This window comes from Pan troglodytes, chromosome 10 (genome assembly GCF_028858775.2).
Source record: "Pan troglodytes isolate AG18354 chromosome 10, NHGRI_mPanTro3-v2.0_pri, whole genome shotgun sequence".
Taxonomy (NCBI): domain Eukaryota; kingdom Metazoa; phylum Chordata; class Mammalia; order Primates; family Hominidae; genus Pan; species Pan troglodytes.
Window position 1 is genome coordinate 58196257 of NC_072408.2, and position 72089 is coordinate 58268345.

General features: G+C 43.2%; 1 protein-coding gene across 2 annotated transcripts; it reads right to left on the minus strand.

Annotated features, from left to right (window-relative positions):
- Positions 1–6933: 6933 nt before the first annotated feature.
- LOC134807434 (zinc finger protein 850-like) lies at positions 6934–41309 on the minus strand. Of its 2 annotated transcripts, none has more exons than XM_063785354.1 (5): positions 41125–41309; positions 9077–9157; positions 8787–8913; positions 8120–8215; positions 6934–7152 (listed from the first exon to the last, which is right to left on the minus strand). In XM_063785354.1, exons 2-5 carry the CDS (start codon positions 9086–9088, stop codon positions 7034–7036), a joined length of 354 nt encoding a protein of 117 aa, XP_063641424.1. In that variant the 5' UTR covers positions 9089–9157; positions 41125–41309; the 3' UTR covers positions 6934–7033. The 2 variants fall into 2 exon arrangements, with proteins under 2 accessions (XP_063641424.1, XP_063641423.1); XM_063785353.1 differs by lacking the exon at positions 41125–41309 and adding an exon at positions 38918–39111.
- Positions 41310–72089: the final 30780 nt, after the last annotated feature.

Genomic DNA, 72089 nt, shown 5'->3' on the forward strand with positions numbered 1-72089 from the left:
AATCCCAGCACTTTGAGAGGCCAAGGTGGTTCGATCACCTGGTCAGGAGTTCGAGACCAGCCTGACCAACATTGTGAAACCCTGTCTCTACTAAAAATAAAAAATTTAGCAAGGTGTGGTGGCAGAAACCTGTAGTCCCAGCTACTAGGGAGGCTGAAGCAGGAAAATCACTTGAACCTGGGAATCAGAGGCTGCAGTGAGCTGAGATTGCCCCACTGCACTCCAGCCTGGGTGACAGAGTGAGACTCCCTCCAAATAAATAAATAAATAACACTTTGTGGAACCAATTCCAATCGAGTCCAGGGGAGCACACACTGGTGATCAACATCCCCCTTCAGGTCCCTTCAGGGTCAAAAGAGTGCATCTGGAACAGACTGGGAAACTCCAGCAGGCAAAGTAAGGTGTCAGGAATAGACACCACCTGACACATTCTCCATGTTCCCTCCACCCACCCCTCTACCCACCAGGCTTCCATCAGGCTCCAATTCTGCACTGTCCCCAAGAACCTCAGATTGAAACATTGCAAGGAAGACACCGATACTCAAAGTCACAGGCTTAGGAATATGAGCTACAAAGAAAAATGAGCCCCTGCTCCCCCAACTGCCCGGTACTCCACTCAGCACTGCCGCCCTGCACCTGCCCCCTCCTCCATAATTTGAACTGTCCTCACAGAAGCTGAAGAGATGGCCTGCCTGTCAGGAAAGAGAGGACCAGCATGTGGCAAATGCCTGGGGTATGTAGGAGCAGATGGTGAGTTTAGCACAGGGATGTAAGAAACAATTGGCTCTCAGCCCAAAGAAGACTGCGGGAGATGGCACATTAAGCCTTCATAGGGGCGTGTGCTGGACAAGAGCTCCCCATTTACCAAAATAATTATCTGAGAAAGGCTCTGATATGACACGAAACGCCCTTGGATCCCATGGCAACGCCTCAGCGTCTGGCAGTAACAGGCTTCTGTGCCCAGAATCTCTAGGTCTGGAGGTCCTGCCTTCACCAGCCTCTCACAGCCCAGAGGTACCTCCCATTGGCGCCTGATGGATTAGGGAGGCTGTTCTTCCAGCTGTGACAGATCCAGCCTAGGAGCGCTCCTGGGTCTTCTTAGTTGTTCCTTCCCGCACACCTGCCACTCAAAGCCACAACCCACTTGCACGCCACCTTGAGGACACCTTAAAATGACCGTCTACCACAATGGTTGAACTAGTTTACTGTCCCACCAACAGTGTAAAAGTGTTCCTATTTCTCCACATCCTCTCCAGCACCTGTTGTTTCCTGACTTTTTAATGATTGCCATTCTAACTGGTGTGATATGGCATCTCATTGTGGTTTTGATTTGCATTTCTCTGATGGCCAGTGATGATGAGCATTTTTTCATGTGTTTTTTGGTGGCATAAATGTCTTCTTTTGAGAAGTGTCTGTTCATGTCCTTCGCCCACTTTTTGATGGGGTTGTTTGTTTTTTTCTTGTAAATTTGTTTGAGTTCATTGTAGATTCTTGATATTAGCCCTTTGTCAGATGAGTAGGTTGCAAAAATTTTCTCCCATTTTGTAGGTTGCCTGTTCACTCTGATGGTAGTTTCTTTTGCTGTGCAGAAGCTCTTTAGTTTAATTAGATCCCATTTGTCAATTTTGTCTTTTGTTGCCATTGCTTTTGGTGTTTTGGACATGAAGTCCTTGCCCATGCCTATGTCCTGAATGGTCATGCCTAGGTTTTCTTCTAGGGTTTTTATGGTTTTAGGTCTAACGTTTAAATCTTTAATCCATCTTGAATTGATTTTTGTATAAGGTGTAAGGAAGGGATCCAGTTTCAGCTTCCTACATATGGCTAGCCAGTTTTCCCAGCACCATTTATTAAATAGGGAATCCTTTCCCCATTGCTTGTTTTTCTCAGGTTTGTCAAAGATCAGATAGTTGTAGGTATGTGGCATTATTTCTGAGGGCTCTGTTCTGTTCCATTGATCTATATCTCTGTTTTGGTACCAGTACCATGCTGTTTTGGTTACTGTAGCCTTGTAGTATAGTTTGAAGTCAGGTAGCGTGATGCCTCCAGCTTTGTTCTTTTGGCTTAGGATTGACTTGGCGATGCAGGCTCTTTTTTGGTTCCATATGAACTTTAAAGTAGATTTTTCCAATTCTGTGAAGAAAGTCATTCTTAGCTTGATGGGGATGGCATTGAATCTGTAAATTACCTTGGGCAGTATGGCCATTTTCACGATATTGATTCTTCCTACCCATGAGCATGAAATGTTCTTCCATTTGTTTGTATCCTCTTTTATTTCATTGAGCAGTGGTTTGTAGTTCTCCGTGAAGAGGTCCTTCCCATCCCTTGTAAATTGGAAGTCAGTGTGGTGATTCCTCAGGGATCTAGAACTAGAAATACCATTTGACCCAGCCATCCCATTACTGGATATATACCCAAATGACTATAAATCATGCTGCTATAAAGACACATGCACACGTATGTTTATTGCGGCATTATTCACAATAGCAAAGACTTGGAACCAACCCAAATGTCCAACAATGATAGACTGGATTAAGAAAATGTGGCACATATACACCATGGAATACTATGCAGCCATAAAAAATGATGAGTTCATGTCCTTTGTAGGGACATGGATGAAATTGGAAATCATCATTCTCAGTAAACTATCGCAAGAACAAAAAACCAAACACCGCATATTCTCACTCATAGGTGGGAATTGAACAATGAGATCACATGGACACAGGAAGGGGAATATCACACTCTGAGGACTGTGGTGGGGTGGGGGGAGGGGGAAGGGATAGCATTGGGAGATATACCTAATGCTAGATGACGAGTTAGTGGGTGCAGCGCACCAGCATGGCACATGTATAGATAAGTAACTAACCTGCAAAATGTGCATATGTACCCTAAAACTTAAAGTATAATAAAAAATTAAAAAAAAAAGAAAAAATGACCGTCTAGATCTGAACCGCGCTGAGGGAATGGTAAGCTTTACACCCACTAGATGGCTTGGCCTGAAGGACCTAGCGACCACCCAGACAAAAATTTATTCCTAAAAGCTGCATGTGTCTGTGGTCTCTAAGAGGCAAAACTAAATCCTAAAGAAAAAGCCAACCCACCCCCACCTCCATCACAAAACAAAAACAAAAACAAAACCCACCGCCAACCCACCTTTCATGTGAGGAGTCCTTGAGAAGGGCCTCTCCAGCCAGAACCAGGCAAGGGAATCTACGCACTTGGCCAGACCCAGAACACACAGTGTCAGGGACCTGACTGTCACACTCTGACCCCATAGAATTTCCACCACTGACACACAGATCAGGATGTGTCAGCCTGAGAAATGACACCACAAATCTGGCTTTCAAAGATTGATTCCACACACATCCCATCACTGACACCAGATTCCCTCATCACTGACCCTACATACCCACAAGAATTGATTCCATGGACCTCATCACTATCCCAAAGACGACCCATCACTAATCTACAGATCGTCATCTCTCACCCCAGGAACCCCACAGATTCCCCATCCCTGATTCCAGGATCTACAGAACCTCATCTCTTACCCCCACAGACCTATTAATAAAAGGATACATTCAAAGGAGACTTTGTTGACCATTTTACACACCCATTGTGTGTGTGTGTGTGTGCTGATTAATGGACTTAGGTAAACTTTAGTGTTTTGGTAGGCAATGCAATTTTTCAATGCCTTTTCTTGCTTTTTCTTGTACATCTTTAAAGGCCTTACACCAGTAAGTGTGTATGGCAGTTTATTAATGCCTATCCCTTATTGAGTCCTTGTCATGCATATTTGTTATTAATCATAATTCATAATTCTTATAATTCAGAGACACCAGAGATTCACATAAGAAGAACGGCTTTGGGTTTTTATTTATTTATTTATTTATTTATTTATTTGTTTGTTTGTTTTGGTTTCTGTAGATTATAAAATTCATTCATTTGTATTAAGTCACTAAGTGTATACTTTGTTTTCTAAAAAAAAATTCCAATTATTTTTTTTTTTTTTAAGACAGGGTATCGCTCTGTCACCCAGGCTGGAGTGCAGTGGTATAATCATGGCCACTTTAGCCTCAACCTCCTGGGCTCAAGTGATCCTCCCTCCTCAGCCTACATAGTAGCTGAGACCACAGGCATGCACCAATATGCCCATCTAATTAAACTTTTTTTTGTAGATATGTGTGTCTCACTATGTTGCAGAAACTGCTCTTGAACTCCTGGGCTCAACTGATCCTCATACCTTGGCCTCCCACAGTGTTGAGATTACAGGTTTGAGCCACTGTACTCATCTGGTAAAATCTTTAAAAGACTAAAATACTTTGGGACCTAATGTAAAATTTCCACTGAGATGATGCATCAGAAATTAAGGTAGAATAAGATGGTCCTAGGGCATCAAAACAACAGAAACTAAATCTTGGGCTGGGTGCGGTGGCTCACACCTGTAATGCCAGCAATTTTGGAGACCAAGGTGGGGGACTCACTTGAGGTTAGAAGTTTGAGACTAGTCTAGCCACCATGGTGAAACACTGTCTCTACTAAAAATACAAAAATTAGCCTGGAGGTTGCACTGAGCCAAGATTGTGCCAATGCACCCCAGTCTGGGCAACAGAGGGAGATTCTGTCTCAAAAAAAAAATAAAAAAAAGAAAAGAAACAAAATCTTAATTTATTTATCAAATGTAAAAAATATGGACTGGACTCTGGAGGAATAATACATAAAAAGACACACAGGCACTATTTTTTTGACGTTTTATTGAGAAATATTGATAACATAACACAGAAGCCACTGATTTAAAGTGTAAAATTCAATGGTTTTCAGTATATTTACACTGTCATGCAAACATCACCACAATAAATTTTAGATCATTTTCATTACCCTGAAGTAAACCCCATATCCCTCCATTTCCCCCCAACTCCCCTAACCCTGGGCCACCACGAATCTACTTTCTGTTTCTATGTATTAGTCTATTTTGGACATTTTATTTAAATGGAATTACATAACATGTGGTCCTTTGTGACTGGCTTCTTTCACTTAGCACAATATTTTCAAGGTTTATTCAATCTTGCATGTGCAGAGGGCACACTTTACATAAGGATAAACCAGGGGTGGGGGGTGCTTACTGATTGATTTTGAAACTTCCCTCCAAAATTGTAAAGGGAAATGATTGGTTTCAAATAGAGGAAAAACCTATTGAGGCTAAAATCCTGTTTTCAGCAGATTGTAATGTGGGGTCTTATTGCAAAGAATGACAAGATTTTTAGGCTTATTTTCTGCAAATTTTCCCTGTGTTTGGGTAACAGTCACAGAATGTGGAGGAATGGGCTTCTAGGCTCTGTGGCTGGGGATTCACCTCCAGGAGAACTCAGGTCCCAGGGCAGGCAGAGAAAAACAGTGTAAGAGTGCCGACAGAATGCTTTGAAATGGAAAATTTCAAATATTCCCTCCAAGGGCGTCCCAGATAACCACACAAAAGAGGACTTTGCTGGGCAGGTCAATTGCAATTGTTCAATAATGAGATACAGACAGACTGGGAAAGAAAGAAGTTTATTTCTGCAGCCACTTACAGGGAGAAGCGCCAGGTAACTCACCAGATCAACTCAAAGTTACAAGTTTTCTTTTTTTTCTAGTGCTTATATACATCTTAAGCTCCATGTGGGATTTCACCTACAAGCAGGAGTGTTTCATTCCATCAACATCTAATCTTTAACTCGGGCCTAGCGTCTGGAAAGATTTCTCTAGAGTCTTGGAAAGTTTCTGAATCTTAAGACAGGCCGAGGTGAATGTGTATGAATGCTATCATTATTCGATCAGAATTTAGGGTCTGAGAAAACCCAGGCGGGGTCTCAATGGGTTTGTTTTCACATTCCATCCCTGATACTCAGGTACCAGTTTCTCCATTTCATTAACGTTAACTTATGCATTCATCAAAATTATAGTAAAGGGTTAGTAGAAACTGTTCTGGTTGCTATTGGAAACCTGGCCTGCCACAGGCACTGAAACCCACTACAGAACATTGAAAATGCCTGCAAACACTGACTTTACTGACCAGTCAATGAAATTGCAGAAAAGCAAGCTCAGGCTGTCTCCCTGATCTGTCCTCCAGAATTGCTAGTTAGAAACGTGCACGTTGTCCTAGGTTCAGTTTTGCAAAGATGGAGCCTGGCAGTGAAAGCCTTTGTTTGAGTTCATGCATTAAGGTTTGCTGTGTCTATTTCTTTTATATTTATTTATTTATTTATTTATTTACTTTTTTTTTTTTTTTTTTGAGAAGGAGTTTCAATCCTCTTGCCCAAGCTGGAGTGCAATGTGGCAGTCTCGGCTCACTGCAACTTCCGCCTCCTGGGTTGAAACGGTTCACCTGTCTCAGCCTCCCAAGTAGCTAGAATTACAGGCATGCTCCACCATGCCCGGCTAATTTTTGCATTTTTAGTAGAGATGGGGTTTCACCACGTAGGCCAGGATGGTCTTGAACTCCTGAGCTCAGGCAATCCACCCGCCTCGGCGTCCAAAGTGCTGTGATTACAGGCATGAGCACCCTCGGCTGGCCTATTTTATTTTAAGATGGAGTCTCTCTCTGTCGCCCAGGCTGGAGCGCAGTGGCACGAGCTCGGCTCACTGCAACCTCTGTCTCTGGGATTCAAGCGATTCTTGTGCCTGCTCCTCACAAATAGCTGGGATTACAGGCGCCCGCCACCATGCCTGGTTAATTGTTTATTTTTAGTAGAGACGGGGTTTCACCACGTTGGCCAGACTGGTCTCGAACTTCTGACCTCCAGTGATCCGCCCGCCTCGGCCACCAAAAGTGCTGGAATTACAGGCATGAGCCAACATGCCCGGTCCCATTTCCTTTATTTTATTTATTATTTCAAGAAGGAGTTTCGCTCTTGCCATCCAGGCTGGAGTGCAGTGGCACGATCTCGGCTCACTGCAACCTTCACCTCCTGGGTTCAAGTGATTCTCCTGCATCAGCCTCTGGAGTAGCTGGGATTACAGGCGCATGCCACCACACCCAGCTACATTTCCTTTATTTTACTTTTTATAATTTACTAGCCTGTTTGTTGATAACAAGACTGGCGGTGCACAAGGTTGGGTCTCGGTGCTCACCGGGAGGCGGGTATGGACCAGGTGGGAGGGTCTCCAGCGCCTGGTATAAATCTGCAAGAAAGTGCAGGAAACGGCACTAAGGGTAGGCGTTCCAGTGCAGAAATGCTCAGGAAAGGTTTTGCTGTGCTTGTAGGAGGTCATCCCCAATCGCTTCTTATTGGCTTGCAGTGAGACGAGATCGCGCCACTGCACTCCAGCCTGGGCTACAGAGTGAGACTCTGTATCCAAAAAAACAAACAAACAAACAAACAAACAAAAAATTGTAAATGAATATCCATTGATGCATGAAATGGCTGCATTAAAGGAAAACTAGCCAAGAAAAGACAAGGCAAAAAAAGTCAAGGATCAGTACGAAAAATAAATATATTTTAAAAGATTTGTTTTTAAAGCAACAACACAGGTTTAAATTTTAAAGGGAAAGAAGTAGCTCCAAGATAGAGGATACGTGATGGCTTCTGAAGAAGGGAACATTATTCTTTGAAATGGAAAGAAATTATGACAAGAGGGTAGCACAGACTGAAGAGGTGGAGGTAAAAGGGAGTTCTTGGCCAGACACAGTGGCGCACACCCATAATACGAGCACTTTCAGAGGCCAAGGCAGGTGGATCACCTGAGGTCAGGAGTTCGATGCCAGCCTAGCCAACATGGTGAAACATCTTCTCTACTAAAAATACAAAAATTAGCTGGGCATGGTGGCAGGTGCCTATAATGCCAGTTCCTTTAGAGGCTGAGGCAGGAGAATCACTTCAACCTGCGGGCGGAGGTTGCAGTGAGCCGAGATTGCATCACTGTTCTCCAGCCTGGGTGACTGAGCAAGATTCTCTCTCAAATTAAAAAAATTAAAAAATAAATGTGTGTGGTGGGGGTATCTTGACTTTTCTCCATGTGTCTTAGGCCACAACTCTTACATGGGACCTTGCGGAAGAGATTCCTCAAACAATACCTTTACGGTGCTGCCTCCCTGATGGGCTGGGTTCTAAACAGCAGTGCCTTCCCCATCTGCTCAGTCCTTACTCACCTGGGCACCATCCTCTTGGTACGTCCCTTGAAACCATCCAGGGCTCTTTCCCTTGCTCCAGTAAGGAAATCACATCAGGCTTTGTGATAGAGAGACCTGTTTATAAGAAAAGAAGTAAGATGGCCAGGCATAGTGGCTCACTCCTGTAATCCCAGTACTTTGGGAGGCCAAAACAGGTGGATTGCTTGAGGTCAGGAGTTCAAGACCAGACTGACCAACATGGTGAAACCCCGTCTCTACTAAAAACACAAAAATTGACCAGGCGTGGTGGCTGGTGCCTGTAATCCCAGTTGCTCAGGAGGCTGAGACATGAGAATTGCTTGAACCCGAGAAGGTTGGAGTGAACCGAGATCACGCCATTGCACTCCAGCCTGGGCAACAGACTGAGACTTCATGTCGAAAAAAAAAAAAAAAGAAAGAAAGAAAGAAAAGAAGTAAGACATACTCGTGCTGTTTCTGAATTCAAAGTTAGTCCCTTAGTACTCACGAAGGACTAGAGGAAGGTGTAAAGGTCTGAAGCATGGAGTTGATACAGGGACCCAAAGAGCTGCCCATCTATTAATCTACAAAACACAAAACAATTCCCTAGGCAGCAGGTGAAAAGTCACCCAGACAAGTGAAAGCTACACCCAAGATTCATGAGTTATTTGGGGATAGACATCCTTACCTAGTGAGACCAGGCTGCTATAGTTCTCCATCATTACATTTCTGTATAAGTCCTTCTGAGCAGTGTCCAGGCACTCCCATTCCTCCTGAGAGAAGTCTATAAACAGATCCTGGAACATGCCCAACCCCTGAAATGACAAACCCAGGCAGCACTGTTGAAATTAAAGGAAAGGTTTTTAAGATGAAGGAAGAGATGGAAGGGTGCTGAAGGATGGAGAGAATATAGTGAGCAGACTGGCTAGGCTGAGAGTGGGGAAGAGTAAAAAAATTAGTGTAACTTCAACAAAGTACCTCCATATTCATGAATATTCCTGTTGTGGCCGGCAAACTTCCTTCATAGAATGGGACATTCCCAGTATTCCATGGTTACAGCTGGGAATGAATTAAGTATATTGATATATTATTTCCCAAATAAGTGAAATAGAGTAGAAAAGCACACAGAAAGCTGTAGGCCTGGCAAAGCTTCAAGAATATTACAGTAAACATCTGATATGCAAGTTACTAATTACAACAAAAGCTTAATAAATAGGCACTTCCCCCTTACCATTTTCTTTCTTGTTTTTTTTTTTCTCTTGTTTCATTTTTTTGTTTTTGTTTTCACTTTGAGACAGGGTCTCGTTCTGTTGCCCAGGCTGGAGTGCAGTGGCACAATCACAGCTCACTGCAGCCTCAACCTTCCAGGCTCAGGTGATCCTCCCACCTCAGCCTCTGTATTAGCTTTGACTATAGGCATGCACCACCATGCCCAGCCAATTTTTTTTTTTTTTTTTGTATTTTTAGTAGAAACGAGGTTTTGCCATTTGGCCAGGCTACGCTCAAACTCCTAAGCTCAAGCAATCCATCTGACTTGGCCTCCCAAAGTGCTAGGATTACAGGCATGAGCCACCACACCCAGCCTTGTCTCTTTTCTTAAAGGAAGACAGGATTTTTCAAAAATATCTACAAAAAGTTTAAAAACCTCTATTGGCCGGGCACAGTGGCTCACACCTGTAAACCCAGCACTTTGGGAGGCCAAGGCGGATGGATCGCCTGGGATCAGGAGTTCGAGACCAGCCTGACCAACATGGAGAGACCATTTTAGTCTCTACTAAAAATATAAAATTAGCTGGGTGTGGGGGCACATGTCTGTAATCCCAGCTACTTGGGAGGCTGATGCAGGAGAATCGCTTGAACCTGGGAGGTGGAGGTTGCAGTGAGCCAAGATCGCACCACTGCACTCCAGCCTGGGCAATAACAGTGAAACTGTCTCAAAAGAAAAACAACAACAACAAAAACAACAAAACCTCTATTGCACTTTGATAATTAGTACTTCCATAAAGTAGTATAGATAGTACTTTGATAATTAAATGTACATTGGCTGCGTGTGGTAACCCACACCTGTAATCACAGCACTTTAGGAGGCCAAGGCAGGTGAATTGCTTGAGTTCAAGAGTTCAAGATCTACCTGGGCAACATGGCAAAACTCTATCTCTACAAAAATAGATATCATATACAAATTAGCCAGATGTAGTGGGACATCCCTCTAGTCCCAGCTACTTGGGAGGCTGAGGTGGGAGGATTGCTTGAGCCTAGGAGGTCAAGGCTGCAGTGAGCTGTGATCCTGCCACTTGCACTCCAGCCTAGGCACCAGAGCAAGAGCCTGTCTCAAATAAATAAATAAATATATAAAAGGCCAGGCGCGGTGGCTCACGCCTGTAATACCAGAACTTTGGGAGGCCGAGTAGGGCAGATCATGAGGTCAAGGGATCAAAACCATCCTGGCCAACATGGTGAAACTTTGACTCTACTAAAAATACAAAAATTAGCTGGGCATGGTGGCACGTGCCTGTAGTCCCAGCTACTCGGGAGGCTGAGGCAGGATAATTGCTTGAACCCAGATGGTGGAGGTTGCAGTGAGCCAATGTCATGCCCCTGCACTCCAGCCTGGTAACAGATCGAGACTGCATCTCAAAAAAAAAAAAAAAAAAAAAAAAGATTGGGTATCATGGTAGGAATAAACTGCACACAGGTCAAACAAAAGTTACAAGGGCATCTGCCAGTATAAACAAGTTTCCTGTGAGACACCTGGTTATGGGTCTGATACTTGAGCATTAGGCTGTGGTCCAGGAAAAAGAAATTTCTGGTGAAAAGCTACTCTAAAGACCCATAGGCCCCTCCCCTAGAGCCCCATTAGAGTGAGGTAGAGTTTATAGCCATTCTGAGAGACCTCAAGACCCAATTAGAAGAAAACTATAACATTTGTTATACAGAAGGCATTTTCCAAAGAGTAGTTCAAAGATAAAAGATATAGTCTTCCTTTGGATATAAAACAAAATATCAAGATACACCAAAACTGTTTTGCTTTTACTGAATAATTTTTGTGCATATGTGTTTAGCTGCAAGTGGCTAACAAGCTGTGATTTTCTTTCCTTTCCTTTCCCTTTTTTTTTTTCTTGAGACAGTCTTGCTCTGTCACCCAGGCTGAAGTGCAGTGGCCTGATCTTGGCTCACTGCAACTTCAGCCTCCCATAGCTGGGATTACAGGTGCCTGCCACCACACCCAGCTAATTTTTGTATTTTTGGTAGAGATGGGGTTTCACTGTGTTGCTGAGGCTGGTCCCAAACTCGTGGCCTCAAGTGATCCACCCACGTTGGCTCCCAAAGTACCAGGATTACAGGCGTGAGCCACCATGCCTGGCCAACTCTGATTTTCTAATTTGCCTCATGTATTAGGTTCATACTGGGGAAAAAAAACAGGTCAGAGCCATTAGAGCCACGTGTACAGATATGCAGTAGCTCTGATAGCAACACTGCTGCTTGCTTCAGCTCTTAAGACAGATGAGTTCAGCACGTGTCTGCCCTTGCTCTAGCTGTCTCTGATTCCCCCAACAGATGCATAATCATGTAACTCCTTTAGGTTCACTTTGGATATCCCATCATTAGATTAAAACCAGCAGGCCAAAAAGATAACTCGAGGAAATGCTTTCACATCCACAGTGTTCTCATAGGGCCAGTATCATTTAGACATGTCAGGACCATGGTTGCAGGAGACAGAATGAAGTGTCATCCTTAATTGGCCATCCAATGTCATCAGCATGAACAGGAGGACTTTATAGGATATTATCTGATGTTTTCTGAATATTACCTTACAAATTCTGCTTTATTTTTAACTTAAGAATAGGGACCCTGTCTTTTAAAGCTTTATACATCCTCAAGTAAAGGTTTTTCATATTAAATCCATTAATAAAATCTAAAGGCTGACCTGGAAATTCCATTTCTAAGTATTTATCCAAAGTAAACATTTTTTTTTTTCTTTTTTTGAGATGGAGTTTCGCTCTTGTTGCCCAGGCTGGAGTGCAGTGATGTGATCTCGGCTCACTGCAACCTCGCCTCCTGTGTTCAAGCGATTCTTCTGCCTCACCCTCCTGAGTAGCTGGGATTACAGGCACGCACCACAACGCCCAGCTAATTTTGTATTTTTAGGAGAGATGGAGTTTCTCCATGTTAGTCAGGCTGGTCTCAAACTCCTGACCTCAGGTGATCCCCCCACCTTGGCCTCCCAAAGTGCTGGGATTACAGGTGTGAGCCACCACGTCCTGCCAAGAATTATTATTATTTTTTTTTTTTGAGACAAGTCTCAATCTGTTACCCAGGCTACAGTGCAGTGAGGTGATCACAGCTCACTGCAACCTCTGCCTCCTGGGTTCACGTGATTTTTGTGACTCAGCCATCAAAGTAGCTTGGAATACAGGCACACACCACCATACCTGGCTAACTTTTTTTTAAAATTATTTTTGGTAGACAGCAGGTTTCACCATGTTGGCCAGGCTGGTCTCAAACTCCTGGCCTCAAGCAAGGCCACTTTGGGAGGCCAAGGTGGGCAGATCAACTGAGGTCAGCAGTTCAAGACCAGCCTGGCCAACATGGTGAAACCTTGTCTCTAATTAAAATACAAAAGGTAGCCAGGCGTGGTGGCAGGTGCCCGTAATACCAGCTACTCAGGAGGCAGAGGCAGGAGAATCGCTTCAGCCTGGGAGGCGGAGGTTGCAGTGAGCCCAGACTGTGCCACTGCACTCCAGCCTGGGCAACAGAGCGAGACTGTCTATCAAAATATAAATAAATATAAAAATAGAAAAAAGCCGGGCACAGTGGTTCATGCCTGTAATCCCAGCACTTTGAGAGGCCGAGGCAGGTGGATGACTTGACATCAGGAGTTCCAGACCAACTTGGCCAACATGGCAAAACCCTGTCTCTACTAAAAATACAAAAATTAGTCAGGTGTGGTGGCTCACCCTCTAATCCCAGCTACTTGGGAAGCTGAGGCAGGAGAATCACTTGAACCTGGGAGGCAGAAGTTGCAGTGAGCAGAGTTCGTGCCATTGCACTCCAGCCTGGGCAACAAGAGTGAAACTCCACCTCAAAAAAAAAAAAAAGAAAAGAAAAAAGAATACAAAAAATTAGCGGGGTGTAGTGGCACATGCCTGTAATCTAGGCTACTCAGGAGGCTGGGGCAGGAGAATCCCCTGAACCTGGAAGGTGAAGATTACAGTGAGCCGAGACTGCACCACTGCACTCCAGCCTGGGTCACAAGAGCCAAGAGCAAGAATCCATCTAAAAAAAATAAAAGAATTTCTATTAGGGGTACAAAATAAAAGAAATGGAGTGAGATGGATGTAAGGAAATTGAAAGTCAACTGGCTAATAATGCCAATAAATAATGACGGAGCAAAGAAATCAGTATTGGCCAAATAAAACCAACACGTTTTTAAATATTTTTTCAAAATTTAGACAAAGTTTTCCAGTATACTGAGACACTTCTACTATCAAGACTATAATATTGGCTGAGCACAGTGGCTTATGCCTATGATCCCAGCACTTTGGGATGCCAAGGTAGGAGGATTGCTTGAGCCCAGAAGTTCAAGTCAAGCCTGGGAAATATAGGGAGACACCATCTCTGCAAAAATAACAAAAAATAACATAACATAACATAACATAACATAACATAAAATAACATAAAATAACATAAAATAAAATAATAAGCCAGGCATGGTGGTATATATCAGTGAGCTGTGACCACCCCACTGCACTCTAGGCTAGGTAACAGAGCAAGACCCTGTCTCAACAAAAAAACTAGAATATAAAATAAATGACATTCGGGTAAGTGGAATATTAGGTGTTCAATAAACATAGGTTATTCCCTCCCTATCTCCATAGAATCATCAATTATTTTAAAAGAGAAGTTTTGATTAGCATCTAAAAATATCAATACTCTTTCCAAAAAAGGAGGGAGGATTTAAATATAACAATTTGTTGGTTATTTCTATTTATTTTCATTGTTACTTAATATTAGTAATGAAAATGCAATTGCCCTCTTTCAAACATAGTTTTAATTAGTTGCACAAAATGCCACCTTATAGTCTGATGTACTTCAAATTTCCATATCTATGAAAGCTAAATTTGGATATTATCATCTCAAGGATATTATAATTTCTGTCTTTTAATCTATCTAGGGTTCTACCTTTTCTGTAAGCCTTAGTGAATCTCACTATAGTCCTCCTTCCCTTTAGAAATGCAGTGACAGGCCAGGTGCAGTGACTCTTCCCTGTAATCCCAGGACTTTGGGAGGCTCAGGTGGGAAGTTTGCTGGAGCTCAGGAGTTCAAGATCAGACTGGGCAACATGGCAAAACCCCGTCTGTGCAAAAATTACAAATATTAGCCTGGCATCGTGCCATATGCCTATAATCCAGCTACTTAGGAGGCTGAGGAGGGAGGATCCCTTCGGTCCCGGAGGTCAAGGCTGCAGTATGCCCTGATCCTGCCACTGCACTTTTGGAGGCTGAGGCGGGTGGATCACCTGAGATCAGGAGTTCGTGACCAGCCTGGCCAATATGGTGAAACCTTGTCTCTACTAAAAATACAAAAATTGGTCGGGTGTGGTGGCAGGTACCTATAATCCCAACTATTCAGGAGGCTGAGACAGGAGAATCACTTGAACCCGGGAGGCGGAGGCTGCAGTGAGCCGAGATTGCACCACTGCAGTTCAGCCTGGGCAAGGCCGAGTGAGACTCTGTCAAAACAAAACAAAACTAAACAAAAAAAAAAAAAAAAGAAAGAAAGAAAGAAAAAGAAAAAGAAAATCAGTGATAGGTGAGGCAGCTCATGCCTGTAATCATAGCACTTTGGAGGCAGAGGGGGGGATCACTTGAACTCAAGAGTTCAAGACCAGCCCAGACAACATAGTGAGTCTTCTTCTCTACTGAAAATTATTTTTAATTATGCCACAGTGCTAGTGTGTGCCTCTGGTTTCAGCTTATTTGGCAGGCTGAGGTAGAAGGATCGCTTGAGCACAGGAGATCAAGGCTGCAATGAGCTGAGATTGTGCCATTGTACTCCAGCCTGGGAGACAGAGTGAGACTCTACCTCAAAAATAAAAATAAATACATAAATAAAAATTCAGCGATGGAGTTGATGGATTTGAGGTTGAGGACCACCAATGTGAACCCGTTTGGAAAAAGCTCAACTTGTGTTCTTCCTCTGCTTCACACCAAAACCACAACAATCCACCCAGAAGACTTCTGTGGCCTCAAAATATGAGGAGATTTCTCCCTATCAGCAAGCAAGGAATCAGTTCTGCAGCAGACACCAGCTGGGTGTCCACCAATTCGATTCTGACACTATCTACCATAAGATAGTGTCACCCCACAGATTGAGTGCTCAGCCCCCAAAACTGCCCCCCTTTCAGACACCAATCACAAGTCCCAGCCTCTGGAACTTCTGACTGATGGGTTTAATTTGGGGTTCCTACGACCCCCTCTTTGGGTTTGATTAATTTGCTAGAATAAAATGGCTCACAAACCTCAGGGAAACACATTTACTGTTTGATTATAAGGATATTCCAAAGGATATAGATGAAGAGAGGCCTAGCACGAGGTATGGGGGAAGGGGCACAGAGCTTCCATCCCCTCCCTGGGCACGACTCTCCAGGAACCTCCATATGTTCAGCTCTCTGGAAGCTCTCCAAATCCACTCCTTTTGGGTTTCTAAGGAGGCTTCATTACATAGGCATGATTGATTAAACCATTGGCCACTTGCCATCAATTTAATCCTCAGTCCCCTCCACTCCCCAGGGGTGGGAGGGTAGGGGCTGAAAGTCCCAACCCTCTAATCCTGCCTTGGTCTTTCTGATGACCAGCCCACATCCTGAGGCTATCGGTCAATCACTAACATATAAAAAACCAAAGCCTGGGTGCGGTGGTTCATGCCTATAATCCCAACACTTTGGGAGCCTGAGGCAGGCAGATCACTTGAGGTCAGGAGTTCGAGACAAGACTGGCCAATATGGTGAAACCCCGTCTCTACTAAAAAAGAAAACAAAGACAAAAATTAGCCAGGCATGGTGGCACATGCCTGTAGTCTACTTGGGAGGCTGAGGCAGAAGAATTGCTTGAACCCAGGAGGCAGATGTTGCAGTGAGTGGAGATTGTGCCACTGCACTCCAGCCTGGGTTACAGAGCAAGACTCCGTTTCAAAAAAAAAGAAAAAAGAAAAAAAAAAAAAAAAAAGCAAGCTCTTAGGACATTCCAAGGATTTTAGGAGTTGTATGCCAGTAAATAGGTACAAAGACCAAATCTGTATTTGACAAAATCACAGAACCGTATGAGTATTTAATTCAATACAGACATGGAAACTGGCGCAAGCATTTACTCACAGATGACTGGGCAAATCCCTGGTCCTATGGGTACAGACTATTGATCAAACCCCCAATCTCATTCCTACCCCTAAAATATCGCAAAGTGAAAGATCTTATTACCTATTTGGACTGAGATTAACACCATCCCTTAAACTGCATGGCTTTCAATCCCAGGGCTATGGCATGTGATGCCACATAGAACATGCACGAATTTTCTCTCCAGCAATTGAGTTGTTAGGATAAAGGCTCTTGTCTTTGCCTTCTTTCTCTCACAGCCAAGAATATTAAGGAACGTGGACACAAAGGATGAGGTTGGAACAGAAATTTAATAAGCAAAAGAAGAAAGCTCTCCCCAGCGGAGAGGGGACCCGAAAGAGGGTTGCCAACTAGGAGGCTGAATCTGGGGGTTTTGTGAGCTGGGAAGGGGAAGAATGTGCTCACTGGTCTGTGAGCTGTCTTGGCGAAAGCACTACTTCGCTTGGCCTGGGACCTTAGCCTGGGACCAATCAGAGGCTGAAGTGAAATTTTGGCCCAAGACCAATCAGGGGCTGAAGTGAAAGTTTGGCCCAGGACCAATCAGGGGCTGAAGTGATGATTCATAGAGCCTCGGCTCACAGTTCAAAGCATGTCCAGAAAAGGAAAGTGGCCGCCGGAGCCTGTTCGTCCAAGCTGCACTGATTTGTAAGCCCCCACCATTTCACAGAGCCTGGTCAGAGGGAAACATTCCGCTGGGGTTTGGGCTGCGAGAAACATCCTCCCCAACTGCCTGACTTCCTTATGACATCCTGCTGGGGAAAGGCCCAAGAAACATCCTTATCAACATTCTCCCAGGCAACAAGCCATACTGCCCAGACCCCTCCTGACCAGGCCTATAATTACTCCAGCCTGTAAGCGGCAGTGGGCTCTGGCATTTAGTTGATCCCCTCCATAGAGCCGCCAACTCTCCCTCTTTCTTTAACCTTCACCTTCCCTTCAAAATCTAACAGAGCCCACAAAAAAGCGACTGTTTCCTGGAAGCCCGCTGGTCACACAAAGGACAAAGGCATTTCTATGTTGGGCCTCGGTCCCTTATCAATGCAGCTGAGGAATGTCTTTAGGACAACCCGCTTTGCTAGTTTTCCTTCTCTGTGCCTGCAGCCTGATTTTTCAGGCTGTTTCTCTGTTTAAAGGAGTTTTACCAAGGACCTGCCCTAACTCCCTAAAGGGTTTTTTTCTCTCAAGGGGACACACAAAGTTCCAATCGCACACAGGCCTCCCTATATCCACTTACCCTCTGCCTCACAGCCAATCACACTCTCCTCTGTCACAGAGACCACGGGGCCACACAAGTTGCACCTGCACAGCCACAGACCTGCAACTCACGCACACACAGTACTGCACACACACGCAAAGTCACACACCCACCCTGGGACACGCAGTCCGAACCACACAGTCACTGGTTGTCCACATCTGTACACACAACGCGGCTCGTCCAGGACACACACATCCAGTCGGAGCGCGCACAGTCACAAGCGCCCATCTGATCACACAGAGTCAGCACCAAACAGCCACAGTCATAGACCATGAAGACCCACGGCAACCATCGCAATCACACATGCAAACTCCTCTCCTCAGCCCTCCACACACAAAAGGACCGAAGCCGGATTCCTCATCCTCAGCTTTCTCTAGTTCCGTTCGGGGCCAGCCTGGCCAAGTTACTACGGACTCCAAGGCGCGGCAGCAGCTAATTGCGCACAGAGAAAGATTCTGCCACCTGGCTAAGAGGAAGCCGAAATCTCGCAAGACGTGGTATTGGCCTGCAGAATCCTCCGGGAAATGTAGTCCAGAGCCCAACTGCTCCCCTACTAAAAATACAAAAATTAGCCGGGCCTGGTGGGCGCCTGTAATCTCAGCTTCTTGGAAGGCTGGGGCAGCAGAATCGCTTGAACCTGGGAGGTGGAGGTTGCAGTGAGCCGGGATCGCGCCGTTGCACTCCAGCCTGGGTGACAGAGCGAGACTCCGTCTCAAAAAAAAAAAAAGTAAGCATGTCTGCTGCCCACATGAGGTTTACATTCTAGTCTGGAGAAAAAAAAAGATTTTAAATTAAAAGTGGAAAATGAAGTAATTTTATATTGTGATAAATACTATGAAATAAGTCAATAGGTGGTATAAGCAGTAACTTGAGGGATACTTCCTGTAGCATTGATAGGACTCGTGTCTGAGAGATAACCCTCGAGCTTTGGTGGTTAGGAGCCAGCAGTGTGGAAGGGTATTCCAAACAGAGGCACAGTTACACTGAAGACCCTGAAAAATCAGAGATCGCTTGGAGCGTTCCGGAAATAGAAAGCAGCCTGGTGTGACTGAAGCTTAGCAAGTGAATGGGAAATTAGTTTAGATTTAGGATGCAGAGATCGGCATTTTCCGATTCATATGAGAAAATGATAGTGCTGAGATTACAGGCGTGAGCCACTGCACCCAGCCCCAAACCAAGATTTTATAGCAGCAATAATAGATGTTCTGGTAGGGTCAGCGTCTAAAGATTTTACAAACAATATCTCTTCTTCTAGTTTGCAGTCATTATTTAAATAACAAACATGTCCTATTGTCAGGCCTTACTTTCAGTAACTGATTTCATTGATCTGAATAGGAAACTTACTTGATTAATCAGCTACTCTTTGGTATTACCTGACATCTCATTAATGCATCTTTGAATTGAATTATTGCTCAATAGGAGTGATTGTGAAATAGTGGCAATGTGTTACATCATTATTGAAGTTACCGTCTCTAATGTGAGTCCTATGACAGTTTCAGCAAGTATAAAGCACTATGGGGTTTTACAATGATTTCTGTAATCTTTTCTTTTCTTTCTTTTTTTTTTTTTTTTTTTTTTTTTTTTTTGAGAGAGTCTCGCTCTGTTAGCCAGGCTGGAGTGCAGTGGCATGATCTCAGCTCACTGCAAACTCCATCTCCGGGGCTCAAGTGATTCTCCTGCCTCAGCCTCCCGAGTAGCTGGGATTACAGGCGTGTGCCACCACACCCGGCTAACTTTGTATTTTTAATAGAGACGGGGTTTCACCATGTTGGCCAGACTGGTCTCAAACTCCCAACCTCAGGTGATGCGCCTGCCTCGGCCTCCCAAATTGCTGGGATTACAGGCGTGAGTCACCACATCTGGCCTATTTCTGCAATTTTATAAGGCAATTATTTCATCATAATTTGTTTGCTTATTCTTTTTTTTTTTTTTTTTTTTTTTTTTTGAGACCGAGTGTTGCTCTATAGTCCAGGCTGGAGCATGGTGCTGCAATCTGGGCTCACTGCATCCTCTGCCTCTCAGGTTGAAGCGAGTCTCCTGCCTCAGCCTCCTGAGTACCTCGAATTACAGGTGCACACACCATGCCCGGCTAGTTTTTGTGTTTTTAGTAGAGACAAGGTTTCACCATATTACCCAGGCTGGTCCCCAACTCCTGGGCTCATGTGATACACCCACCTCGGCCTCCCAAAGTGTTGGGATTACAGGTGTGAGCCACCTCACCCTGTGGCATGTCCTTCTTAAATAAGAAGTAACAGTGTTACAGTTCAAAATTCTATTTTAAACGTTTTAAATATTCTGTTTCTTGACTTTATCAGGATGTTTCTTTTTTTGATGATCCACAATTCTTGATGATTTCATAGCCGTTTGTAAAAACAAACATAAAAGAAACAAACAAAAACTATTACTCATAAGGAACGAGCTGTTTTGAGTTAAATGGGGTTTTCAATAAAACCGTAAACTAGGCTGGGCGCGGTGTCTCACACCTGTACTCCTAGCACTTTGGGAGGCTGAGGTGGGTGGATTGCCTGAACTCAGGATTTCGAGACCAGCCTGGGCAACAGGGTGAAACCCCGTCTTTACTAAAATACAAAAAATTAGCTGGGTGTGGCAGCATGTACCTGTAGTCCCTGCTACACAGGAGGCTGAGACAGGAGACTTGCTAGAACCCAGGAGGTGGAGGTTGCAGTGAGCCAAGATCATGCCACTGCATTCCAGCCTGGGCAACAGAGTGAGTCTCCATCTCTAAAAACAAAAACAAACAAACAAACAAACAAACAAACAAAAACCAGTTGACCAGATATTCATTCATTCAGATGTAGTCAACACTTTTCATTTTCAACACTTAACACAATTAATACTAGGTTGAATTACTTTCATAATATAAACTATTTTACATAATTCCAAAAGTACTGAGGATCAATCATAAATACCATCCACAAGGCAGCCAATAGGCACACACATACCACCTCACATATAACTTTGGGATAGAGCATTCAATCAAGAAAAAGTCTTCCAGATATAGCCATCAATTTCCCATCATTTTGTAGCACTGATCTTGCAAAGATTTTTTTTTTTTTTTTTTTTTTTTTGAGGTGGAGGCTCACTCTGTCACCCAGGATGAAGGGCGGTGGCACGATCCACTCACAGACACCTCTGCCTCCTGGGTTCAAGCGATTTTCCTGCTTCAGCCTCCCATGTAGCTGGGATTACAGGCAGGTGCCACCACTTCTGGGTAATTTTTTTGTATTTTTAGTTGACACAGGGTTTTACTATGTTGGCCAGGCTGGTTTTGAACTCCCGAATTTCAGTGATCCACCTTCCTTGGCCTCCCACAGTGCTGAGATTACAGGTGTGAGCCACTGTGCATGGCCTGATCTTGCATGGATTTTTTATCTTCCATAAAATGATTAATGTTGCCCAAAATATTTGAGAGAAATTAAATACCAAGGAGTAAAATTTTGTGCAATAGGCCAGGCACGGTGGCTCATACCTGTAATCCCAGCACTTTGGGAGGCTGAGGCAGGCAGATCACTTGAGATCAGTAGTTCTAGACCAGCCTGGCCAACATGGTGAAACTCCATCTCTACAAAAAATACAAAAATTAGCTGAGTGTGGTGGTGTATGCCAGTAATCCCAGCTACTTGGGAGACTGAGGCAGGAGAATCGCTTGAACCCAGGAGGCGGAGGTTGCAGTGAGCAGAGCTTGCAACACCACACTCCAGTCTGGGCAGCAGAGCGAGCCTCTATCTCCAAAAAAAAAAAAAAAAAGAAAAAAAAAGAAAAAAGAAAAAAAAAATTGTGGAAGGCCACAAACCATTGCAACAACTATAATTCATTTTACCTTCAATAACCAATGTTCACCCTCTTAGGGGCAATATCACTCCCATTAAGAATGCTTGGCCGGGCACAGAGGTCCATGCCTGTAATTCTAGCACTTTGGGAGGCCAAGGGGGGCAGATCCGCTGAGGTTAGGAGTTCCAGACCAGCCTGGCCAACATGGTGAAACCCTGTCTCAACTAAAACACAAAAATTAGCCAGGCATGGTGGCATGCACCTGTAGTCCCAACTACTCTGGAGGTTGAGACAGGAGAATCTCTTGAACCTGGGAGGTGGAGGTTACATTGAGCTGAGATTATGCCACTGCTCTCCAGCCTAGGTGACAGAGTGAGACCCTGTCTCAAAAAAAAAAAAAAAAATGCTTCCAATAAGGCTAAATAAATATACAAATTAGGCATGTGGCATGTGTGTTAGTATATGTACAATATATTTCCTAGTTCTGCCCACTAAGAGGGCCTAGAAGCAATGACACACCCATAGCAATGAGCACACGTGTCACCCCGATCTTGGCGATTTTTTGTTTGGTTTTTAAAAATAGAGATGGGGGTATCACTGCGTTGCCCAAGCTTGTCTCAAACTCTTGGCCTCAAGGGATCCTCCTGCCTCAGCCTCCCAAAGTGTTGAGATTACAGACCTGAGCCACCTCACCCACCCCAAGATTTTGGTGCTTTGTAAATAATACTTTACAATAAAAGAAACAAAGGATCTTTAAATAAATGGTTTATTCCACGTCTGGGTCAGGGAAAATACCAGATGAATCAAAACACTTTATGGTGCCAGAAAGTTGGGAATAAGTCCCACACCCCAACCCCCGGATAAAGGCATGCTATAAATAGAACACAGGAGCCAACCTAAAGAAATGTCCAAGGCCAATGTTTTGTTTTGTTTTGTTTTGTTTTGTTTTTTTGATTCAGTTTCACTCTTGTCGCCCAGGCTGGAATGCAGTGGTGTGATCTTGGCTCACTAGAACCTCCTGGGTTCAAGTGATTCTCCTGCCTCAGCCTCCCGAGTAGGTGGAATTACAGGTGCCTGCCACCACGCCCAGCTGATTTTTTGTACTTTTAGTAGAGACGGGGTTTCAGCAGGTTGGCCAGGCTGGTCTCAAACTCCTGACCTCAGGTGATCTCCATGCCTCGGCCTCCCAAAGTGCTAAGATTACAGGCATCAGCCATTGCACCTGGACTATGTTTGTATTGTTTTCAGTATCACAACCACATACATGTTCAATTGCACATATACTGTGTTCTTTACAAATGTGCAGTTTGGACCTGACTCATCTTGGTACTCTACAACAAGAGCATTGCATTGTCACACATGTAGACAATGAATTGACTCAGAATCACAAATACTTGTACTGGGGACCCACAGGGAGAAGTCAAGCCCTAGGAAGAGTACCAGGTCATCATCTGGGAAAGGAAATATTAGGAGTATTTGGGGTGTGAATAGTACTGTATTGAATTCCAATTCATTTCAAAATATATTTCACAGATTATCACAAACCAGGAAATAAGTTGTGTGTATTTTTCTTTGTTTTGTTTTGTTTGTTTCTTTGTTTTTTTAGACAGAGTTTTACTCTTGTTGCCCAGGCTGTAGTGCAATGCCACGATCTTGGCTCACCTCAACCTCCACCTCCCCGAAATCTCTCCCTCCCAGGTTCAAGCAATTCTCTTGCCTCAGCCTCCCAAGTAGCTGGGATTACAGGCATGTGTCACCATGCCTGGCTAATTTTGTATTTTTAATAGAGATGGAGTTTCTCCATGTTTTTTTTTTTTTTTTTTTGAGACAGATTCTCACTCTATTGCCCAGGCTGGAGTGTGGTGGTGAGATCCCAGCTCACTGCAACCTCTGCCTCCTGGGTTCAAGCGATTCTCCTGCCTCAGCCTCCCAAGTAGCTAGGATCACAGGTGCCTGCCACGGTGCCTGGCTAATTTTTGTATTTTTTAGTAGAGTTGGGGATTCGCCATCTTGGCCAGGCTGGTGTTGAATTCTTGACCTTGTGATCCACCTGCCTCAGCCTCCCAAAGTGCTGGGATTACAGGCGTCAGTGACCGAGCCTGACCAGTTTGGGTTTTTTGAGACAGTCTTACTCTGTCATCCAGGCTGGAGTGCAGTAGCATGATCTCAGCTCACTGCAACCTCTGCCTCCCGGATTCCGGTGATTCTCCTGCTTCAGCCTCCTGAGTAGCTGGGATTATAGGCACATGCCACCAATCGTGGCTATTTTTTTTGTATTTTTGGTAGAGATGGGGTTTCACTGTGTTGGCCAGGATGGCCTCGATCTCCTGACCTCGTGATCTGCCCACCTTGGCCTCTCAAAATGGTGGGATTACAGGCATGAGCAAGCACGCCCAGTGAACTGTGACCATTTCCAAAGCCATGATTTATGGGAATAGCAGTTCTTTCTCTTTGTGTAAATAAACAGTGGCCACCAAAATAAGAACAAAGAGAGGCTTATGCATACAGAACTTGCTACAGAGTAAGGGTTCCATTTGTTTAAGTTGTCTATAGATTCTGGATATTATTAGGCCTTTGTTGGTTACATCATTTGTGAGTATCTTCTCCCATTCTGTAGTTTGTTTACTCTGTTGAGAGTTTGTCTTGTGTTTATGCTTTTATTTTACTTTAATTTTTTTTTTTTTTTTTTTGAGGCAATCTCACTCTGTCACCCAGGCTGGAGTGCAGTGGTGCGATCTCGGCTCACTGCAACCTCTGCCTCCTAGGTTCAAGCAATTTTCCTGCCTCAGCCTCCTGAATAGCTGGGATTAGAGGTGTGTGCCACCACCACCTAATTTTTGTATTTTTATTAGAGACAGGGTTTCACCATGTTGGTCAGGCTGGTCTCAAACTCCTGACCTTGTGATCTGCCCAACCTGGCCTCCCAGCTTCCGGATTAATTAGGTACCACTTGTCTATTTTTGTTTTTGCTGCAATTGCTTTTTTGGAATCTTAGCCAAAAATTATTTGCCAAGGCCGGTGTTGAGAAGAGTGTTTCCTATGTTGTCTTCCAGGATTTTTATAGTTTGAGGTCTTATATTTAAATCTTTAATCCATTTGGAGTTAATGTTTGTATATGGTGAAAGGTAGGTGGCCCAGACTCAGTCTTCTGCACGTGGGTAGCCAGTTATCCCAGAATCATTTGTTGAATAGGGAGTCCTTTCCTCATTGTTCGCTTTTGTTGACTTTGTCAAAGATCACATGGTTGTATGTGTGTGAATTTATTTCTGGGTTCTCTAACCTATTCCATTGGTCTATGTGTCTGTATTTGTACCACTACTATGCTATTTTGGTTACTGTAGCCTGGTAGTATAGTTTGAAGTGGCATATATGATGCCCATCAGCAGTGGATTGGATAACAAAAATGTGGTAATTATACACCATGGAATACTACATAGCCGTAGAAAAAGAAACCGTGTCCCTTGAAGCAATATGGATGCAGCTGGAGGCCATTATCCTAAACAAATTGATGCAGCATCAGGTAACCAAATAGCCCATGGTCTCACTTATAAGTGGGAGCTAAACATTGAGTACACATGGACACAGAGATGGGATCAATAGACACTGGAGCCTGCTTGAGTGGGGAGGGTGGCATGAGGCTATGGGTAAAAAAACTATTGGGTACTGTGGTTACTACCTGGGTGACTATATCATTTGTACACCAAACCCAAGTGACATGCAATTTACCCATGTAACAAGCCTGCACATGTATCCCTTAAACCTAAAAACAGAAAAAATTAAAAATAAATAAATGAGATATAAGTCTAATTGTTGAATGTTGTGAATGGTAACCAACAGAGCCATTGAAAATAGTGAGTGGCTGGGTCAGTGGCTCACGCCTGTAATCCCAACGCTTTCGGAGGCCAAGGTGGGTGGATCACAAGATCGGGAGTTTGAGACCAGCCTGGCCAAGATGGTGAAACCCCGCTTCTACTAAAAATACAAAAATTAGCTGGGCATGGTGACTCGTGCCTGTAATCCCAGCTACTCATGAGGCTGAAGCAGGAGAATCACTTGAACCTGGGAGGCGGAGGTTGCAGTGAGCTGAGATTGCACCACTGCACTCTAGCCTGGGTGACAGAGCAAGACTCTGTCTCAAAAAAAAAAAAGAAAGAAAAGAAAAAGAAAATAGTGAGAGCACCATATAAGGAAAGTGGTTCAGGCACTGTGGTAAGGGGTGAGTGTCAGCCAAGTCATCAGCTATCAGAACACGAAGCTATCAGGTAATACATCAAATTGATATATTAAGAAGGAAGGGCTGGGTGAGGTGGCTCATGCCTGTAATCCCAGCACTTTGGGAGGCCAAGGCAGGCGGATCATGAGATAAGGAGATCAAGACCATCGTGGCTAACAGAGTGAAACCCCGTCTCTACTAAAAATACAAAAAAATTAGCCAGGTGTGGCGGCAGGTGACTGTAGTCCCAGCTGCTGGGGAGGCTGAGACAGCATAATGGAGTGAACCCGGGAGGTGGAGCTTGCAGTGAGCCAAGATCATGCCACTGCACTCCAGCCTGAGTGACACAGCAAGACTCTGTCTCAGAAAAAAAAAAAAAAAAAAAAAAACTGAAGGAGAGCAGAAGTAAAAATTAATAAAGGTATAAGTAAAAGAATATTTACAGAAGCACTATTTTTGGTGGCAAAAGTACTTTAGCATTTTAAATGCTAATATAATGGAAGATACTTTAACTCTTACAAAGAATGAGTTAGCTTTTTATGTACTATAAAGATAACCTAATATCTTTATACCAAAAGTGATATCAATAGCAAATTGTTATATAAAAAAGGAGAATGCTTTATAATTAAAGAAAAAAAGAAAGAAACATTATATAGTAGCCCTCCCTTATCTTCAGGAGATGTGATCTAAGCTGCAGGAGATGTGATCTAAGACCGGCAGTGGATGTCTGAACCTTGGATAGCATTGACCCAATTGCTGTCAATCAGAGCGCATTTCTGTTTATGATTTCCATGCACAAATTTAATGCCTTTTTTATCTTAACTAAGTACTTACCACACATGTGGCTGTACTTTTTAGAGCTTGGGGTACAACAAACAAGACTAACAGAAATTTATTTTTCCTTCTTACATTTTCACCACTAGAGGATTTGTTCTTACCATCGATCTTAGCAATCTGAGTACATGACTTCTTTTTCTTTCTATTTTCTTTTTCTTTCTTTCTTTCTTGGTTGCTTGCTTGCTTGCTCGTTTGCTTCCTTTCTCTGTCTCTTTCTCTCTCTCTTTCTTCTTTTTTTCTTTCTTTTATCTTTTTTTTCTTTCTTTCTTTCTCTTTATTTATTTATTGAGATGGAATCTTACTCTGTCACCCAGGTGGGAGTGAAGTAATGTGATATCGGCTCCCTGTAACCTTCATCTCCCAGGTTCAAGAGATTCTCGTGCCTCCACCTCCCAAGTAGCTGGGAATACAGTCACCCGCCACCACGCCCAAATAATTTTTGTGTTTTTTGTAGCGATGGGGTTTCACTATGTTGGCCAGGCTAGTCTTGAACTCCTGACCTCAAATGATCCACCCGGTTCAGTCTCCCAAAGTGCTGGGATTACATGCGTGAGCCACTGCACCTGAGCTGTATATGCCATTGTATGATTGCAAATAATTATATGAATCTTGGAGAACATCAGGGAAAGATGTTCATCATCTTGTTAACTGGTTATTTCAAGAGTGGAACTGGAAGGGGAATACTGCCTTTCCTGTGTATTTATTTGTAATGTTTCATTTTCATTGTGAACATGTATTATTTTAATATGTTTAAATATTAATAAACACAGGCAAAAATATGTAATTTTAATTCAAGCTGAAATCATCAAGGCAATCATACATAACAGATGGAGCAAATAAAACATTTAAAATGAATGAAAAGGAGGGGAGGCCGGGCACGGTGGCTCATGCCTATAATCCCAGCACTTTGGGAGGCCAAGGCAGGCAGATCACTTGGGGTCAGAAGTTTGAGACTGCCTTGGCCAATCGAGACGCCTGGACTCGATGGGAATTGTCCCACAAACTTTTTTTTTTTTTGAGGGAGTCTCGCACTGTCACCCAGGGTGGAGTGCAATGGGGCAATCTTGGCTCACTGCAACCTCTGCCTCCTGGGTTCGAGCAATTCTCCTGCCTCAGCCTCCCTAGTAGCTCGGACCTCAGGTGTCCGCCAAAACACCTGGCTAATTTTTTTCTATTTTTAGTAGGGACAAGGTTTCACAATGTTGGTCAGGCTGGTCTCAAACTCCTGACTTCAGGTGATCCACCGGCCTTGGCCTCTCAAAGTGCTGGGATTACAGGTGTGAGCCATCACACCCCACCAATCCCACAAATTTAGGCATTATGATACATCAGAGCCACCATGCCCCACCAATTACACATATTTAGGCATTATGATATATTGCTACTTTTAGAATCACTTGGTTTTTATACTGTGTTTTTTTCCTTTCATTTGTTTGTTTATTTATTTGTTTATTTATTTATTGAGACAGAGTCTCGCTGTGTCACCCAGCCTGGAGTGCAGTGGCGCGATATCGGCTCACTGCAACCTCCACCTCCCAGCACTCCATCTCCACCACACTGGCAACTAACATGCCTCCTGAGGCCCCCTCAGGGTCTAGAGAGTGCGTCTGGAACAGACTGGGAAAATCCAGTAGGCAAAGTAAGGTGCCAGGAATAAAGACACCGCCTGAAACATTCTCCATGTTCCCTCCACCCACTCCTCTCCCCACCACTCTTCCATCTGGCTCCAACTCTGCCCTCTCCCCAAGAGTCTCAGATTGAAACGTTGCAAGGAAGACAAAGATTCTCAAAGTCACAGGCTTGGGAATCTGAGCTACAAAGAAAAATGAGCCCCTGCTCCCCCAACTCCCCCATACTCCCCTGGGCACTGCTGCCCTGCACCCAGCCCCTCCTCCATAATTTGAACTGTCCTCCCAGAAGCTGGAGAGAGATTGCCCTCCTGTCAGGAAAGAAAGGACCAGCATGCGGCAAATGCCTGGGCTACGTAGGAGCAGATGGCGAGATTAGCGCAGGGATTTAAGAAACAAGTGGCTCTCAGACCAAAGAAGACTCTGCCCGAGATGGCACACTAAGCATTCATAGGGGCATGCACTGGAGAGGAGCTTGCCAGTTACCCAAAGAATTGTCTGAGAAAGGCTCTGATCTGACCCGAAAGGCCCTTGGTTCCCACGGCAACTCCTCAACGTCTAGCAGTAATAGGCTTCTGTGCCCAGACTTTCTGGGTCTGGAAGTCCCCCTCCGCCAGCCTCTTGCAGCCCAGAGGCACCTCCCATTGGCGCCTGATGGGTTAAGGAGGCTGTTCTTCTAGCTGTGACAGATCAAGCCTGAGGACCTCTCGTGTGTCTTTCTTAGTTGTTTCTTCCCGCCCACCTGCCACTCAAAGCCACAACCCACTTGCATGTCCCCGAGTGGACCCCTTAAAGCGACCATCTAGATCTGAACTGCGCTGAGTGAATGGTCAGCTTCGCTCCCATTAGATGGCTTGGCCCAAAGGACCTAGCAATCGCCCAGACAAAAATGTCTTCCTAAAAGCTGGATGTGTCTGTGGTCTCTAAGAGACAAAACAAAACCCAAAAGAAAAAGCCAACCCACCCACCCCTATCAGAAAACAAAACAAAAACAAAAACCGCCGACAACCCACCTTTCACACGAGGAGTCCTTGAGAAGGGCCTCTCCAGCCAGGATCAGGTAAGGGAATCTGTGCCCTTGGCTGGACCCAGAACACCCAGTGGCAGGGATCTGACTGTCACACTCTGACCCCATAGAATTTCCACCACTGACACAGATCAGGATGTGTCAGCCTGAGAGATGACACCACAAATCTGGCCTTCACACATTGATTCCACACTCTCTCATTGATTCCACACACATCCCATCACTGACACCAGATTCCCTCATCACTGACCCTACATACCCACAAGAATTGATTCCATGGATCTCATCACTATCCAAAAGACCACCCATCACTAATCTACAGAGCCTCATCTCACCCCAGGGACCCCACAGATTCCCCATCCCTGATTCCAGGATCTATAGAACCTCATCTCTCACCCCCACAGACCTATTTATAAGAGGATACGTTCATGGAATACCGTGTTGACCATTTTACACATCCATTGCGTGTGTGTGTGTGTGTGTGTGTGTGTGTGTGTGTGTGTGTGCGCTGATTAATGAACTTAGGTAAACTTTAGCATTTTAGTAGCCAATGCAGTTTTTCAATGCCTTTTCTTTTTCTTTCTTTTTCTTGTACAACTTTAAAGACCTTACTCCACTAAATGTGATTTGTAATTTATCAATGCCTATCTCTTATTGGGTCCTTGTTATGCATATTTGTTATTAATCATAATTCACAATTCTTACAACTCAGAGACACCAGAGACTCACATAAGAAGAATGGCTGTGGGTTTTTATTATTGTTGTTGTTGTTGTTGTTTTTTTTTTGGTTTCTGTAGATTATAAAAGTCATTCATTTGTATCAAGTCAGTAAGTGTATATTTTGTTTTCTTAAAAAATGTAATTAAAAATATTTTTGCTGGAATGCAGTGGTATAATCGTGGCCACTGCAGCCTCGACCTCCTGGGCTCAAGTGATCCTCCCACCTCAGCCTACCTACTGGCTGAGACCACAGGCATGCTACAATATACCCACCTAATTAAACTTTTTTTTTTTTTTTTGTAGAGATAGGTGTCTCACTATGTTGCAGAGATTGGTCTTGAATTACTGGGTTCAACTGATCCTCCCACCTTGGCCTCCCAAAGTGTTGCAGTTAGAGGTGTGAGCCACTGCACTCAGCTGATAAAATCTTAAAAAGAGTAAAATACTTTGGGAAGTAATGTAAAATTTCCACTGAGATAATGCATCAGAAATTAAAGTAGAATAAAATGGTCCTAGTGTATCTGAAACAATGGAAACTGAATCTTGAGCCAGGCATGGTGGCTCACGCCTGCAATCCCAGCACTTTGGGAGGCCAAGGTGGTGGACTCATTTGAGGTCAGAAGTTCGAGACCAGCCTAGCCAACACAGTGAAATACCATCTCTACTAGGAATACAAAAATTAGCTGGGAGGTTGCAGTGAGCTGAAATCGTGGCACTGCACTCCAGCCTGGGCAACAGAGGGAGACTATCTCAAAACATAAAATAAATAAAATAAAAATAAAGAAGAAGAAACAATATCTTGATTTCTTCATCAAGTGTAAAAATGTGGACTCTGGAGGCACACAGGTACTCTTTTACTTTGAAGTTTTATTGAGAAATATTAACATGTCACAGAAGCCACCCATTTAAAGTGTAAAATTCAATGATTTCAGTATATTTGCACAGTTGTGCAAACACCACCACAATAAATTTTAGGTCATTTTCATTGCCCCAAAGTAAACCCCATATCCCTCCATTTCCCCCAGCCCTGGGCCACCACTAATCTACTTTCTGTCTCTATGCATTCATGTATGTTGGACATTTTATTTAAATGGAATAACATAGCATGTGATATTTCGTGACTGGCTTCTTCCACTTAGCATAATATTTTCAAGGTTCATTTAATCCTGCATGTGCAGAGGGGGCAGTTTGCATAAGGATCTACCTGGTAGGTGGTGCTTACTGATTGATTTTGAAACTTCACTCCAAAATTGTGTGAGTGTGTGTGTGTATATGTGTATATATATATATACATATATATATATATATATATAGTTTTTTTTTTTGTTTTTTTTTTGTTGTTTTTTTTTTTTTGAGACAGAGTCTGGCTGTGTTGCCAGGCTGGAGTGAAGTGGTGCGATCTCGGCTCACTGCAACCTCTGCCTCCCTGGTTCAAATGATTATCCTGCCTCAGCCTCCTGAGTAGTTGGGATTACAGGCATGTGCCACCACACCTGGCTACTTCTGTATTTTTAGTAGAAACAGTGCTCTTCCATGTTGGTCAGGCTGGTCCTGACCACCACCATGCCCAGCTAATTTTTTTTTTAAGACAGGGTCTCACTCTGTTACCCAGGCTGGAGTGAAGTAGCACAATGTCCGCTCACTGCAGCCTCAACCTCCAGAGCTCAAATGATCCTCCCACTTCGGCCACCCAGGTAGCTGTGACCACAAACATGTGTCACCACACCTGCCTAATTTTTGTATTTTTAAAATACAAAAAAAAAAACCTGTTAAGACAGGGTTTTGGCATGTTGTCCAGGCTGGTCTCGAACTCCAGAGCTCAAGTGATCCTTGAGCCTGGAGCCTACCTTGGCCTCCCAAAGTGCTGGGATTACAGGTGTGAGCCACTGCACTTGGCCTAATGTTTTTTTTTTTTTTTTTCTGAAGACATGAGGTCTTGCTGTGTTGCCCAGACTGGTCTCAAACTCCTGGCTCAAGCAATCTCCCGCCTTGGCCTTCCAAAATGCTGGGATTACAGGTGTGAGCCACCACACTGGCCCATTCTTTCTTTTATACTGAGTATTCAGAAATTGTTTTAAATGTGTTTTCCACTTACAGCATTTCTCAGGTTGGACTAGCCATCTTTCAAGTGTTCTGCAGCCTTATTGGACAGCACAGCTCTGGAGGGTGATTTTATGGACATTCCCACTGCTCTCTCTGCCTCCTTGATTCCCGTCTACCCCAAACCCCTGCAGTCTGTGACTATCATGTCTCTCTCTCCTCTCTTTCTGTTTCTTGTATTCCTTTAATATGGAGAATTATTTCCAATTCCTTAATATCGTGCCCTGATTTTTTTTCTGTCTTATATTCAAGGGTCACAGTTTTCCTCTCACCATCATTACAGTCTTTTCCCATAACATGTGACATGCCTTTTTGTCTTGGTTGAGTATTTATTTGCAATACATGAATGGCTGTTTTCTTTGATACATTAGTATACATTAGTGACTTACATACTTTTTTTTTTTTTCTGAGATGGAGTCTTGCTCTGTCACCCAGGCTGGAGTGCAGTGGCATGATCTCAGCTCACTACAACCTCTGCCTTCCAGGTTCAAGTGATTCTCCTGCCTCAGCCTCCTGAGAAGCTGGGATTACAGATGTGCGCCACCACACCCGGCTAATTTTTATTCTCTTAGTAGAGACAGAGTTTTGCCATTTTGGCTAGGCTGGTCTTAAGCTCCTGACCTCAGGAGATCCACCAGCCTTGGCCTCCCAAAGTGCTGGGATTATAAGTGTGAGTCACCTCACTTGTCAATTCTGCACTATTCCTTAGTGTCAGACAATTTGAGGCAAACAATGTCTTTCTCATTCAGATGTGACCTTCAGGGTCTAATTTTTGTATTTTTAGTATAGACAATGTTTCTTTTCTTTCTTTCTTTTTTTTCTTCTTTTATTTTCGTTGTTGATTTTGAGACAGAGTTTCACTCTTGTCACCCAGGCTGGAGTGCAGTGGCATGATCTCAGCTCACTGCAACCTCTGCATCCTGGGTTCAAGAGATTCTCCTGCCTCAGCTTCCTGGGTAGTTGGGATTACAGGTGCCTGCCACCACACCCGGCTAATTTTTTGTATTTTTAGTAGAAACAGGGTTTTGCCATGTTGGGCAGACTGATCTCGAATTCCTGACCTTAGGTGATCTGCCAACCTCAGCCTCCCAAAGTGTGGGGTTACAGGCATGAGCCAGCGCCTGGCCTCTCCTGGCTAATTCTTTGTATTTTTGAAGAGATGAGGTTTCACCATGTTGGCCAGAATGGTCTCGATCTCCTGATCTCATGATCCACTGGCCTCAGCCTCCCAAAGATCTGGGATTAGAGGTGTAAGCCACTATGCCCAGCTTCAATGTAGCTTTTTATCAAAGTATTTATGTGGGAAAAATCAAACAAAGGGCACAAGCGTTTCAATACTTAGGTTATTTAAGATGAAATTTGTGACCAGAAGAGTGCCAGACACACATGAAATGTTTTGTTCATGAAGGAACCACAAATTAGATAAACAAATTTGAAGGAACTAAGTAACAAATAATTTTCTGTTGTTTGCTTTGGCATGTTATTTTGGTAATGTGATTAATCACATATGTCGACAGCATTGGGAAGAATTTCCAGATTCTCTGATATGCATGACATCTTAATCATACGAAATAAAGCAAGGCTATCTTAGGAAATTAGGTATCACTGCCAAGGACTTTTACATGAGAAGATAAATTAAAATTGCTATTAAATTTGTAACAATCAGATAGGCTGGCAGGCAAGTTGTGTCATTTTTTCTCGGCATTTTTTCTTTTCCTTGATTCAGTAAAACAAACCTAAATGCCAGCTGTCTGCAGAACCCTCACTAGACTATGTTTAACGATATGTGAAAGACAGCCTGCACACTCACAGATCCTTGCCAAGTCCCGTTCCCATCCTCACAAAACCTGTGTTACCCTGTGGCTAGATTTATTAAGCAGATGAAAGAGAGACGAATGAGAACCATCTTTTTTGAGGTCACTCTACACAGCTCCTGTAGGTAGACAATGACCTCTCCAGTGAGGCTTTTATCTTTGGCTCGGGGGTGGAGGCCTTAATCCTAGAAAAGAGGCCTCTCAGTGTGTGGAGGTGATTAAAATCCTTATGAGATAGACGCAGCTCCCCACTTCATCCAGATCTTCACAAACCCAAACTGGAACCACCGGAAAAACTACTGACAACCGGCCACGAGACCCAGGCAGAGAGGCGGGGAGAGGGTGACCAGAAGAAAGACCGACGTACAAGATACCGCCCTCTGGCACACAGGGCACATGTGTCCCAACACACACACGCACACACAGACGGGCACAGAGTGAAAGAGCGAGAAAGGAGAGCGAGAGAAATAAGAGAGAGACTTACGCACACACACAAACACACAAAGACATAGGGCAGTGGCACGGTAACACCCACCCCCAGGCAGCCCCTGAAGCTGCTGTGTTCTGCTCTCCGCACCTACGACCCACCGGTGAGAGTGCAGCTCATGGGCACACAAGCAAACCTCTCCTTTTTTGAAGAGATTCACTGGCACACCGTCCATGCAGACCTGAGGCTGGGATCCCGCCCTGCTTCTTCGGCCCTCCGCCCGCTGTTTCTTCCTCTTGGAGGACCCTCTGTGAATCCCGGCCTCCAGAGATCATCCTGTTGATGCCCTGGCCAGGACTGGTCTCAGCCTCGACTCTGATTAATCCCTCTAATCCCAGGTACTCGCGAGGCGGAGGCAAGAGAATCATTTGAACCCAGGCGGCAGAGTTTGCAGTGAGCTGAGATCCCGCCACTGCACTCCAGACTGGGTGACAGAGTGAGACTCCGACTATTAAAAAAAAATAATAAATGATGGCGGATCGGCGGCTGCGGGGACTGGGGCAGTGGCTGGTGAAGTGAAGATTGGGAGAGAGGCCTCATCGACCCTCCGCAAATCCTGGCCTGAGGCTGGGATCTCGCGCTGCCTCCCCTGCGATCTGCCTGAGGTTTCTTGCTCCTGAGGTTTCTTCCTGGTTGTCTACCCTCCGAGAATACCGGTCTCCAGAGACCATCCTGTTAACACCCTGGCCAGGACTGCTCTCAGCCTCGACTCTGACGCACTATCACACAAGGCTTCTACTTTGCCAAGTCTCAGGGACCTATTTCTGGGCCGCAGTGCGGGACACTGTTACCAAAGCGGTGGCTCGGACCTCGCGCATGCGCACTGGCGAGGCTGACTCCGCCCTTGCTCTGGAGAGGCAGGCTGCGGACCCTTTAAAAAATGGCTTCAACACAGCTGACTGAGGGGACTGGGGCGGCGGTACAGTCCGAGGCGGCGAGTGGGAAGGGTACTAGGAGGGGGCCTGCAGGATACTCAGGGTTGGACTCATAGGAGTCCTGTCATCAGGACCTTCTCGATCCGTCTTCTGCTTCAGTTCCTGGTGGAGGAGGAGTTTCAGGGTGCCGCTGGGCTCTCTGGACTCCTCTTCGGATCTGATTATGGATCCGAACAGGTGATCAGGAATGGGGTTACAATGTAGTGAGGCGGGAAGGGTCTCGCTGGGGCACAGAAAGATCCCAAGGGCAGTAAGGCGTACTGTAGGCTGAAAATGCACTGACCCATGAGCCCACTGCCTCCCTCCTTCCTGGGTGGAGCAGTGGCCTGCCTTTATCTCCAAGGCCCGGGGCTCTGGCATCCCGAAACTGCTTTCTGCCACATGTGCAAAGAGAGACAGAGGCGAATCCGAGATGGAGCCAATGTGACCACACGTGGCACTGGGGTCACCCAAGAGCAGACAGAATGAGCGTGTGTCTCTGAGGCCATATGGGGCGATGCCGAGAAAGACAGTGACGTCCAGGTGTGTGTCCGTGGGCCACTGGGACATCCCACAGAAAGCTGAGGAAAAGCCAAGCACACCTAAAAACCTGCGAGACAGGGCCTGTGCCCGAGTCCAAGCCACATTCAGGGGTGCTTGCCAGAGGGGCCCAGAGCTTTTGACAAAGTACATCCGACCCCAATCCTGCCAGTGGGTAGGTACCTCTGATGCCAACTCCCCTGCACCCAGCAAAACCCAGTCCTCTCGGTTCCCTGACATCTGTGGCAGCCAAAAGATTCAGTGCTTGAAGGCACTCTCCCCAGGAGCAGAGCAACTGGATGGCCCTCAGAAATGAGAGAGGAAGTACAGGTGGGATGCAACACCGCCTTTCCTAGAAAACAAAGGTCAGCCAAGGTCGGGTCGCCTCCTGCTCTTCCTGGACCCACTACGCAGCCATCACTGTGGATATGGAGACCAAGGGAGCTTCTCTGTCCAAGACAGGTATGGAAGCCCAGAGCTCCAGGATCATCACACCTGCCCCGTCATCCAGAAATAGGTTTGGAGAGGGAAGCAATCATGAAACGGACCCCAAAGAAATTTCTCCCTGATGGACTGGAAAGTGTTCTTTGTTGAAGACGTTGAGCCAGACTAAGAAGCCTCTAGGATTCCCAGAACCTGGGCAGACAGAGCAAGAGGGAGGACAGACTAGAGGCCAGCACCCAGGCAGGATATGGCACAATGCCACCATCACGGGCATCCGGGAAAAAGTGTCAAGCGGGTGACTTGGCCAGGAATGCCAGCATTTGGGTGACAGAAATGCTTGCCGCATCCCGTTGCCGGCTTCCTTCTCCGTTGCTGTGTCGAACTGTTCCTGGATTTCTGAATGAGGGCAAAGTGCAAGAGGAGTGAAAATCATCTTCTTGAAGGTCTGTGGGCACCCTCCTGGGGGTGGACAATGAGCACCTGTGAGACCTTTGTCCTTGGCTGGGTTGTGGTCGTCTTGATCCTAGCAAAGAGGCAGCTGAGGATGGGAAGGGTATTAAAACCCTTGCGAGTCAGGCTGGAGGCTCAGAGCCCCAACAACGAAGCAGGGCCACAGAGAACTCCTGCTTTGCCAAGTCTCAGAGACTGGATTCTAAGACAAACATGGAAATCAATGTGATGGGAGAATCAGCTAGAGCCTCGCGGATAGGCATTTGCTGGGCAGACTCGCATTGCGCTCCTGGAAGACAGTCTGTGGCCCCTTTAAACAATGGCGACAGCACAGTGGCAGGGGGAATCCTGCTGCAGCTGTGGTGATGGCGGGATGCAGGTTCCAGTAGGGGGCGGCAGGGGAGGGAGGGCCATGGGGGTCCCAGGGCCAAATCCCTAGGAGTCCTGTCTTAAAGACTTCCTTGAGCTGACTTCCACCGGTGGAGGGAGAGCTTCAGGGCACCTGCTGGCATCTCAAGACCCCTCTTAAGATCCAATTTTGGACCAATCTGGGTGAAGAAGGATGAGCTCACCACATCTGCTGAGAAAGGAAGGGCCTCGTTGCAGGGCAGAATGATCACATGGGCCTCAAGGTGTGGTGTCCACAGAAAAATCACTGACCCATGAGCCCTCTGCCTCCCTCCTCCTTTGAAAGAACAGTCGCCTGCCCCACTTGTAAAAGCTCTGGGGCGCTTGCAAGCTGATACCTCTTTCCAGGACACATGCAAACAGGTTCAAGGGCAATTCCAAAGTGGAGTCAATTCCAATATGCGTGGCACTGGCGTATCCCAGAGCAGATGGTGTGAATGCATGTCACCGAAGGCATATGGGGTGATGGTGAAACACAAGATGGTGTTCAGGCATGTGCCATGTGGAAGGGGGGCACAAGTGACCTTTCCATCAATGCCAAGGAAAATCAAAGAACACCTGGATCCAGGAGGGGGCCAAAAGATTCAGGGAGTCAGTCCACCCAGGAGCACAGGAGAGAATGTTTCTCAATAATAAGACTGGAAGTGCAGATGAAATGTGACACTGCCTGTCTTAGAAGACTAGGCTGGTCACAGTGGCCTACTGCTCATTCTAGGCAATCCACCAACCGATGAGGTGAAACATGGAGACCAAGGTAGCTTGCCTGTCTGAGACACCTATGGAAGTCAAGCCCTCCAGGGTCATCCAACCAGCCCAATCAAGCAGAAACAGATTGGGAGAGAGAAAAAATCGAGATGCGCATGTCCACCAAGTGTCTCCCTGATGGACTGGAAAGTGATCTTTGTTGAAGACATTCAGCCAGACCTAGATGCATCTAGGCCCCTCAGAAACAGGGGAGACAGAGCAAGAGGGAGGACAGAACAGGGGCCAGAGCCCAGGTAGGATACAGCACTTTGCCACCTCCACAGGCACAAGGGGAGGGGTGCCGAACCAGTGGCTTGTCCAGAGAGGCCGGCGTTCCCATAACAGGGATTGTTGCCATCTCCCATTCCCGGCTTCCTCTTCAAGACTGTATCGTGGTGTGGCTTCATTTCTCAGAGAAGAGCCATGAAAAGAAACAATCATCTTCTTGGAGGTGGGTCTGCTCCTCTCCTGCAGGACAGTGAGCTCCCATGGGGCTTTTGTCCTTGGGTGGAGTGTGGTCATCTTGACCCTAGAAAAGAGGCCGCTCAGGATGGGGATGATAGTTCAATTGCTCCGGGACTGACGCGTCTCCTCACGTGGTCGAGGCCTTCACAAACCCAAAGTGGAACGGCCAGGAGAACGACTGACAGCAGGCCACATGAACCAGGCAGAGATGCAGAAAGAGGCTCACCAAAGACCGGCCGACATGCAAGAAATCGCTTTCTGGCTCACAGGCACATACATCCAAACACACACACACACACCACAGCACGCACACACAAACACACACACACACCCCGACAGAGAGAGAGAAAGAAACAGAGTGAGAGACAGCGAGAGAGGAGAGAATGGGAGACACACACACATACACACACACACACACCGTCACATGGCAGTGGCATGGAAACACACCCTCCTCAGCCCTAATGCCACCCCTGAGGCTGGGGGGTTTCTGCTCTTGATGAGAACGACCCTCGGGTGACAGAGCGGCCCGAGGGCACGCACGCAGGCCTGTCCTAGAGATCACGGGGGCACGACTTTTGGGGAGACTCACCCGAACACCGTCTGGGCAGGCCTGAGGCTAGGCTGCCGTGGTGCTTCCCATGGACTTCGCTGGGGGTTTCTTCATCCTGGTCGGCCCTTTGAGACTCTTGGCATCCAGAGACGTTCCTGTCGACCCCGTGGAGAGGTCAGGCCGGAGTCTCGGAGCCCAGACACCCAAGTACTGCCACAGAGGGCTCCTGCTTTGCCAAGCCTCCTGGACTGGTTTCTAAGACAACCGTGGGAATCACTGTGACGGGAGAAGCGGCTGGCGCCTCGTTCATGTGCATTGGCTGGGCCGACTTGCGCTCTGCTCCTGGCAGTCAGGCGGAGTCCGCTTGAAACAATGGCAGCTGCGCGGCTTCAGGGGGGCTCCTGCTGCAGCCTCTGCGGCAGCTGGATCCAGGACCCAGTAGGGGGCGGCGTGAGAAAGAGGTCCGTGGGCGACCTAATGCCAAACTCTCAGGAGTCCTGTCTTCAGGACCTGCTTGAGCCGACTTCCACCGATGGAGGGAGAGCTCAAGGGCGCCTGCTGGGGTCTCAGGACTCCTCTTTGAATCACATCTTGGACCCCTCCGGGTGAGAAAGGATGGGATCACCACATCTGCTAAGGCAGGCAGGGCCTCACTGCAACACAGAATGTTCCCACGGTCCTCAAAGCATGGTGTCAGCTGAAAATTCACTGACCCATGAGCTGTCTGTCTCCCTCCTCCATTGAAAGAGCAGTGGCCCACCCCGCTTCTAAAAGCCCTGCGGCTCGTGCAAGCTGATACCGCTTTCCAGGACAAGTGCAAACAGGGACAGAGGCGATTTCCAGGTGGAGCCAAGGCAACCACGTGTGGCACTGACATATACCAGAGCAGATGGTATGGATGTGTGTCACCGAGGGCATATGGGGCTATGACGAAACAAGCAATGGTGTCCAGGCATGTACCTGGCTGAAGAGGGGCACAAGTGAACTTTCCATTAATGCCAACCAAAATCAAAGAACACCTGGGATCCAGGAGGAGGCCAAAAGATTCAGGGAGTAAGTCCACCCAGGAGCAGAGGTGAGGATGTCCCTCAAGAATGAGACAGGAGATGCAGAGGACATGCCACACCGTGCCTGTCCTAGAAGACAAGGCCAATCACGGTGGCTTACCATTGCTTCTAGGCAATCCACCTACACATGAGGTGAAAAATGGAGACCAAGTAGCTTCCCTGTCTGAGACACACATGGATGCCAAGAGCTCCAGGGACATTAAACCTGCCCAATGAAGCAGAAACAGGTTTGGAGAGAGAAACAATCATGACACGGATCTCCAGGAAGCGTCTCCCTGACGGACTGGGAAGTGATCTTTGTTGAAGACATTCAGCCAGAGCGAGAGACATCTAGGCGCCTGAGAAACAGGCGAGACAGAGCGAGAGGGAAGGCAGGGCAGAGGCCAGAGCTCAGGCAGGATCAACACCGTGCCACCTCCACGAGCATAAGGGGAGGGGGGCCAGAAGTGTGGCTTGTCCAGAGAGGCCAGCGTTCCAGTGACAGGGATTGTTGCCAAGTCCCATTCCCGGATTCGTCTACCGTGATGTGGCTTCATTGCTCACAGAAGAGCTGGGAAAAGATACAACCTCATTTCTGACATGGGTCCACTCCTCTTCTGCAGTACAATGAGCTCCTGTGGGGCTTTTGTCCTTGGTTGCAGTGTGGTCATCTTGATCCTAAAAAAGAGGCCGCTCAAGATGGGGATGAGATTTCAATTGCTCCGGGACCGACGCATCTCCTCACGCGGCCGAAGCCTTCACACAGCCAAAGTGGTACCGGGGTGAAAACCATGGACAGCCGGCCACAGGACCCAGGCAGAAACGCAGAAAGGGGTTCACCAAAGACAGGCCACCATGCGAGAAATCGCTTTGTGGCGCACAGGGCACATTCGTCCAAAGACACACTTGCACACGGGCACACACACACAAACCGAAACAGAGAGGGAAAGAAACACACAGAGACTGAGAGAGAGAGAAGAGAGAATGGGAGACACACACACACACACACACACACACACACACACACACACACACACAGAGTCATACAGCAGTGGCACAGAAACACACACCCCCCGGCAACCCCTGAGGCTGTGGGGTTCTGCTCTGGATGAGAACGACCCTGGCTGAGAGAGCAGCCCAGGGGCACGCAGGCCGACCTGTCCTTGAGATCCCGGGGGCACGACTTTTGGGGAGACTCACCCGAACACCGTCCGGGCAGGCCTGAGGCTGGGATGCTTTGCTGCTTCCCCTGGACTCTGCCAGTGGTCTTGTCATCCTGGTCGGCGCTTTGCGACTCCTGGCATCTGGAGACGTTCCTGTCTACCCCGTGGAGAGGTCAGGCCGGAACCTCGGGGTCCCGACACCCAAGCTCTGCCAAGGAGGACTCCTGCTTTGCCAAGCCTCAGGGACTGGTTTCTAACACAACCGTGGGAAGCACTGTGACGGGAGAATCCGCTCGCGCCTCGGGCATGCGCATTGGCTGGGCCGACTAATGCTCTGCTCCTGGCAGTGGGGCTGAGTCCCCTTTAAATAAGGCCGCGGCTGTGCGGCGGCAGGGGGGCTCCTCCTGCAGCCTTGGCAGTGGCTGGATCTGGGGTCCCGTTTGGGGCCGCGTGGGAGAGGGGGCCGCAGGTGTCCTGGCCCAGGGCCAAACCCCCAGGAGTCCAGTCTTCAGGACCTCCTGGAGCCAACTTCCACCAATGGACGGGGAGCTTCAGGGCGCCTGCTAGGTTCTCAGGACTCTCCTTCAGATCCAATTTTGGACCCCTCCGAGTGAGATAGGATGGGTTCACCACATCTGGTGAGGCAGGCAGGGCCTCCCTGCTGCACAGAATGATCCCATGGGCCTCAATGCATGGTGTCAGCTGAAATTTCACTGATCCCTGAGCCCTCTGCCTCCCTCCCCCTTTGAAAGAGCAGTGGCCTGCCCGGCTTCTAAAAGCCCTGGGGCTCCTCCAAGCCGACACTGCTTTCCAGGACACGTGCAAACAAAGACAGAGGCGATTCCGAGGTGAGGCCAATGCGACCAAGCGTGGCACTGGCGTATCCCAGAGCAGATGGTGTGAATGTGTGTCACCGGAGGCATATGGGGTGACAGCGAAACCAACAATGCTGTCCAGGCATGTGTCCGGTGGAAAGGCGGATCAAATGACCTTTCCATCAATGACAAGGAAAATCAAAGAACACCTGGGAACCAGGAGGGGGCCTGTGCCTGAATCCAAGCCACATTTTGAAATGACTGCCAGAGGATTAAAGAGGTTTCTGAAAAATTCACACCACCTCCAACCCTCCACGGCCCAGGTAGCCCTGACCCAACCTCCCCTGCAACCAGCCCCAGCCCCAGCCCAGTCCCTTTGGTTCCTTTCCCCGACATTCGTTACGGTCAAAAGATCCAGGGAGTCAGTCCACCCAGGAGCAGAGGAGAGATGTCTCTCACGAATGAGACATGAAGTGCAGAGGAAATGTGACACCACCTGTCCTAGAAGACAAGGACTGTCACGGTCACCTAGTGCTCATTCCAGGCAATCCACCCACCCATGAGGTGAAACACGGAGAGGAAGGAAGCTTCCCTGTCTGAGACAAGTATGGAAGCCAAGAGCTCCAGGGTTGTCAATACTGCCCTATCAAGCAGAAACAGGTTGAAAGAGAGAAACAATCACGACAGGGATCTCCAGGAAGTGTCTCCTTGACGGACTGGGACATGATCATTGTTGAAGATATTCAGCCAGAGCGAGAGGCGTCTAGGCCCCTGAGAAACAGGGGAGACAGAGCAAGAGGAAAGACAAAGCAGAGGCCAAAGCCCAGGCAGGATACAGCACTGTGCCACTGCCAGAGGCACGAGGGGAGGGGTGCCAAAAGGGTGGCTTTTCCAGAAAGGCCAGCGTTCCAGTGACTATCTGTGAACATGCTTTGTGATGCGTGGGTTATCCCTCAGAGTTAAACATTTGTTTTGACTTAGCAGTTTGGAAACACTCTTTTTTAAGAATCAATGAAGGGATATTTTGAAGCCCATGGATGAGTATATTGATAAACTAAATATCCCATCATAGAAACTAGCAACAAATTATTAGTGAAAATGCTCTGTGATGTGTGGATTCATCTCACAGAGTTAAACTTTTGTTTTCATTCTGCAGGTTTCAAACACTCTTTTGTAGAATCTACAAAAGAACATTTCAGAGCCCACTGAGGCCTATAGTGAAAACTGAATATCTTGTGATAAAAGCTAGAAACGAGCTATCTGTGAAAGTGTTTGTGATGTGTGGATTTATCTCATAGAGTTATACCTATGTTTATATACAGCAGGTTGGAAACACTCTTTTAGTAGAATCTAAAAGAAAAAATTTCTGAGTCCTTGAGGCCTATTATAAAAAAATGAATATCCCTGATAAAAACTGACAACAAATTATGTGTGGAAATGCTTTGAGATGTGTGGATTTATCTCGCAGACTTAAACCCTTGTTTTGGTTCAGAAGGTGGAAAACACTCTTTTTGTAATATCTATGAAGGGACATTTTGGAGCCCATAGAGGCCTATACTAAAAAACAAATATCCCAGGATAAAAACTAGAAACAAGCTATGTGTGAAAATGTTTTGCAATGTGTAGAATCATCTCACAGAGTTGAACCTTGTTTTAATTGGGCAGGTTGGAAACATTATTTTTGTAGAATAAAGGAAGGGACATTTTGGAGCTCATTGAGGCCTATAGTGAAAAACCACATATGCCATGATAAAAACCAGAACAAGCTATCTGTAAAAATGTTATGCAATGTGTGGTTTCATCTCACAGAGTTTAACCTTTATTTTGACTTAGCAGGTTGGAAACACTATTTTTCCAGAATCTGCAAGGGGACATTTCAAACCCAATGAGGCCTGTAGTAAAAAACTGAATATCCCATGATGAAAACTAGAAACTAGCTATCTGTGAAAATGCTTTGCAATGTGTGGATTCATCTAACAGAGTTGAATGTTAGTTTTGATTCAGCAGGTTGGAAACTTAGCAGGTTGGAAACATTCATTTTGTAGGATCAAAGAGGGGACTTTTCTTAGCCCCCGAGGCCTATAGTGAAAAACCAAATATCCCATGATAAAAACTAGAAACAAGTTATCTGTAAAAATGCTTTGCAATTTGTGGATTTGTCTCACAATGTTAAACCTTTTTTTGATTCAGCAGGTTGGAAACTCTCTTTTTGTACAATCGATGAGGAGATATTTCAAAGCCCATTGATTGAGGCTTATAGTGAGAAACCTAAAATCCTAATAAAAACTATAAAGAAGCTATCTCTGAAAATGCTTTGAGATGTGTGATTTCATCTCATAGAGTTAAATCTTTCTTTTTATTCAGCAGGTTGGAAACATTCTTATTGTAGAATATATGACAGGACATTTCAGAGCAAATTGAGGTCTGTAGTGAAAAACAGAATATACTGTGATAAAAGCTAGAAACAAGGTATCTGTAAAAATGCTTTGTGATGTGTAGATTTATCATACGAAGTTAAACCTTTGTATTGCATCAGCAGGTTGGAAACTCTGTGTTTGTAGAATCTATAAGAGGTCAATTTGGAGCTCATTTTGGCAGGTAGTGAAAAGCCAATATCCCATGATAAAAACTAGAAAAAAGCTATCTGTGAAAATGCTTTCTGATGTCTGGATTCATCACACAGAGTTAAATCTTTGTTTTGATTCAGGAGGTTGAAAACACTGTTTCTGGAAAATCTATGGAAGACAGGTTGGAAACACTTCTTTTTGGAGAACCTACAAAGAGACACTTTGGAGACCACTGAGGCCTGTAGTAAAAATACAAATGTCCCATGATGAAAACTAGAATAAGTTTTATGTGAAAATGCTTTGCAATGAGTGGATTCATCTCACAAGGTTAAAGCTTTGTTTTGATTTAGCAAATTGGAAGCACTATTTATGGAGAATCTACAAAGGGACATTTTGGAGCCCACTGAGGCCTCTTTAAAAAATCAAATGTCCCACAATGAAAACTAGAAATAAGCTATCTGTGAAAATGCTTTGTGATGTATGGATGCATCTCCCAGAGTTAAACCTTTGTTTTTATTCAGCAGGTTGCAGACAGTCTAATTCTGGAATGTGTTCAAAGACATTTCAGGGCCCATTAAGAACTATAATAAAAAACCAAATATTCCTTGATAAAAACTATAAAAATCTATCAGTGAAAATCATTTGTGTTGTGTGGATTCAACTGAGAGTTAAAATTGTTTTGATTCATCAGGTTGGAAAAACCCTTTTTTAGAATCTATGAAGCGACATTTCACAGCCCATAGAGGCCTATAGTTGTAAAACCTAATATTCTGCTATAAAAACAGGAAACAAGCTATCTGTGAAAATATTTTCCAATGTGTGGATTTATCTCACAAAGTTAAAACTTTTTTTTGTTACAGCAAGTCGAAAACACTTTTTTTGAAGAACATTCAAAGGAATATTTTGAAGCCAATTGAGGTCTGCAGTGGAAAACAAAATATCTTATCATAAAAACTTGAAACAATTTATCTGTGAAAATGCTTTGTGATGTGTTCATTCATCTGACAGAGATAAACCTTTATTTTGATTCAGCAGGTTGGAAACACTCTTTTTGTAGAATCTAGGAAGGAACATTTCAGAGCCCATTGAGGCCTCTAGAGAAAAACCTAATATCCTGTGATAAAAACTAGAAACAAAATATCTGTGAAAATGTTTTATGATGTATGAATTCATCTATCAGAGATAAAACATTTTTTGATTCAGCAGGTTGGAAAAACTCTTTGTAGAATCTATAAAGGGATAATTCAGAGCCCATTGAGGCCTACTGTGCAAAATTGAATATTCTGCAATAAAAACTAGAAACAAGCTATCTGTGTGAATGCTTTGCCATGTGTGGGTTCATCTTACAGAATTAAACCTTTGTTTGGATTCAGCAGGTTAAAAACATTCTCTTAATAGAATCTACAAAGGGATGTTTCAAAGTACATTGAAGGCTATACTGAAAAACCTAATAGCAGTGATTAAAACTAGCAGCAAGCTATCTGTGAAAATGCTTTCAGATATGTGGATTTGTCTCACAAACTTAAATCTTCGTTTTGATTCAGCAGGTTGGCAACACTCTTTTTGTACAACCTAGGAAGGGACATTTTGGAGCTCACTGAGGCCTATAGTGAAAAAATGAATATTTCAAGATAAAAACTAGAAACAAGCAATATTTGAAAATGCTTGGCAGTGGGTGGATTCATCTCACAGAGGCAAACCTTTATATTGATTCAGCACATTGGAAACACTCTTTTTAAAGAGTCTACAAGAGGACATTTTGGAGCCCACTGACAAATATATTGAAAAACTGAATATGCCACGATACATACTAGCAACAACCTATTAGTGAAAATGCTTTGTGATGTGCGGATTCATCTCATAAAGTTAAACCTTTTTATTATCATTCAGTAGGTTAAGAACACTCTTTATGTAGCATATTAAAAAAAGACATTTTTGTGAACATTGAGGACTAAAGTAAAACACCAAATATTTCACGGTAAAAACTAAAAACTGTCTATCTGTGAAAATGCTTTGTGAAGAGTGGATTTATCTCACAGAGTTAAACCTTTTTTTTGATTCAACAGGATGAAAACACCTTTTTTGTAGAATCTATGAAGGGACATTTTGGAGCCTATTGTGGACTATACTGAAAAACCTAATATCCCGGCATAAAAACTAGAAAGAAGCTATCTTTGCAAATGGTTTGCGATGTGTGGATTCATCTAACAGAGATAAACCTTTTTGTATCAGTTAAACCTTTTTTTTATTCCCCGCAAGTTGGAGTCCTCCCACCTGACCACGGGGCCATGTTGTGGACAGCTTGTGCAATGAAGGGAATGCAAGAATGGAGTTGGAAGCACTTCCTGTGTCATCTGTCTGCACCTTTTTTTGCAGATGAAGGTGTAGGACCCCATCCACACCTCAGCAGACAGTATGTTCACCCATATCTGACCTTATTGCTGCTCACACTCCTAGTTCTGGAATGAAATCCCAAGATGTTGGAGGAGTGCTCCCTTCATAACGTGAAGCACCTGCTCAGCTGCAAACTGAATTCAAATTGGATTCAGGTGGCCTGTGGACAGTACTGCTAGGGTCCCGCCCTGGGTTGGCCACAGGACAATGAGGCCCTGACAGGTGTCTGCTCCTGAGAGTGGTGTGCTCCTCTTCTTTCTAGAAGAGTGGCTCCTTTGTATGGGGAGGTGATTTGTACACCTGTGAGTCTCAACCATCCCCCCCAACTCACCGTGGACTCAGGAACCACGGAAAAACAAATAACATGCAGCCCCTTATGTCAAGCAGAGCCACACAGACAGGTGCACCAGAAGGTGAAGGGACTTGAAAAAAAGTGCTGCAGTGCATTAAACACATTCCTTTTAGCAGATGCCCCTCACACACACACACAGACACACACAAACACACTCACATACAGCCACACACACACACGCAGACATTCAAACACTCACAACACTCCCACAGAAACACACAGCCTGGCAGCTCCTTAGGCTGCACGGTTCTGCAGAAAGCCCCTTCTGAGAGAGAGCAGCCCCGGAAAACAGAGGCGGACTGTACCTAGAAATCACAGGGAGGGAAGTTTCAAAAAGACTCACTCCCACACCGTCTAGGCAGGCCCGACTTATCGTGGGTATCCTTTTCGATCCTTAGGGATTTCATGGTTTATTCCTGGGGCTCCACTTGATGTTTCTTCAGGCTGGCTCACCACTGCCCGCTCCTAGGATTGTGGGAATATTCCATAGAGCCCTCAGAGTAGACAGGTGAGAGTTCAATGCTGACACATATCCACAGAGGACTCCTTCTCCGCCAAGATGAAGGGACTTGTCACCAGGCAATGGTGGCTTCACTGTGATGTGAGCCGCTGCTCACCACTGGTGCCTGGTGGCCTGACGGTCAGATGCACATTCACCAAGCAGGCTCAGGCACCTAGCTGTCAGGGCTTAAGCCTGGCAAAGCTCAGGAAAATGGTACAGCCAGAGCTGGCCTGGTCTCCAGAAAAAGGCTACCTGCAGCAACCCACTGCAGCATGCTAATAGTCTCGAACATAGGGCCTTCATAAGCCATCTTCGTGGTAGGGTCCCACAGGAGAAGAAGGAGTTTGAAGACTGTGAGGTGGGCTCTGGAGACTGCTCTTCTGACACCATTCCCAAAAGAGGCTGCGTGCATGAATTGAGTCTCCTGGGGATGGGAATAAAGTCTGGTGAGTTGTTAAGAGGTCTCTGGGTGATGGAATAATATCTGAGATCCAAGAGGGAGGTGTCAGTGGAAGACGGCCAGGCCCTTGAACCCCCTGTCTTCCTTCATCCCGGGCCTCACAGGGGCTCCTGCTTCTCAGCACGGCTCTCTGGGAAAGGCAGGAACCATGACAAAGGCAAGTACAAGGTGGAGCAGTGATCTCACACCTAAAACAGGCCTCTCACAGGTGCACATGAGGTTGAGAGTGTCTCAGAGGCTGTCTGGGGCAATTTGAAACATGAAAATAATGTCCAGGAGTGCTGTTGATGGGCACTGTGGACTCCCCATGAAAGCAAAGAAAAATCAAGGCTCTCCTGGGAGAATGAGCAGACTTGTGCAGGAGTCCAAGCCATGTTCAAGGATTCCTGCCTGAGGACTTAAAAGCCTCTGGCAAAGTGCAAACAATGCCAGCCACCACTATGAGACCACTACCCACAACCTGGTGTGCAGCCAGCCTACCCAAAATACCTTTTGCTTTCTGATATTCCTGGCAGCCAAAATATCCACAATGAAAGTCAGTCCCACCCACCAACAGCCCAATGAAATACCCCATCCACAATGAGAAAGGAAGTGCAGATGACATGAAACAGAGCCTAGATTGCCAGGTAAAAGCCAGACACAGCTGTCTGTTTCTCATCCTACAGGAGTCATGCAGATGTCCTTTAGAAGTGGGAGAACAAGAGTTATCTTGATGGTGGATATAATCGAAATTTATCATTCTGAAAGTATCACAACTGCCCAGTCATTAAAATGTGACAGTGTTTATAAGAAAACACTCATGCAATGGATTCCCATGAGAATCGTCCTCCATGAACTGGGAAACTTTTAGTGTGGAAGACTTTGAGCCAGACCCAGAAAAACCCCAGGTTCATGAGGAACATGAAAGTCAGACTGAGCCAGACCTAGGAAACTCTAGGCCCACAAGGAACATGGAAGTCAGGAAAAGAGGAGGCCAGTGTGGAGGCCACATCCAACCCAGCATCAATCCATCTCACGCCAATGTGGCTCCAGGAATGAAATCTCAATTCTGGAGCTGTCCAGAAGGGCCCCAGTTTACAATCCAGCTTTTCCCTGCACGATTGAGTCATCCCACCTGGGCACCAGGCCATACTTTTGACTGTGCAATGAAGGGAATGAGGGGATGCAGTTGAAAGCAACTTCTGTGTCATCTGTCTGCACTTTTTTTGCAGGTGAAGGTGCAAGATCCCATCCACACCTCAACAGATTGTATCCTCACCCCTATCTGACCTTATTGTTGCTCACACTCTGTGTCCCAGAATAAAATTCCGAGACAATGGAGGAGTGCCTCCCTGATGACCTGAAGCACCTGCTCAGCTACAAACCAAAATCAAGGTAAATTCAAGAAGCCCTGCGACAGGACTCCTGGGGTCTGGCCCTGGGTTGGTCACAGAACAATAAAGCACGGGGAGTTTTCTGTTTTGGGGTGTGGTGTGCTTCTCTTCTTTGTGGAAATGTGGCTTTTTGACAAGGGGAGGTGATTTTCACCCCGGCGGTTGTCAGCCACTCTTCCAATTCACTGTGGATTCAGGAGCCATGGAAAAATGAAGAACATGGAGACCCTCAGCCCAAGCAGAGCCACAGAGACAGGCCACTGGAAGGTGGGGTGACAAAAAACGTTGCTGCACTGTGTTAGCCACATTTCTTTCAGCAGACTCCACTTACCCCCACACACAGACACAAACACACACTCACATGACCACACTCACACGCAGATATCCACAACTTGAAACACTCCCACAGAAACACACATCCCAGCAGCTTCAGAGGCTGTGTGTTTCTGCAGGAAGCTCCTCTTGGGAGAGAGCAGCCTGGGGAACACAGGCGGGCTGTACCTAGACATCATGGAGTGGGGGAAATTTCAAAAAGACTCACCTCCACACCCTCTAGGCAGGCCCCTTCGTCAGTCTTCATGGTCAGGTCCCGCTGGAGGGGGAGGCACTTGGAGACTGTGATGTGGGCGCTGGAAACTGTTCCTCTGATTCCATTCCCCAAAGAATCTGTGTGCAAGAATTGGGTCCCATGGGGGAAGGGAATACAGTCTGCTGAGATGTTAAGGTGTGTCCAGGTGATGAAATCATACCCAAGACCCCAGAGGTAGATGTCAGCAGAAAATGGCAGGGCCCTTGAGCTCATTGCCTCCCTTCATCTTGGGCCTCACAGGGGCTCCTGCTTCTCAACATGGCTCTCTGGGAAAGGCAGGAACCATGACAAAGGCAAGTTCAAGGTGGAGCAGAGTCTCACACTTCGAACTGACCTCACGGGTGCAGATGCAGTTCAGAGAGTGTCTCCGTGGCCGTCTGAGGCAATTGCAAGCCAAAAAAGTGTGTCTAGGAGCGCTGATGAAGAGTAGTATGGACTCCTCATGAAAGCAATGGAAAATCAATGCTTGCTTGGAGAATGAGAGGGCCTGTGCTGGAGTCCAAGCCATGTTCAAGGATTCCTGCCAGAGGACCCAAAAGCCTCCTGCAAACACCCCAGTCCCCCACAGTGAGACTACTACTCAAACCTGGAGTGCGGCCAGCCTTCCTGAAGTACTTTTTGCTCCCTGAAATGCCTGGCAGCCAAAAGATCTGTAGAGAGAGCTGGTCCCCCCTAGCAATAGATCAATAAAAGATCCCCTCCACAATGAAAAAGAACATGCAGATGATTGTAACAGAGCCTAGATGATCAGGCAAATCTAGACACCGCTGCCTGCTTCTCATCCTACAGGAATCATGTAGCCCTCTGATAAAAGTGGGAGAACAAGAGTTTCCTTGTTGGCAGATATGGTAAAAATGCTTTGCTATGTGTGGATTTTCTTTTCACAGTTAAAACTTTGTTTTGATTCAGAAGGATAAAGACACTTTTTTTGTGTCCCTATGAGGGAAAATGTCAAAATCCATTGAGGCCTATAGTGAAACACCAAATATCCCGCGATTAAAAACTACAAAGAAGCTATGTCTGAAAATGCTTTCCAATGTGTGATTTTATCTCACAGAGTTAAGCATTTCTTGTGATTCAGTAGGCTGGAAACTCTCCTTTTCTGGAATCTAAGAGGGGATATTACAGAGCAAATTGAGGCCTATAGTACGAAACTGAATATCCTGTGATAAAAACTAGAAACAAACTATCAGTGAAATGCTTTGTGATGTCTGGATTTATCTCACGAAGCTAAATCTTTGTTTTAATTCAGCAGTTTAGAAACACTTTCACCGTAGAATCTACAAAGGGACATTTTGGAGCCCACTGATGCCTATAGAGAAAAATGGAATATCCCATGATGAAAACTTGACGCAAGCTATCTGTCAAAATGCTTTGAGGGCATGGAATTATCTCACAGAGCCAACTTTTTGTTTTGATTCAGCACGTTGGAAACATATTTTTTGTAGAATCTAAGATGAGACATTTTGAAGCACATCGAGGCCTGGAGTTTAAAACAAAATATCCTGCGATAAAAGCTAGAAACAAGCTATCTGTGAAAATGCTTTGTGATCTGTGAAATAATGTCACACAGTTAAACCTTTGTTTTAATTCAGCAATTTGGAAACACTCTTTTTATGGAATCTACAAGGGGACATTTCGGAGCCCATGGAGGTCTATAGTGAAAAACAGAATGTCTCCCGATAAAAACTAGAAGTAAGCTATTTGTGAAAATGCTTTAGGATGTGTGGGCTCATCTCAAAGAGTTATACCTTTCTTTTGATTCAGCAGGTTAAAAACAGTCTTTTTGTAGTATCTACCAATAAACATTTCAGAGCCCATTGAGGCCTACAGTGAAAAACAGAATATCCTGCGGAAAAAAAAACTAGAAGCTTGCTATCTGTGAATATGCTTTGTGAAGTGTGGATTCATCTTACAAATTTAAACCTTTCTTTTGATTCCATAAGTTGGAAACACTCCTTTTATTGAATCTAAAAAGAAAAAATATCAGAGCTCATTGGGGCCTATAGTAAAAAAAAAAAAAACACACACACACACACACAAAACAAATATTACACGTTGAAAACTAAAGACAAGCTATCAGTGAAAATGTTTTCTGATGTGTGGATTCTTCTCACAGAGTTAAACTTTTTTTTTTATTTAGCATGTTGGAAACACTCTTTTTGTAGAATTTATGAAGGGTCATTTCGGAGCCCTTTGGGGCATATAGTGAAAAACTGAATATCCTGCGATATAAACTAGGAATAAACTATCAGTGAAAATGGTTTGTGATGTGTTGATTCATCTCCTAGAGTTAAAACTTTGATTCAACAGGTTGAAAACACTTTTATTGTAGAATCTATGAAGAGCATTTTCAAAGACCTTCGAGGCCCATGATGAAAAATCAATTATCCTGCGATAAAAACTAGAAAGAAGATATCTGTCCAAATGCTTTGCAGTGTTTGGATTCATCTCACAGAGTTAAACCTCTGTTTTAATTTAGCAATTTGGAAACACTCTTTTTGTTGAATCTATGAATGGGAATTTCTGAGACCTTTGAGGCATATTGTAAAAAAGTGAATATCCCCCACACACAGAACTAGAAAACAGCTCTCTGTGAAAATGACTGGCAGTGTCTGGATTCATCTCACAGAGTTAAACATTTGTTATCATTCAGCAGGCTAGAAACACGTTTTTCATAAATCTAAGGAAAGGCATTTCGAACCCCTGAGGCCTATAGTGAGAAGCAGAATATCCCGTGATAAAAACTACAAACAAGTTATCTGTGAAAATACTTTGTGATATGTGAAATAATGTCACATATTTAAACCTTTGTTTTAATTCAGCAGTTTGGAAACACTCTTATTGTAGATTCTACATAAAAACATTTCGGAGCCCATAGAGGCCTATAGTGAAAAACCAAATATCCCATGAAAGAAACTAGAAGCAAGCTATCTGTGAAAAAGCTTTGCAATGTGTGGATCCAACTCACAGAGTTAAAACTTTCTTCTGATTCGGCAGAATCAGAACACTCAATTCAATCAGAATTGAAACAATCCTTTTCTAGAATGTACGAAGAAGCATTTCAGAGCCCATTGAAACCTATAGTGAAAACCCTAATATCTCATGATAAAAAATGGAAACAACCTATCTGTAAAAATGCTTTGGGATGTGTGGATTCATCTCAAAGAATTAAACATTGTTTTCATTCAGCAGGTTGGATACACTCTCTTTTTACAATCTACACAAGGACATTTCAAAGCCCATTGAAGCCTGTAATGAAAAACTTAGTGTCCTGTGATAAAAACTACAAAAAAAGCTGTGTCTGAAAGTTATATGCGATGTGTGATTTCATCTCACAGAGTTAAATCTTTCTTGTGATTCAGCAGGTTGATGAAAAACTGATTATCCCACGATAACATCCAGAAACAAGCTATCAGTAAAAATTCTTTGTGATGTGTGGATTCATCTCAGAGAGTTAATCATTTTTTGATTAAGCAGATTGGAAACACTCTTGTGTAGAATCTGCAAAGGGACAGTTTGAAGCCCATTGAGGCCCATAGTGAAATACCAAATATCTCATGATAAAAGTAGAAACAAGCTGTCTTTGAAAATGCTTTGTAGTGTGTGGGTGCATCTCACAGATTTAAACCTTTGCATTTATTCAGCAGGTTGAAAACACTATTTTATAGAATACATGAAGGGATATTTCACACCCATTGATGCATATAGCAAAAAACAGAATATTTCACAATAAAAACAATAAAAGTTTATATCTGAAAATGCTTTGTGATATGTGGATTCATCTTCCAGAGTTAAATATTTGTTTTGATTCAGCAGGTTGGAAACACTCTTTATGTAGAATCTATGAAGGGCCATTTCAGAACCCATTGAGACCTACAGTGAAAGACCAAATATCCCACAGAAAAAAAAAAAGAAAAGAAAAGAAAAAAGCTACCTGTGAAAATGGTTGCCATTGTGGATTCATGCCACAGAGTTAAACCGGTGTTTTAAATATGCAGGTTGGAAAAACTCTTTTTGCAGAATCTACAAAGAAATATTTCAAGCCCATTGAAGCCTACAGTGAAAAACAAAATATGTGGAGAAAAAAACTACAAACGAGCTATCTGTGAAAATGCTTTCCAATGTGTGGATTCATATAATGGAGTTAAAGCTTTCTTTAGATTAAGCAGGTTGAAAGCAGTCTGTTTTTAGAATCTATGAGAAGACATTTTAGTGCCCATTGAGGCCTATGGTGAAAAACTGAATATCCTGTGATAAAAATGAGAAACAGCCTATCTGTGAAAATGCTTTCCAATGTGTGGATTCATATAATGGAGTTAAAGCTTTCTTTTGATTAAGCAGGTTGAAAGCAGTCTGTTTTTAGAATCTATGAGAAGACATTTTAGTGCCCATTGAGGCCTATGGTGAAAAACTGAATATCCTGTGATAAAAATGAGAAACAGCCTATCTGTGAAAATGCTTTGCAATGCGTAGATTTAACTCACAGAGTTAAACCTTTGTTTTGATTTAGCTAGTTGGAAACACTCTTTTTGTGGAATCTACGAAGGGACAATATGGAGCCCCTGGAGAAGTACTTGGAAAAAGCGAGTATCCTACGATGAAAAGTAGAAACAAGATATCTGTGAAAATGTTTTGCAGTGTGTGGATCTATCTCACAGAGTTAAGCCTTTGTTTTGATTCAGCAGGCTGGAAACCCTCTTTTTGCAGATTGTACAAAAGGACATTACAAAGCTCATTGAGACCTATAGTGAAAAGTTAAATATCCCACAATGAAAACTAGAAACAAGCTATCTGTGAAAAGTTCTTGTGATTTGGGGAATCATCTCTCAGAGTTAAACATATGTTATTTTTTTCAGCAGGTTGAAAACACTATTTTTGTAGAATATATGAAGAGACATTTCGGAGCCCATGGACAAATACATTAAAACACTGAATATCCTGCAATAAAAACTACAAACAAGCTATCTGTGAAAATGCTTTGCATTGTGTGGATTCCTTTCACAGAGTTAAACATTTGTATTGATTCAGCAGGTTGGAAACACTCTTTTTGTAGAATCTACTAAAGACCATTTCAGAGTCCATTGAGGACTACTATAGTGAAAGACCGAATATCCCATGATAAAAACTAGAAACAAGCTATCTGTGAAAATGCTTTTCAGTGTGTGGATTCATCTCAAAGAGTTAAACATCCGTTTTAATTTGGCAGATTTGAAAAACTCTTTTTGCACAATCTACGAAGAAATATTTCAAAGCCCATTGAAACCTACAGTGAAAAACAAAATACGAGGAGATATAAACTAGAAACAAGCTATCTGTGAAAATCCTTTGGGATGTGTGTATTCATATCACAGAGTTAAACCTTTCTTTTGATTAAGCAAGTTGGAAACAGTCAGTTTGTAGAATCTAGGAGAAGACATTTTGGTGCCCATTGAGGCCTATAGTGAAAAATGAAATATCCCATGATAAAAACAAAACAAACAAACAAACAAAACCAAGCTATCTGTGAAAATATTTTGCAATGTGTGGATTCACCTTACTAAGTTAAATCTTTATTTTGATTCAGCACTTTGAAAACCCTCTTTTTGTACAATCTATGAGAGTCATTTGGGAGCCTGTTGAGGTCTATAGTGAAAAACCAAGTATCTCATGATAACAGCTAGAAACTAGCAATCTGTGAAAGTGCTTTGCAATGTATGGATATATCTCACAGATTTAAATACCTGTTTTGATTCAGTAGGTTGGAAACACTCTTTTTGTAAAATCTACATAGGGACATTTCAGAGTACATGAAAGCCATTAGTGAAAAACTGAAAATCCTATGACAAAAACTAGTAAAAACTATCTGTGAAAACACTTTGTGATGTTTCAATTCATATCACAGAGTTAAAACTTGTTTTAATTCAGCAGGTTGAAACACTCTTTTTGTAGAAACTAAAATGGCACATTTCAGAGAACATTAAGGCCTAAAGTTAAAAACGTTATATCTCAAGATAAAAACTAGAAACAAGCTATATATAGAATGCTTTGCAATGTCTGGATTCAACTCACAGAGTTAAACCTTGTTTTTATTCAGCAGGTTGTAAATGCTCTCTTTGTAGAGTCTATGAAGGGACATTTCAGAGCCCATCAAGAAGTATATGAAAAAACTGAGCATCCTGCAATGAAAACTAGACACAAGCTATCTGTGAAAATTCCTTCCTATGTGTGGATTCCTCTCACAGTACAAAACCTTTATTTTTATTCAGCAGACCAAAATCACTCTTTTTGTAGAATGTACAAAGGGACATTTTGGAGCCCATTTTGCCCTGTCATGAAAAACTGAGTATTGCGTGATAAAAACTAGAAACAAGCCAACTGTGAAAATGTTTTATGATTTGTTATTTTACGTCAGAGAGTTAAACCTTTGTTTTTATTCAGCAGGTTGAAAACACTCTTTTTGTAGACTCTATGAGGAGACATTTCAGAGCCTATTGAGGTCTATGGTGAAAAATCAAATATCCCGTGATAAAAACCAGAAACAAGCTATCTGTGAAAATGCTTTGAGATGTGTAGATTTATAGATTTATCTCACAGAATTAAATGTTTGATTTATCAGGTTGCAACAACTCTATTTGTAGAATCTACGAGGGGACATTTCAGAGACCATTGAGGCCTACACTGAAAAAACTGAATATCCCATGATAAAAATTAGAAACAAGCTATTGGTAAAAATGCTTTGCAATGTGTGGACTTATCTCACAAATTTAAACCATTTTTTTGATTTATCAGGTGAGAAACACTCTTCGTAGAATCTAAGAAGGCACATTTCAGAGTCCATTGAGGTCTAAAGTAAAAAACCAAATATCCCACAATAAAAACTAGAAACAAGCTATATTGGAAAATGATTTGTGATGTGTGGATTCATTTCAAAGAATTAAACCTTTGCTTTGATTGAGCAGGATTGAAGCACTCTTTTTGTAGAATCTACGAAGGGACATTTTGAAGCCCATTGAGGCCTATAGTCAAAAACCAATTATCCTGTGATAAAAACTAGAAACAAGCTATCAGTGAAAATGCTTTGTGATGTATGGATTTCTTGAACAGAGTTATGCCTTTGTCTTGATTCAGTCAGTTGGATACAGTCTTTTCATAGAATCCCTGAAGTGACATTTCAGAGCCCATGGAGGAAAATATTGAAAAACTGAATATCTCGCGACAAAAAGTAAAAACAAGCTACTCGTGAAAATGCTTTGTGATGTGTCGATTCGTCTCACAGTGCTAAGCCTTCATTTTTATACAGCATTTTGGAAACACTCTTAGTAGAATCTAAGAGGGGAAAATTCTGAACCCATTGAGGCCTATGGTAAAATATCCAACATTCCGTGATCAAAACTAGAAACAAGCTATCTGTGAAAATGTTTGCAATGTGTGGATTCACCTTAAAGAGTTGAAGTTTTGTTTTGGTTCAGCAAGGTAGAAACATTCTTTTTGTAGAATCTACAAAGGGCATTTCTGAGCCCACTGAAGACTATAGTGAAAAACCAAATATTCCATGATAAAAACTAGAAAAAAAATCTGTGAAAATGCTTTGCGATATTTGAATTTATCTCACAACATTAAATATTTGTTTTGATTCAACAGGTTGGAAACTCCTTTTTTTTTTTTTGTACAATTTATGAGGAGGCATTTCAAAGCCCATTGAGGCTTATAGTGAAAAACTGAATATTCTGAGATAAAAACTATATGAAGCTGTCTCTGAAAATGATTTATGATGGATAATTTCATCTCACAGAATTAAACTATTCTTTTGATTCAGCAGGATGGAAACACTCTTTTGGTAAAATCTTCAATAGGACATTTCAGAGCAAATTGATGCCCACAGTGAAAAACCGAATATCCAGCAATAATGTGCAGATTCATCTTACAAAGTTAAACCTTTATTTTGCTTCAGATGCTAGAAAACTCACTGCTTGTAGAATCTATGAGGGTACAATTTGAAGCCAATATCAGCCTGTAGTGAAAAACCAATATCCCACAATAAAAGTAAAAATGCTATTGTCCAGGCGTGGTGGCTCATGCCTGTAGTCCCAGCACTTTGGGAGGCTGAGATGGGTGGATCACGAAGTCAGGAGATCGAGACCATCCTGGCTAACACAGTGAAACCCCATCTCTACTGAAAACACAAAAAATTAGCCTGGCCTGGTGGCGGGCGCCTGTAGTCCCAGCAACTTGGGAGGCTGAGGCAGGAGAATGGCATGAAACTGGGAAGCCGAGATCGCGTCACTGCACTCCAGCCTGGGCGACTGAGTGAGACTTCATCTTAAAAAAAAAAAAAAAAAAACCTATCTTTGTAATGTGTGGATTTATCTCAAAAAGTTAAATGTTGTTTTGATTCAGCGGGTTAAAACACTCTTTTTGTAGAACCTACAGAGGAATCTTTCAAAGCCCATTGAAGCCTATAGTGAAAAATCAATATCCCGAGATAAAAACTAGAAACAAGCTATCGGGGAAAATGCTTTGCAATGTGAAGATTTACCTCACAGAGGTAAACCTTTATTTACATACAGCAGGTTGGGGGACACTCCTTTTGTAGAATTGAGTTACAATTAACACTCCATTGAAGCCTATAGTGAAAAACCCGATATCCAGTGATGAACCCTAGAAACAAGCTATCTGTGAAAATTCTTTGTGATGTGTGATTTCATATCAAAGAGTTAAACCTTTATTTTTGTTCAGAAAAATGAAAAAAAAATTTTGGAGAATCTGCAAAGAGACATTTCTGAGCCCATTGAGGCCAATCGTAAAAAATCAAATGTCTCATCATAAAAGCTAAAAACAAGCTATCTGTGTGCTTTCCAATGCGTAGATTCATTTCACAGAGTTAAACCTTTGCTTTCATACTGGGAGTTGGGAATACACTTTTATAGAACCTATGAATGGACATTTCAGAGTTCATTGAGGCCTATACTGAAAAACTGAATATCCTGCGGTAAAAACTAGGAAAAAACTATCTGTGAAAATGCTTTGTGAGGTTTGGAGTCATCTCACAGATTTAAACTGTTGTTTTGATTCAGCAGGTAGGAAACACTATTTTTGTAAAATCTACTATGAGACATTACTGAGCCCGATGAGGCATATAGTGAAAAACCGAATATCATGCTTTAAAAACTAGAAACAAATGATCTGAAAATATGCTTTGTGATGTGTGGATTCCTCTCAGAGAGTTACATGTTTGTTTTGATTCAGCAGTTTTAAAACACTCTTGTTATAGAATCTACAAAGGGACATTTCAGAGCGCTTGAGACCTTTAGTGAAAAACCGAATATCCCACAATAAAAATTAGAAACAAGCCATCTGTCAAGATGCTTTGTGATGTGTGGATTTATCTCACAGAGTTAAGCCTTCCTTTTTATTCCATAGGTTGGAAACACTCATTTTGTACAATCTACAAGGGGACATTTCAGAGCTCATTAAGGCTAATATTGGAAAATCTAATATCCTGCGATAAATACTATAAAGAAGCTATTTCTGAAAATACTTTGTGATGTGTGATTTCATCTCAAAAGTTAAACTTTTCTTTTGATTCATCAGTTTGGAAACTTTTTTTGTAGAATCTCCAAGGGGAGATTTCATAACCCATTGAAGCATACAGTGAAAAATCAAATATCTCTTGATAAAAACTCAAAGCAACCTATCTGTAAAAATGCTTTGCAATGTGCAGATTCATCTTACAAAGTTAAACCTGTATTTTGCTTCAGCAGGTTGGAAACTCTTTGGTTGTACGATCTACAAGGCAACAATTCATAGTCCATTGAGGCATTTAGTGAAAAACTAAATAACCCATGGTAAAAATTAGAAACAAGCTATGGGTGAAAATGCTTTGTGATGTGTGGGTTCATCTCACAAAGTTAAAACTTTGTTTTGATTCAACAGGTTGGAAACACTCTTTTTGTAGAATCTACAAAGGGACATTTCAGAGCCCATTGATGCTTATAGTGAAAAACCAAATACCCCAGGATAAAAACTAGAAAAAGGATATCTGTGAAAGAGCTTTACATATCATCTCACAGAATTGAACATTTGTTTTGATTCAGCAGGTTGGAAATATTCTTTTTGTAGAATCTACAAGGGGAAATTTTGGAGCAAATTGAGGCCTATGGCATGAAATCAAATATTCCACAATAAAAACTAGAGAAAATCTGTCTATAAAAATGCTTTGTGATGTGTGGGTTCATCTCACAAAGTTAAATATTTGCTTTCTTTCAGCATGTTGGAAACACCTTTTTGTAGAACCTATGAGGGGACATTTTGTAGCCCATGGAGGCCTATAGTGAAAAACTGAATATTATATGATAGAATCTATGGAAGCTATATGTGAAAATGCTTTGCAATTTGTGGTATCATCACATACAGTTTAAACTTTCTTTTGATTCAGCTAAGTTGGAAACACTCTTTTTGTAGAATGTATGAAGGGACATTTTGGAGCCCATTGAGGCCTATAGTGAAAAGCCGAATAATTCGTGATAAAAACTAGAAGCAAGCTATCTATGAAATAGCTTTGCAATGTGGGGATTTATTTCACAGAGTTAAACTTTTGTTTCTACACAGTAGGTTCAAAACTCTCTTTTAGTAGAAGCTAAGAGGGGACAATTTAGAGCCCTTTAAGGCTTATAGTGAAAAATTCAAAGTTTTGTGATTAAAAACTAGATACAAACTATCTGCAAAAACGTTTGGTGATGTGAAAATTCATCTCACACTGTTAAACATTTTTTTGATTCAGTACATTGGCAAAAATTTTTGTAGACTGTACAAAGGGACATTTTGGAGCCCATTGAGACCAATATTGAAAAAATGAACATCCTGCTATAAAACTAGAAAAGTTCTTGGTGAAAATGCTTTCTGATGTGGAATTCATCTCACAGATGTAAATCTTTGTTTTCATTCAGCGGGTTGGAAATACGCTGTTTATAGAGTTCAGGAGGGGATATTTCAGAGCCCATTGAAGCCTCTAGTTGAATACTGAATATTCCTGGTGACATATGGTGTTGAGCATCTTTTCAGAGGTCTAAGAAATGTGCCAGGTATAGTGGCACACACTTGTGGTCCCAGCTACTCAGGAAGCTGAGGTGGGGAGGGTTACTTGAGCCCTGGAGGTTGGGGCTGCATTGAGCCATGATTGCACCACTGCACTCCAGCCTGAGTGACAGAGGTAAACCCTGTCTCAAAAAGATAAATAAGACCTGGTGCGATGGCTCATGCCAGTAATCCAAGCACTTTGGGAGGGCAAGGTGGGTGGACCACGAGGTCAGCAGATTAAGACCTTCCTGGCTAACACGGTGAAACCCCGTCTCTACTAAAAATATAAAAAATTAGCCAGGCATGGTGGCGGGTGCCTGTAATTCCAGCTACTCAAGAGGCTGAGGCAGCAGAATCGCTTGAACCCAGGAGGCAGAGGTTGCAGTAAGCCAAGATCGTGCTGTTGCACTCCAGCCTGGGCAACAGAGTGAGACTCCATCTCGAAAAATAAATTAAGAAATAATAATTAACAAATAAATAATTGACTTAATTTTTAGAACAGTTGTAGGTGTACAGAAAAATAGAGCAGAAGGCATATTGAGCTCTAATATCTGCCTCACACCACAGTACATACACTTCCTCTATTATCATCTTGTTAGTGTGGTACATTTGTTATGCTTGATGAGCCAATATTGTTATTATTAAGTTCATGGCTTAAATTAAGATTCGCTCTTTGTGTTCTACCACTTGTGGGCTTTGACAAATGCTTAAGCACACATATCCACCATTATAGGGTCACACAGAAAAATTTCACTGCCCTAAAAATCTTCTGTGTTCCACCTATTCATCCTTCCCTCTGCTCAAGCCCCTGGCAACCACTGAACTTTTTATAATACGATCTGCCTAGTTTTGCCTTTTCTAGTATTCCGTATAATTGGAACTCTACACTCTGTGGCCTTTTTGCATTGGCTTCTTTCACTTAGAAATACGTGTTTAAGATTCCTCCATGTCTTGTCATGCCTTGGTAGTTCACTTCTTTTTATTCCTGAAGAATATACCATTGCATGAATGTTTCACAGTTAGTTTATCCATTTCCCTATTGTAGGATATCTTGGTTACTTCCAATCTTTGTTGGTTATCTATAAACTGCTATAAATATTCATGTGCAGAATTTGAGTGGATATAAGTTTTCAAGTCATTTGAGTATATACCAAAGAATGCAATTGCCAGATCATATGGTAAGCGTATGTTTAGTTTTGCAGGAATTTGCAAAACTGCCTTACACGGTGGCTTTACCATTTGGCATTCCCAGCAGCAATCAATGAGAGTTGCTTTTGCTCCATATCCTCATCAGCATTTGATGGTGTCAGCGTTTGGATCTGAGCCAGTCTAATAGATATGTAGTGGTATCTCATCGTTGTTTTAATTTGAACTCCCTAGTGACATATGGTGTTGAGCATCTTTTCAGATGCTTATTTCTGCTATCTATATAGCAAAGGGCAGATGCAGATGGTGGACTGCAGGGAAAGAGCTTGCTATGATGATAGGAAGCTGCAGGCAGAGATGATCTCCGGGTTAACTGGGCATCGACTGTGCCTTCTCCTGTCACATAAAATGTGATCTACCTGAGTTTTGACTGGAAACACAGAATATCTGGTTGTCCATAAATATTTCTTACTGAGGCTTGAGGTTTATGTATGTTATGATCAAAAGGTGATATCACCCCAATATATAAGCAGGTTGGGGTACAACAGGGAATGACTGTCAGAGATGTTGAGAGTCTACATTAAATGGATGGTGTCACTGGCTGCCCATATATTTCTCATTATGGACTTTAACTTTTAATTTGCCACATGAAAGGCCACTGAGATAGGCTAAATCATATTTTTCTCTTGGGGATCTCTGTTACTGAGAAATTTTTGCATACTGGGCTACACTGGGTTCATAATCTGACTATATATATATATCGTGTGTATGTTTGTTTCTTCCCTAAAATGCTCAGTTCAGCTGCAGTTCTAGAGGTTTCCATTTTAGAGAGTTGAAAATCTGAGGTCTGGAGAAGTTAGTGTTAGAAAGTTATATTTAACAAGTGGCAAGAACATGTGCCCACGTCAGATAAGCTGCCTTCAGATTTTACTCTTGAACTTCTACTGGATAATGACTTTATGTTATAGAAAAGAAAGAGTGAACTTAGATTTCTTTTTTCAAAATCACGGACTGTAAGAGTTCTTTCAAGAAATGATGAAAAGCAATATTGTCTCATTTTACATTACCTATAATTATTGCTCACCAGAAATTGATTATTGATGTAGCAACCTTTTACATTCCTCTCTGCTTTATTATGCATGAGGGGCCTTCACTGTAAATAAGAAGTCCAAGATTCAGAAATATCTTTAACTTGCAATGCTTGGTCACATGTATTCATCTGAAAAATATTTTGCTCATTAGCCATATGGACTCATATGGCAAACTACAGCCAGAGACACAAAATGTGGAAAGAAGAAAGGGCTATCAGAAGTCCCGTGTCTCCTTACATTTTGTATTTCTATTCATATGCATCTAGAATCATAAGGAATTTGAGCAAATGGGAAATGCAAAGTCCTAATCAAAGCATACCCACATTTCAATTATCTGCATTATTGCACATTTAAATTTATAATGCATACATAGGATACAATTCAATAGGTATAAAAATGTTAAGTAACCTTTTCTCTCATGCACCCCACTCACTCGGTAGCTCACTTTAGAGTCAACATTTTAATTTTGTTGTGCATACTTTCATAAATTTTCTCTCTCTCTCTCTCTATATATATACACACACATATATATACGTATATATATACACACACATATATACGTATATATACACATATATACGTATATATATATATACACATATATACGTATATGTGTATATATGTATATATATACGTATATATGTGTATATATACGTATATGTATACATATATACATATATACACATATATACGTATATGTATATATATATACATATATACACATATATACGTATATGTGTATATATATACATATATACACATATACGTATATATACATATATATACACATATGTATGTATATATATATATATATATTTTTTTTTTTTTGAGGTGGAGTCTCGGCCTGTCACCCAGGCTGGAGTGCAATGGTGAGATCTCATCTTACTGCAACAGCTGCCTCCTATGTTCAAGCAATTCAACTGCCTGGGTAGCTAAGATTACAGGTGTGTGCCACCACACCTGGCTAATTTTTTGTGTATGTTTTTAGTGGAGATGGGGTTTCACCATGTTGGCCAGGCTGGTCTCAAACTCCTGACCTCGTGATCTGCCCGCCTCGGCCTCCCAAAGTTTTGGGATTACCAGCGTGAACTACCACACCTGGCCATTTTTTTCTCTTTAAAATAAATTTTATTGTATATATTTAAGGTACACATATGATGTTATAGAATACATATACATAGTAAAAAGGTTACTATAGTGAAGCAAATTACCATATCTATCACAGATACCCACATTTTTTGGTGTGGCAAAGGAAGGTAAAATCTTATTTAGCATGAGTCCCATATACAGTACAATTTTATTACCTATAGTCCTCATGTTGTATATAGATGTATAGGATTGTTCATCCTATATATCTGCTACTGTGTATCTCTGACCCACATGTCCTTATTTCCTCCCTTCCTCTCTACTTGATAACCACTCTGTTGTTCTCTATTTTTTTTTTTTTTTTTTTTTAGGCAGAGTCTCACTCTGTTACCTCCCAAAAGTGCTGAGATTATAGGTGTGAGCCACCGCACTTGGCTGCTTTCACCATTTCAGACTGAACTTGGAGAAGAACCTGAGGAAAAACATGACTTTAAAATTTTGATGAATGGAGAAATCTCTTTCCATTCACCTTCCTTTCCTCTATTTTATTCTTATTGTGAAATATGCAAACAAACATATGGATACATCAGTTATTTAATAAACATCTGTGTGATACCTATCCAAGTGAAGAAATAGAGCACTCACCACCGAGAAGTCCTCTGTATGCCCCTAACTGATCCTAAAGTCTTCCTTCCCTTATTAGTAACAGATATAACAGATACCCACATTACCTGTGGATATCTGCGTTTCTCTCCTTGGTTCTCTTTATAATTTTATTATGTATTTTTTTCTTTCTTTCCTTTTTTTTTTTTTTTTTTTTTTTTTTAGAGATGGAGCCTTGCTCTGTCACCCAGGCTGGAGTGTAGTGGCATGATCTTGACTCACTGCAACCTCCGGCTCCCAGATTCAAGTGATTCTCATGCCTCAATCTCCCAAATAGCTGGTATTACAAGCATGGGCTATGTGCCACCACACCTGGCTAATTTTTGTATTTTTAGTAGAGACAGGGTTTTACATGTTGGTCAGGCTAGTCTCGAACTCCTGACCTCAGTGCCTGGCCTTATTATGCATTTTTTAAAAGCCTAAAGTAAAGTCTGGTTTTGCCTGGTTTTTCTCTTACATAATTGGAGTAAAAGTCTGTATCCTGCTGCATCTGGCTCCTTTTACTCAATATTAAGTATTTAATATTCACACTTAGCATTGTTTCTGCATTCTATTAAAACGGTACACTAGACAGGCACGATGGCTCACGTCTATAATCCCAGCACTTTGGGAGGCCGAGGCAGGCAGATCATTTGAGTTCAGGAGTTCCAGACCACCCTAGCCAACATGGTGAAGCCCCATCTCTACTAAAACTACAAAAATTAGGCCATGCGGTGGCTAATGCCTGTCATCTCAGCACTTTGAGAGGCCGAGGCAGGCGGATCATGAGGTCAGGAGATCGAGACCATCCTGGCGAACACGGTGAAACCAAATCTGTACTAAAAATACAAAAAATTAGCTGGGCGTGGTGGCATGAGCCTGTAGTCCCAGCTACTCGGGAGGCTGAGGCTGAAGAATCACTTGAATCTGGGAGGTGGAGGTTGCAGTGAACCAAGTTTGCACCACTGCACTCCAGCCTGGGTGACAGAACTAGACTCTGTTAAAAAAAAAAAAAATAGCCGGGCGTGGTGGTGGGTGCCTGTAATCCCAATTACTCAGGAGGCTGAGGCAGGAGAATCAGTTGAACTTGGGAGGTGGTGGAGGTTGCAGTGAGCCAAGATTGCACCCTGTACTCCAACCTGGACAACAGAGTGAGACTCAGTCTCAAAAAAAAAAAAAAAAAAAAAAAAAAGGCCGGGCGTGGTGGCTCCCACCTGTAATCCCAGCACTTTGAGAGGCTGAGGCAGGTGGATTACCTCAGGTCAGGAGTTTGAGACCAGCCTTACCAACAAGGTGAAACCCTGTCTCTACCAATTATACAAAAATTTGTTGGGTGTGGCGGCACCCATCAGTAAGACCAGCTACTCGGGAGGCTGAGACAGGATAATTGCTTGAACCTGGGAGGCAGAGATTGCAGTGAGCCGAGATCACGCCCTGCACTCCAACCTGGGGGACTGAGCATAGACCTCATCTCAAAAATAAAAATAAAAATAAAAATACAGTACACCTGTGTGTATCCCTTCATTGTTGGTGGACATGTGGGTTGTGTTCATTTTTGTCAGTTACAAATGATACTGTTGTGAACATTTGTGTATTTCTATTTGGTTACCATTAGTGTGTATAGTGAATAGTATAAAACAAGAGGTGAAACCATAGGTTACAGGGTAAACATATCTTCCATTTTACTAGCTATTACTGGTTTCATCCCAATGTTAACACACCAACTGACAGTCTTACAATGTCTGATAATTCCCAAATATTTGCATTCTTGTTGATACTTAATTTTGTCAAAATTTTAATTTGAGTCTTTTGGTGGGTATGTGGCAATGATTGTGATATTAATTTATTGGGCCTTTTCTTCTCTGTAACTAGCCCTGTCAAGATATGTGTGTGGTGTGGGAGGGGTAGGAGGCCTGAGAGGTAGCATGGGCTCTGGCATCCTTAATCATTCTATGTGAAAAAGTTGGTGGGGCAGTGATTTCCTTTTCTTTTTTTTTTTTTTTGAGACAGGGTTTTGCTCTTGTTGCCCAGGCTGGAGTGCAATAGCGTGACCTCAGCTCATTGCAACCTCCACCTCCCAGGTTCAAGTGATTCTCCTGCCTCAGCCTCCCAAGTAGCTGGGATTAGAAGTATGTGCCACCACAACAAGCTACTTTTTTGTATTTAGTAGAGATGGGGTTTCACCATGTTTGTCAGATTGGTCTTGAACTCCTGACATCAAGTGATCCACTCGCCTCAGCCTCCCAAAGTGCTCAGATTACAGGCATGCACCACTGCCCCTGGCCTGTTTTCATTTTATTAATTGGCTGATTCATTCAGACACATAAATATCAAGTCAAACCTCACTATTTCCTTAGCATTTATCTTCAGTTTAGCTTAGAAAATCTATTCCTATTTTAAAACATATACAATTATTCCAGTGTGGTGGCACATGCCTGTAATCCCAGCTACTTGGAAGGCTGAGGCAGGAGTATCACTTGAACCTGGGAAACTGAGGTTGCAGTCAGTCAAAATCACCCCACTACACTCCAGCCTGGATGATAGAGTGAGACTCCATCTCAAAAAACAAAACAAAACAAGAAGGTTTTCTCCAGATCATTTTTACATGTAATTATTCAGTCTGTTTTGACTATACCTTAATGTAAAGAATTCAGTAAATATAACTTCAATCCTACACACTATTAGTCAATGTACCTAACACGATTTATTGAATAAACCAGTCCATTCCCAACATTGTTCTACTAAAAATGCAAAAAATATTAGCCAGGCATGTGGCGGGCACCTGTAGTCCCAGTGACTCAGGAGGCTGAGGCAGGAGAATGGTGTGAACCCAGAAGGTGGAGCTTGCAGTGAGCCTAGATCACACCACTGCACTCCAGCCTGGGCAACAGAGCAAGACTCCGTCTCAAAAAAATAAAAAGTAATTACATTTCCCAACGTAAATGAATAGAGTCATTAAGGAAAATAACATGGAGATTCATCAGAAATTAAAAATAGAATTACTGTATGTTCCAGCAATCCCACCTGTGGGTGTATAGCTAAAGGAATTGAAATCAGCATATTGAAGAGACAACTGCACTACCATATTCACTGCAGCATTATCCATAATAGCTAAGATATGAAAGCAACCTAGGAGGTCAGCATTGGATGAATGGATAAAGAAAATGTGATTTTATATATATATATATATATATATATATATATATATCCATACATACACACACACACATAAAGGAATATTATTCACTCTTTATTTTATTTATTTTATTTTATTTTGAGACATAGTTTCGCTCTTGTTGCCCAGGCTGGAGTGCAATGGCGTGATCAGGGCTCACTGCAACCTCCACCTCCCGGGTTCAAGCAATTCTCCTACCTCATCCTCCCCGGTAGCTGGGATTACAGGCATGCACCACCTAGCCTGGCTAATTTTGTATTTTTAGTAGAGATGGGGCTTCTCCATGTTGGTCAGGCTGGTCTTGAACTCCCGACCTCAGGTGATCCACCCACCTCAGCCTCCCAAAGTGCTAGGATTACAGGCATGAACCACCATGATCGATCTTACTATTTACTCTTTTTTTTTTTCCTTTGAGATGGAATTTCCGTCTTTTTGCCCAGGCTGCAGTGCAATGGTGCAATCTCAGCTCACTGCAACCTCCACCTCCCGGGTTCAAACGATTCTCCTGTCTCAGCCTCCCAAGTAGACGGGATTACAGGTGCCCACCACCACGCCCAACTAATTTTTGTATTTTTAGTAAAGAGATGGTTTCACAATGTTGCTCAGGCTTGTCTCAAACTTCTGAGCTTGAGTGATCCACCCGTCTCAGCCTCCAAAAGTTCTGGAATTACAGGCGTGCACCACAGCACCCAGCCAAAAACACAGATTAGTGTATTAATAGTCTGAAGCACTGTAAAATACTGCTGAGAATACAGAGCACAAAATAAGTTCTGGTATTATTAAGAATACCATAGCTCTGACTAAAACATACATGGAAAACACATTCTATTAGAAATTAAATTATACTAATATTATTGACAATCACTTTTATAGCTGTCACTGTAAACTCAAAGACAAGAAATAAATTCATCACCAGAAAACATAAAACAAGTACTTAGCCTTACTGCTGAGAAGCCCGTAGTTGCCTTTTACTGAATGACACCTCAGTTCTTGGGATAAAGTTTGAAACAGCAACTGGAAGGAAGGACAGCTTTAACTTTAAAATGGTTTTATTTTTAGGGTTGTCATATTATAAAAGCTATTCTCACATAGCTAAGCTGTTGGAAAGAGACCAGGTTTTGTGAAGGTTTTTCATCAGGTGTTTCATGTTGTCCTCACTGCAACCTCAAACAATGGCAAATGCTTCGTAAGCCACTGTAATGCTAAATCAGCTGATAAATTAATAAAATTCTGTTTCTTTAGGCCGGGCGCAGTGGCTCACACCTGTAATCCCAGCATTTTGGGAGGCCGAGGCGGGCAGATCACGAGGTCAGGAGATTGAGACCATCGTGGCTAACATGGTGAAAGCCCGTCTCTACTAAAAATCCAAAACATTATCTGGGCGTGGTGGCACGCGTCTATAATCCCAGCTACTTGGGAGGCTGAGGCAGGAGAATCCCTTGAGCCTGGGAGGCGGAGCTTGCAGTGAGCTGAGATTGTGCAACTGCACTCCAGCCTGGGTGACAGAGAGAGACTCCATCTCAAAATAATAATAATAATAGTGAATAAATAAATGAAATAAAAAATAAAAAGATGGAAGAAACTCAGACTTTCAAAAATTAAGGATCCCATTTTTACCTAAGATATTGGCTTTACTCTTAGGTTCCCTTGATTGACTTAGCCAATAATTTTTTTTCTACCTAAGTACACAAGAAAAATGAAATGAAGGGGTAGAACTCAAGAATCCCTGTACATTTCTAAAAGCCAAATTTTACAACCACTGCAATATTACCATTTACTAACATTTTATTTCTGTTTCAGCCAAAGGTAAGAGGCCTCTAACTGGGAAAGGCATGGTGGCTCACGTCTATAATCCCAGCAATTCAGGAGGCCTAGGTGGGTAGATCACTTGAGGTCAGGAGTTCAAGACGAGCCTGGCCAACATGGTGAAACCACGTTTCAACTAAAAATACAAAAATTAGCTGGGTATGGTGGTGGGTACCTGTAATCCCAGCTCCTCGGGAGGCTGAGGCAGGAGAATTTCTTGAACCCAGGAGGCAGAGGTTGCAGTGAGCCTAGATCATGCCCCTCTATTCCAGCCTGGGTGACAGAGCAAGACTCCATCTCAAAAAAAAAAAAAAAAAAAAAAAACGACACACAGAGAGAGAGGCCTCCAGTGGTATCCAAGTCAGTTAATTACCAGATCAAATCTGATCCTGGACCTAGTTCAGTTTCTGTCCTGACTTTCAAACTGTTTGGATCACAAATTTGTTCAGAGAAACTCAGAGAATTCCAAACATAAATCTATGGAGTTCTGAAATCTGAGAGAACTTACCCATGATCCCCAGCCACTTTGAGAGATCAAAGGACAAAAGTAGGTCCTTGCAGGTACCTTGCTTGTTCACTCAGCACTCTTGGGGACTGTTAAGGCTCTACTTCAGATCCCATTTCTGACACCATCTGTTAAAAGAAAAACTTCAGCTGAATTAAATTTAAAGAAGTTCAATTCAGCGATCAACAATTCATGAATAGGGCAGTCCCTGGAATCACAGCAGATTCAGAGAGATTTCAGCACAGCCACGTGGTGAAAGATTTATAGACATAAAAAGGGAAATGAGGTACAGAAATTGGAGGTGAGGTTCAGAAACAACTGAATTGGTTACAGCTTAGCATTTGCCTTAGTTGAACACAGTTTGAACACTCAGTAGTGTAAGAGTGGTAGAAGTATGGCTGCTGGGATTGGCCAACACTCAGCTATTGTTACAAGTGCATACTCCTAAGTTAGATTTTTCAATCTTGCCTACCTAGTAAGTTAGGTTGCAGTTTGTACACAAAGATTCAAATATAGAAGTATGGAGTCCTTCTCAGGCCGTATTTAGTGTGTTTTAACACTCTAAAATGTATAAAATCAACCTGAACCCCAACCACCTTGGGAATATTTTCTCAGGGTCTCCTGAGGAGGGCTGTGTCACAGGCCATGGTCACTCATATTTTGCTCAGAATAAATCTCTTCAAATATTTTACAGAGTTTGACTCTTTTACTCAACACTGTTCAGTAACAAAAGAGAACAAACTATCAGGACACACAGCAACAGACAAATTTCAAAAACTTTACACTGAGTGCAAGAAGCTAGACCCAAAGATTACGTGTGCTATGGTTTCATTTATATGAAGCTCAAGAACTGGCAGAACTAATTTATGGTGATAGAAACCAAATCACCAGTTGCCTTATGTTGCAGCAATACTGACTGGAAAGGGGCATGAGAGAAGTTTATGAGGTGAAAGAAATCTTTTGTGTTCAGATTAAGATGTGTGTCACATGGGTTTATACCTTTAATATGTGTATATTTCTCTCTATACATTTAATTCCTCATAAAATAAAATAAAACTGAAGAGAAGTAAATAAGAGTACAATGTCTTTATGCTACTCCAAAGAGAAGGTTTGCCTCCAAAAGAGAAGCCCAAGACGTTTGCTTTGAGCTATAACAAAAATACGGTTTCTGAAGAAAGAAATCAGACAAAAAGTGGTTTCTCTAGAAATTAAAAAAGAAGCAGAAATAGATAAAGAAAAATTGTTCTTGTGAATTTAGTGCATAGCAACGTATTATTGTTTTTAGTGCTGGGTCTCTTTTCCCCTAAAACCTGGATATGCTGTATTCTTTAAGCCAATTTCAAGAAATAAGTGAAAAATCTTATAGGAAAAAAGAAAGGAAAATCGCTCTTTGAATATACACTAAAACCTGAATGTACAAATGGTACCTATAAGTGTACTA

What these genes read in the sequence shown, in the direction of transcription:
- LOC134807434 (XM_063785354.1), bottom strand. An exon ending in TAGCAGCCTGGTCTCACTAG is followed by an intron (nt 8,216 to 8,786) that starts GTAAGGATGTCT and finishes TCTTATAAACAG; the next exon opens with GTCTCTCTATCACAAAGCCT. An exon ending in ACCAAGAGGATGGTGCCCAG is followed by an intron (nt 7,153 to 8,119) that starts GTGAGTAAGGAC and finishes ACTTTCTTGCAG; the next exon opens with ATTTATACCAGGCGCTGGAG.